The following is a 61542-nucleotide window of genomic DNA, read 5'->3' on the forward strand; positions in this document are numbered from 1 at the left end:
TTGAACATAAAGCTTATTAGGCCATAAAAAGATAAACATGGATGCTCAGCTTGCTGGAGAAAGAAGACTCGTGGAGATGAACGAGATGGATGAATTTAGAGCACATGCATACGAGAATGCCCACCTTTACAAGGAGAAAACAAAACGATGACATGACAGGAAAATATTTTTGAGGCAATTTTATTCTGGACAACAAGTACTGCTCTACAATTCAAGCCTTAAGTTATTCCCAGACAAGCTAAAATCGAGATGGTAATGACCATTCATTGTTCACCAAGTCCATGACAATGGAGCAATTGAAATCCAAAACCAAAACGATGGTTCTATCTTTAAGGTGAACAGACAGAGACTCAAAGAGTACAAAGGAGCCACAGTCAAGCGCGACAAATTGACATCGTTGGCACATGATGCCCAAGAGTTTGCTTTACTTAATTGAGCAAATATTCGTTACCTAGGCAACAAAAATCTGAAATTTGTACATAAATAAGTTAAGTTATTTTCTGCTTTAATCCATTTTATTTTATTATTTTCTTCTTTCATATTGTAGGCAAACAAGGAACACGTGGCATCATGGGGAGTTGAAGCATGCATAAAGGAAAAAAGGACAAACTAGGGAAAAAGGTTTTGGCGATAGAGTAATGGGGGAAAGAAATCTTTTCTCCTCTTTTATGTCAAATCACATATTTCTCATTTAATGAGAAATCTTTTCCCCACAATGTAAAGACTAAAATACCCCGAAACCACCCATCACTTTCTAAGAAAAACTACCCACCCACATCTTCTTCATTGTGTTTCCCTCTTTCTCCATAAACCAGAATTTTTTTTCTTCTTTCTCTCAAAAATACCTCTCTGTCGCCACCACTAAATTCAGCCAAGAAAAATGGTGAGATCAAGACCGACCCCAGCCACCAAACAGAGTTTCGAACGTTTCCAAACAGCCGAATCAGAAGCACGCTTCAAAACTATTCAGCAACAATGCCAAGTATATTTAGAAGATGGATTCGTTTTTCCAATCCAGGGCGAGGAGCCGTTTGGACCCGAGGTGATAGACGTCATAAAGAAACATACATGGGAGAAGTTTGCTCGAAATCCTAACGCCGCAGCACCAACAATGGTGCGGGAGTTCTATACCTATATCGAGGACCCCTCCAATCACACAGTATATGTTCGAGGAAAACTCATTCGCTTCTCCCTATATGCACTCAATAAATACTTTAAGTTGGGGAAAGTGGATGACCAGCATAAGAGATTTGTGGCCAAAGCAGATCAAGAAACGTACAATAAAGTTTTACAGGATTTATGCTTTGGGTGGACCAAGTTCGAAGGGAATGCCCCCATAAGGAAACAAGTAGATCGCCGAGCCCTAAAACCGCACGTGAAATTATGGAACCACTTTCTCAAAGGCAAGCTGATGCCAACGTCTCACAACACCACTGTCCTCGTCAAGCAACTGATGCTCTTGCACTCGATCATATATGTTAGGAAGATCGACGTGGGCGAAATCATCTTTGAGCAGATCCATGACTGTGCCAAATGGAACCGAGGTAACCTACTATTTCCAAACCTTATAACCGCGTTGTGCAGGAAGAAAAAGGTTCCTGATGAACCATTCGAAGATTTCATCAAACCCAAGGAGGGTATTACAAAGAAAAAGGTCCCCAACTTGATGAGTTTCAATGATGACGATCCAAAGGAAGGTATGGAGTAGAGCACAAAATCGGTTACCACGGCTAGAATAAATGTTGTGGTCGCGCACACGCGAGAGACGTGTGAAAAGATCGAACGCCTGGAGGACCATATGAAAATTTACTTCGAGTATGCCAAGGGAAGGGACATGCAACTCAACGCCTTCATCAAGGAGTTGCTACCGACCACAATGATTGGACTGTCGACCTTTCCCAGTGTTATCCTCAACTACAATGCAGGCGGTAACACATTCCATGCCTCGACATCTTATGTCCCTCCAAACGTTCCACCAGAAGTGCTCACCGATGTACCACAACTGACATCCCATGTCCCACCCGTACCAGAAGAATGCCAAGGCGACACAGAAGAGTTCCTCAATTCCTCATTCGTCTCGACCACTGGAAGTAGCGATGATACTCCACCCCACTTCTTTACTGATAAAGATTTCACGCCAGCACCGAAGCAGCCCGAGCATGATCCTATTCCGTCCCCGGTTCAATCAACACCAACAGTCTCAACAGAAATTTCTAGTCCACCACCTGTCCCAGGACAACAGACTCCTGCGACTGATCAGTCCACTCCAACACGTGCCTCGTCTAGCAAGAAGCGCTACAAGAGAATAGCAGGACATATACTTCAGTCATCTCCCTCCCCAGCAGTAGTAGACTCCGGATCTGAGAGTCACTCTCCTCCCAAACAACGTCGCACGAGGGCGTCCAGTCTAGACATCCCACCAAAGTGAGTATATTCTTCTTAGTTATCATTTTATTTTTAATTTTTTCGCATCTGCATATAAAATCATATAGTGTAGTTTTCATATATTGAGGACAATGCATCCCTTAAGTTTAGGGGAGGTGTTGTACTATTCTGCCATACTTTATTAAATAGTAATTGATGTTTATTGGTTGAAAATTTTGGTTGTCATGACATAAGCAGGTTAAGATTATTGTTAGGAATGAATTAGGGATTCTCAATGATGAAAGCAGAATTTTATTGCCTAGGCCAGAAATTATTGATAAGATTGTCTAAATAAGAGAACCAACCCTAGCCTTGATTCTTTGAAATTTATAAACACGATTGTAGGTTGTCTTTGCTCTAGGTAATCTGTAAAATTTTTAGGAAATAACTTTCTAATTACTGAGACTTCAAAAAAATATTCTAAGGGTAAAGTAAAATCTCTCTAGTGTTTAAAAACTTGAAAAACTCGAAAAACACAAAGGGACACTCCTCTGTGCAAAGACATGAACAAGAAAAACTCCAAAAGAAATTAAGAGTAGCCAAGACATATGAGTGAATAAAAGTAGTCACAGGATGACTCTACTCGACTATCTTGGGGGTGTAAGGTATGCTCATTTTCACTTAGAGTGTGGAACGGTAGGTATGATGAGCTGACTCCCCTATAAAAAAATGTGTGAATAAAGAGAATAAAAGTTGATAAATAACTATGAGTATAAACTAAGTCTGATGAATAGTTTGTTGCCATGACAACCTATAAGTGCTTACTTTAAGTTTTCTAATTACCTCTATACATAGACTTGTTACAATCACGCACACACCATAGCAAAGGATCTTGACTAGGGAAGAGACTTTACTGATATGACTGTCGAACATATTGAGGCCAAATATTTTTGCTGAGGGATGAAATCTCAAACCTGATGATGTTCTTGATACTGCTTTACCATGACAAATTTGATTTTCTTCTACCTATTATCTATTGCTTGAGGATAAGCAATAGCTTAAGTTTGGGGGTATGATAACTCAGTAAAAAGACTCAATTTCTAGTCTTTTCACTTAAGTTATTGCTCGTCTAAACAAAGTATGCACTGCATTTTTAGTTGCATAAAGGTTATATTATCCTGTGGTGGATAAGTTTTGCTTAGGCAAGATTTATTTGGCTTGACTGATGCTACTGAGGAGAAAGGGTTGTTTGAGTTGTGTTTAGGCTGGAATTCTACAGAGGAATTACATTTCAGTCGTGACAATGCAAAGTTGCAAAAGTCAACGGAACAGAAGAGAACGTGAAGAGAAGATTTATCTTGCCGAGGCAAGATTTATCTGAAGAATTCTGAAGCAGGTGTGGCGAAACTGCCTATGTCACATGTCAGCTGGATGACATACTTCACGTGCAAGCAAGCCTTGATTATTCTGACATCCGCTAGCCGCCTTTCCTTTTTAAGCTTGGGAAATTGATAACAGCTAATTAAGGAAACTCCAAAAGCATGCAAAGCCCTAGGAGATTTTTCTTTATAAATATTCAGCCGTAGTCGCAAAAAGAAAGGAGGTAAGGAAGAAGAAGAGATAAGAGCTTTACCTAAGGCGTGAGCAATCAACTACAGGGCTTTCCCATCGTCTACCCATCAATATTCCTTGGTGTCCTCCATAGCCAGACGATAGCAGAGCGGTGATCAGGCCTCGAGAGAGGGTGATCACCAAGGCAGGTGTGGTGATGATCAGATTTGTCGTGACAGAGCCCCCGGTTTTGGGAGTCGCTCTTCCTTTTTTCTTAATTCTTATTTTATTTGGGGTTGTATTAAATGATTAAATCTTGGATGATCTTTGATAACACCATGACTGATTTACTTGGTGTTAAACTTTGTTTTGCCTAAACAATATTTTTATGTTTATGAATGATGAATTATGTTTGCTTATGACTGTTTTTCTCATAGTTTAAATATTTTGCCTTAACATTGGAAGAGCATCAAGAGATCTCCTGTGGTTTTGGTAAAACATGTATTGGAATTGTGAGAGCATCGAGAGATAGTCTTTTGTCTAGATAGTGATTCTTAGATTCGAGAGAAATAAGATAGATCAACGTGAGCAAAGGAATAAATCCGGGATGGTGAAGTTCTAACTTGTCTACCTTAGAGATAAGAAGTGAGTTTCAAGCGACTAAAAGGGATAATTGCTAGAGTAGGTTAAGCCAACATCTATAGTTAACGCCGAGAGGTATTACCATATCAACTGTCCAAGAATACCTAGTAATCCTGTAGGGCAGCTTAGTGAGGCATAATAATTCATTCAAAACTTAGAATAATTATTGTCAAGTCAGTAGTCTAGCATCAGTGCTATGTGACACGTCAGAATATGAGAGGTTGTTTGCATTATATTTAAACCAATACTTGTTTTGTTTTGTTTTATCTGTTTGCATATTTCCTTTGTCTCGATAACATTATTCTGAAATCATTGAATCATTCTTCTTAGTTTATTCATATTAGTTCTTAGTTCAAATACTTAGTAGGATTTAGTTTGTGACATTAGTTCTAGTTGTGGTGAAAATATATTTCTAATATAATCCATGTGGAGACGATACTCACTCACTACTATATTACTTGCATCGATTGTGTATACTTGCACATATTTGCTTGCCTTAGCATATACATTTACAAGGGATCAATCTGCCATCGGGCCAACCTTCCAGATAGAGCAGGTACACCCATCATGTACTTCAGGGGATCTAACTTGGAAATCAGCCAAGTGGTGTGATACAACATGCATTGTCGGAGTCTTTTTGTAGCCCAGACTAGAGCACAACAAACCTTTTCGATAGGAGGATATCTGACCTCTCAATCAGTGAACTTTTTGCTCATATAGTTCATGGCTCTTTTCTTCCTCCCGAATTAGTCATGTTGACCCAAGACGATGCCCATCGAATTCTCGAATAAGGATAGATACAAGATAGAGGCTTGCCTGGGATAGGGGATAAGGATAGATACAAGATAGAGGCTTGCTTGGGATAGGGGACATCAGAATAGGAGTGTGAGATAAGTACTCTTTTACCTTCTCGAATGTAATCTGGCAGTTTTCATCCTATGCTCCGGGGTTGTTCTTTCGAAGAAGACGGAATATTGGGTCACATTTGTCAGTTAACTGAGATATGAACCGTGCTATGTAGTTTAATATGCCTAGAAAACCTTGGACCTCTTTTTGTGTTCGCAGGGGTGGTAGATTCTGGATAGCCTTAACTTTATAGGGATAAACCTCGATGCCTTTCCTACTGACCACGAAGCCTAATAGCTTCCCGGATATTACCCCAAAGGTGCACTTACTAGGTTTTAGTCGCAGCTAGAACTTTCTCAATCTCTGGAAGAGCTTCCTCAGATTCTCGACATGTTCATTCTCAGTTTGTGCCTTGACAATCATGTCGTTGACATAAACCTCGATTTCTTTGTGTATCATATTGTGAAACAGGGCCACCATTACTCTCTGATATGTTGCCCCAATATTCTTCAATCTGAAGGGCATCACTTTGTAGCAGAAATTTCCTCATATTGTGACAAACGTGGTCTTTTCCATGCTTCAAGATGCATCTTGATTTGATTGTATCCCGAGAGTTCATCCATGAATGAAAAGAAAGCGTTCCCGGCTGTATTATCCACCAAAGTGTCTATGTGTGGTAAAGGAAAGCTGTCTTTGGGACTTGCCTTGTTAAGGTTCTGGTAATCGACACACATGTGAACCTTCACATATTTCTTTAGAACCGGCACTATATTGGGCACCCACTACGGAGAGTTGGCCACTTGGAGGAAACTAGTATCGAATTGCTTCTTGACCTCTTCCTTGATCTTAAGGAGCATTTATGGTCGCATTTTCCTCAGATTTTGCTGCAAGGGTTTGCATTCTGGTTTGATAGGCAGTTTTTGGACTACTATATATGTGTCTAGTCTCGATATGTCTTGATACGACCAGGCGAACACATTTATGCACTCTTGAAGTAAGACTATCAGGTTTCGTCTTGCTTCAGTCGAAAGAGTTGTGCCAATTTTAACTTCATTTCTCTCCTCTTTGGTAACAAGTTTCAAGATTTGGATTTTCTCGTCGTGTGGTAGTATTTGTTTTTCTTTTCTTTCTACAATTCTCAAAAATTCGGTAGGCAAGTTGCACTCCTCTTCATTGTTGCATTCATCAAATTCCCCGAGACAAACGACCGATTCAAAATCCACCTCTGGATCAGGATCGCCAGTGCCTGCATTATCGTTATCTGAAGTCTTGAAGGAAAAGAAAAACATATATGCGTGAGAGGAAAATATCCCACACGAAATAGTCAAGAATTAAATTGGAAATAAAATGAAATGGAGTACTGAAATGAAGAAAAGGAAAAAATAATTGAATTCAAAAGAAATGAAATAAGAAAATTGTTTGCCATGAAAAGAGAAAAAATACATCTTTTATTGAAATTAAACAACAATGTTCATTCACCCTTACAAAAGATCACCTATTGCCTCGGGTATAGGCAAATAGGGATAGTTCGAATATTACTCTGAAAGACTCTTGTAAACCATAGTTAGTTCTTCCACCGATAAGTTGCTAGGCACGAACCCAGGTGGCAGAGGGCAGATTATGGATCTATCTGCGCTGTCAACATCTTCTGTGGTCAAAAATTTATGCTCAGATCTTCCAGAGCCACTTCTAAATTGGATGAGGTGGTCTCAAACACATAATCACCTGATTTGAATATGTTATAAAGAGGCGGGAATATCATGGGATCTCATTGAAATTCATTTTCGGTCAATCTGACTATAATTCTTTCACAGTTCTTCTAAATTTCTTTCCTCTTCTCATGGTGACTGGGCTGAAAACCAATCCCAAACTGATCTAGTTTTGAAATAGGAAGGACTGGATTAATCATTCCTTGCAGCTGTTTTTAAACCCTCTTCTTATTTTGGCACCTCATCCCAGAGTTTGCTTGATCTCTATCTTGGTGTATTTAGAGAGTCATGGTTTATGAATCCTTCTTCCTTCTGCCACGAATATGGCATTCACAAAATTTAAGGAGCGAAATGAACACTCTACCACCTCCTGATCTACCTCGATGTATAGAGCATCTGTGGTTATGCTTGTCATGACATCTTCTTCAACGTTAATGATCACCAAGGCTCTATCGATAACGAACTTAACTTTTTGATGCATCGTGGATGGTACTGCACCAACTTTATGAATCCACAACCTTCCCAAAAGACATTTGTAAGAAGGCATGATATCCATCACTAAGAACTCAACATTATAGGTGACAGGTCTGATGGTCAATGATACCTCGATCTTGCCAATTACCTCTCTCTTGGTCCCATCAAATACTCAGACCACATTCTGGCAGGTTCTCATATGAGAGGTATCCATTGGCAGTCTCTTCAATGTAACCAAATGCATCACGTTCAGGGCGGAGCCATTGTCGATCAGTACACTTGGTAAGGTATGCCCCTTACAATACGTGGTAATGTGTAATACCTTCGTTCGGCCTCTTCCTCCAAATGGAATCTCATCATCTGAGAATGAGATGAGATTATCAGCTTGAATATTATTTACCAGTCGATCTATTTTGCTGACTGGTATATTTTACGGCACGAACTTCTAATTTAGAACTTTCAACAGTGCCTCATGGTGTACCTTCGAGTTTAATAATAGTGTCAACATTGAAGTACGCGTCAGTAAGCTGTGGAGTTGTTCTACAACACTGTACTCGCTATGCTTCAAGAACTTAAGGAACTCTTTGGCTTTCTCCTTCTTTATGGGTTCGTTGATAGCTAGCACATCTTTCTTGAATGGCTCAAGCGATCTCTGCCCTAGTTTGCTATCACATTCTTTCGAAGTACTCACCTGACATTCGTACTTCCATGGCACCTGTCGATTATCCTTGTATTAAAAATGTCGGGGTGCCGTGATCACCACCTTGGATTGTGTAGTTGCTGATGTCATCGCTTTAAGGGTAATTATCAAAGGACTACCCTGCTGTATTTCTTTTCTGATGATTCTCCGGTAGCGCAAACGTCTGCTTCCAGGGAATCCTGAACTTCTTCGTAGAAATCCAGCTCCTTCATGTCCATCAAGAGTTGGACTAATGCTTTGAATTCTGGGCAATCCTGCACCTCATGCCCATCTTGATCGTGGTAACAACAACGATTATTGTTTTCATTCCTGGTTGCCTCTGACTAGGGTGCAAGAAGCCCTGCTTTCACCATTTAGCTCCATATCCAAGCCAAAGGAGATTTTACCTTCGAAATACTTGATTTGACTCTCTTATCCTTCTCGGTACTGACTGCGTCGATTTCAGTCTCCTGATGATTAGGCAAGGGATTCTGTACGACGTTTGGTGTTCTGGAGTTGAAATGGATCCAATTCTTGTTTCGCATTCATTGTACAAGCCTCTTGAATGCGAGATAACTTTCAATTGAATGCCCCTACACACCGTCATGGTATTCGCAGTGTGCGTTTCGTCATGCTATCTCGGGTAAGGGGGCTTAATTGGCTCCATAGGGTAAGGTGATACCACGTGAGTATCGAAGAGTTGTTAGTATAATTCTTTATATGACATGGGAATGTGATTGAATTGCTCAATTTCCCTTTCCTTCCTTGGTTCTCTCTGAGTTTGTTTAGAAGTACCGGATGGTACAGCTGTAGTGGTTTTTGAACTTGAGATCATAACACATTTGTTGGCATTGTAGGTATTGACATTGTTGATCTCTCTGTCTTTGTTCTTCATGGGAGGCTTCTTACTGGAGTCTCCTCCCTCGATTTTTTCTTGTTTTATGGCTAACTCGATCATCTCACTGGCCATAACTAGATCTGAGAAACTTTCCGATGTGATTGCCACCAGGTGCCCGAAGTAAGCTATATTTAGGGTTTGTACAAACAACTTTCTAGTTTCCTTTTCATCCAAGGGTGGATGAACTTACATAGCCAAATCTCTCCATCTATGTGCGTACTGTCGGAAACTCTCGGTATGTTTTTTCTCCAAGCTCTGCAGCATAACTCGGTCTGGTCTCATATCATTAATATGCTTGTACTGCTCCAAGAAAGACTTGGCTAAGTCTTTCCACGTCTTGATATAAGATCGGCTCAGCTGATTGTATCACCAGATAGTTGAACCGAACATGCTCTCCTGGAAAAACAGGATCAAGAGTTGGTCATTACCCACATATCCTGTCATCTTTCGACAGAACATAGTGATATGGGCTGAGGGGCAACTATTCCCGTCGAATTTCTCGAACTCAGAGACTTTAAACTTTGGTGGAAGCACCAGATCTGGGACCAGGCTAAACTCCATTACATACACTCCATAGTAGTCATGGTCCCCTTTGACCATCTTCATCTAGTCTTTCAACATTTTAATCTTCTCTTCCATCTTCTTCTCCTTATCCTCCTCATCAAAATCTGGGATAAGGTAGTCATCCGGATGATTGTCAGGGTTGGTTGTAGAAGTTTGTATATTTGCAACAGATACGGCTTTCCCTTTGGTAGAAAATGAGTCCCCTTGCAGTCCGGGTAAGATCCGAGTGAGAAAACCACTTGTGGGGTTGGTGGTATAGTTAAACTCTCAGATGAACCTTCCCCTGATGCACTTGCTTGTTGTAAACCATACAACTTGGCCACGATTTGATCGACCAAGGACTCCTGGCTTTTCGTGATGGAATCCAAGGTACTTTGACTTTTCTGGGCTATCTTATTCTCTAGCTCTTTCTGAAATTTCGCCATGTTCTCCTCGATTTTTTAATATTGGCTTCCATTTGACTCTTCTTTGTTCAAGTGTTGTGTAGATGATGAGTGTCTAATGCTTGCGGAGGTAAACTCGGGGTTTGCTCTTTCTTCCCCTTCTGAGACATGTTCTGTTAGTTAATATGAATGTAAAAACATGGAAAATATAAAAATAAACATGAAATATAAAATGCAAGGAATGCAATACATTATGTATGTAATTTAGAGGTATTGATCCAGAAAAGTGTTTATTATTATAAATAATCCTTATTTAAACAAAAGTGTTTTATATTTTAAGAGACATAAAAATAATCAAATGTACATCCTGACTAAATCCTCTAGACCCCGAACATCCTCTAATAGGTTGACAAGTCTTCTTCCTTCATCTGTCACTGGTTGAATGCCTTGTCGAACCACTCCAGATTAACTTGCTAGGCCATGTAAATGATGAGATGCCTTTTGTACTTGCTCTAGGAAATCGCGAATGACTGCATCTATAGCCTTTACCCTCTGCTGAGCCTGCTCCCAACGGAAACGCCACTGTAAACCTCTGTTAAAGGGCACTATCTGAAGCTCGCTTGCTTGCTTCTTGAATCCTTCCACAATAGCTTCTAACTCAGCTATTGTTTTTCTATCTCGCTCCTGTTGTTTCTGAAGAGATTTCTCCAGATCAGCTACCTGGATTCTCAAATGCTTGTTCTGATGGTGGCTGTCTATCAAGCGCCTCTGAGCAATCTCCAGTTGTTCTCTCAGAGTCTCTCTCTCGACAGACCCCTCAAACTTCCTTTTCAGACTGTGAGCTTCGTATTTCCATCACTCGAAAGTCCTTTTCAGATTGGAGTTACTCTGGACTTGCTCTTGGTACCCTTTTCTCAAATCCTTAAGCTCAAAGTATATCTTCTTCTGTTCTTTCTCTAGCTTATCTGCTCGATCCTTCTGAGTGTCAGCATCTAACTTCTATTGATGGCATTCAGCCTCGAGTTCCCTTACTCTCTGCTTCAGAACATTATTTACAGCTTCAAACTCTTCCTCTGCTATCTCAAGTTCAGAAGGGACAGACCTAAGATGTTCTTCCATGGTCCGGGTGTCCTCATAGTCTGGTACCGGGATGTTGTCATTTTTCCTCAATTTTTGCCACTCCAAATAGTTCGGAGTAAACATGTCTTTGGCAGCTACGACATCCATCCGGAATATTTTATTCCATGACCCGGCTACCTCTTTGATCATCTTTTTGTAGTTGTCTCCATGGTACACAAAATCTGATCCAACTAATCCGTATGTGGCTGGGACAAACTGACGTGCCCCATACTATCGAAGTGCTAGAAGCGGAGAATACCCAGCTCCTTCCCATAATCCAAGTAGGGTTATAGTGTTTGAATCCCTAGACTGGAAAAGAATGTCACTGTGGAACAACCAGGGGGCTCTCCAGGCAATATCCTGGTCCTGAAGATGCGTAAAGGCCTTCATCCATTTTTCTTTCAAAGCGCCTTCATGCCATTTCAAAGTGATGAATTCACCTAAAGGTGAATAAGTGGTACTGAATCGGTGATAGGTAACCCCGTTAGTTTTCCAGAAATGACTTTGAATCCAGACTTGAAGAAGTTGAGCACACCCAATGAACCTTCCTCCACCAGTCATTCTGCAATGGTTGAGAGAGCAAAAGGTCTCGGCTAAGATGGTTGGTGTTGGATTTATACACCTTGGGAGTTGTTCAAATAGCTCCACCACCGCTGCATCAATGTATCCCAAAGTCTTCGGGAATATAATTTGACCTTAAAAACCAGTGCAAACAGATCTATTGCCTTCCATTCATCGGGATAGTTCTTCAACAGTTGCTTGATATTAAGCCAAGCAATTCCTTCCCCGTTGCCTTTACATCGAGCTCGGTCAGTTACCCATTTCTTATCAACCTCGACAACCTTGGTCAGTGCATTCTTGAAAGACTGACTTTTGATGTGTTTAATGTAGGCTCGCTCCATTCTGATGCTTTCACAGTGCAACAGTGTAGTGTACTCTTCGATGGTGGGCACCATGTTCTCCTGGTTAAAAGTAAAGTAACTGTATCTCGAGTTCCAGAATTGAACCAAGGCTCTGATTAAGGGCTCATCAGTCTTGACATGAAGTAAAAGTGCAATATCACTGTACCGCTGACTAAACTTCTGTTTTCGGTCACTCTTCCAACTGTCCCAGAAGTCCCGAAGCTCTGCACATCATTCTGCTTTAGGCTAACAGAGGAATAGTTAACCATTTCTGATACATAGCTTCCTTGAAAAATGTCTCCCTTCTCTTTTTTGAGTCTTCTCAGACCATAGTCATACCTCGATGTTTTTTATCTCATGCATTACAACCCCTTTGTCTATTAATTCAGATTATTTGTGTGTAACAAACACTATTTTAGGGATCAATAACCTCTTTTATGATGCAAATGCTAGAAAAAGACAAACACGAAAGAAAAAAGTTAGTAAAAATAAATATATATATATATATATATATGATGAAATAAAGAAAGAAAAGTAGAAAGACAAACAAACAACATGATTAGGGTAAAAATATCTAAGGTTTTGAAATGGGGTTTTGGGGTAGGCTCTAATTCTCCATAGTCTCCCGGTTTAGGTTTTAAAAAAGGTGTCGAGTTCTCCTTGCTGGTGCCCCCTTGGGCTTGCCAGACCCTTAGTCCTAAGCCCATTACAAGCTTGTGTGGACTAAGTTAAACTCGAGAGGAAACATTCCCTTATGTCTGTGCGGTGAATAAATTCACACGAAGACATAAGGTATATGAATCCCGAAGGCTACTTGCAAGGCCTGTGCGGAGAATAAATTCTCACGAAGGCGTCATTTTCACCCCCACTTAAAAATAGGGTTTAGATCTCGGGTATAGAGCCTTAGATGAAAAAGACTTTTAAGGGCTGAAATCATTGAGAAAATCGTCAGTACAACTATTTATTTGAAAAAAATAATCAAAAGTAAGTAATAAGGATAAAAAAATTACCTTAAAATTTAAACTTACCATTTTCATAAAAAAGACAACTGAAAATTACCTTAGCCTGACTCACTTACCTAATGTGTCCCTAGTGGAGTCGCCAAGGTGTCGGAATCGTCTTTAGGATAGGGCCGAAATTGGGCTTCGACTTGAAAAATATGGATTGGAGTCGCCATCGATCTTTTACTTTAAAACAAATGGGTAGATCGGATACCTTATTTCTTGCATGATCTACGCCTTACCAAAAGATGTGTCGGATTCGGGGAGTCGGTTGCAATCAAGAAAGTGTTAGCACCCTTGAACTGCCCTTTTGGTACTATGTAATTTTCAGTTGTCTTTAATTAAGAAAGTCAGAAGTTTAAATTAAAAGGTAAAATAGGATCTAAGTTATTCACCTTAAATTGACTAAAATGCCCTTAAAAGATATAAATGTTAGATAAAAAATGGAAATTAATAAAATAAAGAAAATAAATCAAAGAAAATAAAACAACAAATTAAATAAAGCAAAGAAAATAAAAAAGATAAAAAAAGTGAATAAAATAAAATAAAATAAAGAAAATGGAAAAAGAAGTGAAATAAAAAAGTAAAAATAAGATATATAATAATATTAATAAAAATAATAATAGAATATATAAGAATAATAATGAGAGGTAAAATATATGTGTATATATAAAAGTATAAATAAAACATCAGGTGAAGAAAAAAATAAATAATAAATAGAAAAAAATAAGAATAATAATAACAAACCAAAAATAAAAATAGTAAAAAAAAGAATAATAAAAAATAAAATAAACGAATAAAAATATGAAATATATATATAATAATAATAAGAGGATTAATTTGAAAAAAAAAGTAAAATTTTGTGGCCAATTTAAAAGGATTTTGGGGTAGAATCGAAATAAAGGGGGTCAATATGAAAGATTAAAAACACGGGGTACCAGAAGGGGATCCGCTCGGGTCAGGTCTCGCTTCATGGGTCATATAAAGGCCAACTTTCGGCCTAAAAATCTTCATTTTTTTTCATTTTAACCTTAAAACCCCCCGTTTTGAGAACTCTTTCTCAAATGTTCTTCGTATTGAAGAACAAACACTTGGGTTCTTGATGAATCCAGAATCTGGCTACCAACGCCGCCTCGCCGACTGCCGTTCATCGACGGTGAATTTTTTTTCTTTTTTTTTAAAAAAAATCCGAAATCCCCTTTTGTACTGTTTTCATAAAAAAATTTAAAAAAGAATGAGCATCGGGGGTATATCTTGGTTCGAAAACTTCGAAACCCCCATTTTCATCGATGATTCTGTTTTAAACAAAAAATGACGAGCAAAGGTCAACGCATGCAAGGCAAGAAATAACCATAACAAAGGTAAAACGAAACTACCTTTTATTTCTTTACTTTCCGAAAAAGATACAAGGGCTTTCGATTGCTCCTCTCTATTTGCTAGTAATCTCGTAGTAATCTGTGTGGATTTGTGTGTGTTTTTGCCTAGTAATCGTAGTAAACTCTATGTGTTCAGTTTTACATCTTTATTTATAAGTAAAAATAGTCCTATTTTTAGACTACTTTGAGTCCTAATAGAACTCTAACGCTTGTTTGATGGTTGTGGATGAATCCCGTGTTCCCACGTTGCTGATGGCCGAGAAAATCGAGGCTTGACCGAAACAGAGGGTCGGTCGAAGAGTCCTCGAGAATGAGGGTTGCGGTGTTGTGGATAAGGAGAAGATATTAGGGTTAGAAACCCTAATCCATCAGCTCACTCCGACATGTTATGAACCTAGTTGTGGCTCGGGTTACGGGTTTGGGTTTCAGCAGATCCAGACTGTGCATGTTGGGTTGCTCCACTGTTGGGCCATATGTTTTGTAAATGCTTGTTGGTCCTATAAAGGTAACAAAATAAATGAATATATATATTATATAATATAATAACGTAACTATATTAAATATTGGACAAAATTTAGTGTCTTCAGAATCAAAACGACGTCGTTTTGAAAACTTGAATGTACTCTAAAATGATGTCGTTTTGGTGAGTAAAATATGAGAGAGAGTAAAGTTTAATGACTCATGGTGTAGTTTACCCTTTTTCCTTCTCTTCTCCATTTTCTCTCTGTCGACCACTACGTCATTTTCATTCCGACCACCGTCGACTTTCGTAGATGGTGGCCGTTAGGTCCCAAAATGGGATGGGTCGGTTCATCTCGACCCCCTGAGTCTGAAACTGATTGTTGTTTCACCAAAAAATATCCCAAAACCCATGAATTTGAATTGAAAAGTTTCGGCTTCCTCACTTTCAATCTCAAATTCATGGACTTCAGAGCAACTTCCGATAAAATGGAGGTCAAATTCGAACTCGCGACGTCGAGACAAAGCGACCCATCCCATTTTGGGACCAAACAACCACCATCTATGGCGGTCGACGGTGACATCCGACCACCTTTCTATTTTTATTTTATTTTTTTAATTATTTTATATTAAATAATAATAATTAAAAAAATTCATGTCATCATCTATTAGAGAGAAAACGATAGAGTGAGCAAAATGATTCAATATGTAAAGTTCAGTGACCAAAATAGAAAAAATGAAAGCTGGACGAGAAAAATAGGAAAAAAAGTATAATACAGAACTGAATGGTTTCATTGTTTGGGCCAAATTTCAACAAAATAAAATACCAACCCGTTCACGGTGGGACTCGGGCCCACAATCTCCCGCTCCGGAGGCAAGCGCCTTATCCACGCCAACAACTTTAATGCTCGGTTCTATATTGTTAAGTTCATATTCGATTTTTAAAGCTGAAACAATTAATGAGACTAATGCCAGTATGCCACTGCTAAAAGTCAACACAGCTACTAAAACCTATAGTGCTTTTAATTTATAAAGGATCACACTTACTCCTCATTAGTAGCCATAGAATAGCCAGCTGAGAAACAACAATTCTCACGTTGGCGTTTTGAAAGTTAAAATGAGTTGATATATTGGTGTTGTAACATTAAGAAGACGTAAATTTAAACACATTCAAAAATATATCTTTCTTCTGATTTAGGAGTTTGAAATTTATCTAATTTAAATATAGTATCTATTATAGATTACAATCACTACAAGAAATTCTTACTATTGTGACAAATTTAATTTTCTCAAAATTAATTTTGTCACTATTAGTAGTTTTTTGGTAACAAAATAAATAATCGTCGCATTAGATTAAAAAAAATATACAATTATGACAAAAGATAAAATCGTCATAATAATTTGTCACGATTAATAAACATGTGTAACATATGGTGACAAAATAAAATTTATTACTAATTTTTACAAATGTTTCCCTCTAATTTTTTGGCGCCAAATTGAAGGCATATAGTGTCAACTTTTGCAACTAAAAGTTTTAGTAACTATGACAAAAAAATTTGTCACAACAAATAATGAGATTTAGATTTATTGTGACAAATTTTGTTTGTAATAATATATTTAAATTATAGCGACAAAATGTATAGTTACAAATGATTATCTCCAATTTTTGGTAAAAAAACAAAATTATATAGTGACATGTTTTGTAACTATAAACTATAATTATTGTTACAAAAAAAATTGCCACAACAAATAATGAGATTCAAGTTTTTAGTAAAAAAATAGTATTTGTCATTATTTGTTTTAATTATAGTGACAAAATATATTGTCACAAAGATTTTCTTCCATATTATTTTTGCGCCAAAAAAATTCATATATTAACAAATTTTGTAACTATAAGGGTTAATAATTATTACAAAAAAATTGCCACAAAAAATAATGATATTCACATTTTTATGACAAATTATATTTGTAGTTATAAATTTTAACTATAGTGATAGCATATATTGTCATAACTATTTTTTTCCACTTTTTTGTTTCAAAAGTTATATTGACAATTTTTATAATTATAATTTATAGTTATTATTATATAAAAATTATCACATCAAATAATAAAATTTAAGTTTTTTATAATTAATTATTTTTGTACTTATATATTTTAATTATTATAAAAATTTATACTATCAGAACCATTTCTCCCTATTTTTAGTGTCAAAAATGTTATATAGTAACAAAATATATTGTCATAAAGATTTTCCTCCATATTTTTTTTGTGTCAAAAAAATCATATAATAACAATTTTTGTAACTATAAGTGTTTATAATTATTACAAAAAACATTGTCACAAAAAAAATGGTATTCATATTTTTTTGACAAATTATACTTGTAATTATAAATTTTAATTATAGTGATAACATATATTGTGATATTTTTCTCCATTTTTTTGTTTCAAAAAGTTATATTGATAAGTTTTGTAATTATAATTTATAGTTATTGGTATAAACATATTATCACATCAGATAATAAAATTCAAGTTTTTTTTGTAATCAATTATTTTTGTAGTTACATATTTTAATCATTATGAAAAATTATACTATCAGAAATATTTTTGCCTATTTTTTAGTGCCAAAAATGTTGTATAGTAAAAGTTTTATAGTTATTGTTATAGAAAAATTATAACAACAAAAAATTTATTTTTTAATTAATAAATGATTTTAGTTTTTTATGAAAAATATATGTTTGTAGTTATACATTTTGATTATAATGATAAAATATAATTATTACTTTTGATTCAATCGAAAATATGAAATAGAGGTACTAAACATAGTAAATTTAGTCCAAATAAAAATTTATGCCAAATTTATCTATTAGTAAACTAGTAATTTTTTAATGAATTTTTTTTATAAAATAACTACAAAAATCATAGATGAAAATATTTGAAAATTTAATGATAAGTTTAGTGACCAAAATGAAATGTTTTTAAAATTCAATTTTTTAAATAAATTTGGGATGAATACAAGGTAGTACCTATTTAAAAACTCTTAATCATTTGACAATAAACACTCAAACCCCTAACATACACGATGCTCGAACTTAGGAAAACAATTGATAATATCAATTCCTTAGCTACTGAGTTCATTTGATTTGTATTAAAAATTCAGTTATTAGTGTAATTTACCTTGTTTATTTATTTTTGAATTATGGATTCAGACCCTGAATTCTATAAATGTTGATCTTCAAACCCATAAAAATACGTAAGGCCAAGCCCAAATATAACTTATCGGCCAGGAGTAGCTCATAAGGGTAATCCCTGTATTATCAGTTTTAAAATACTGATCGTCCGATTAATATTTCAAACAACACCATACCCGTTGAATTAACCCCGAGGCGCCTCTGTAGTAAAAATTCAAATAAATTCTAAAGTCCGCTCTTTCCTCATATTTTATTTCACAAACATAAAAAAAAAAAGAATCCCCAAAAAACACGATAAAGAGAAGGAACCAAATTCAAAAAGCGGATCTAACAGTAGCAAAAGAAGAACATCGCTAAGCACATGCGCAAAAATTGAAAGAAAGTAAACACAACTCGAAAATAGGTTCGTGCGATTCTCCTGCTCTTCGAAGATTGAAAATTTCCGGCCGCCACAAAAAAGAGAGAGGCGTCAACGTGCAAGTCCTCTTTTGTTGCAGGTTTCTCTTATATTTAACTCTCATTTTGTCTGTGTTTGTTAGATTCTTTAATTTTTGTGATTTTGATTTTTTGTGTAAAAAAATAAATCTATTGGCCGTTTAGCGAAGAGGAGTTCAGGAACAATGCGCCGCAAGTGGTGAAGTGTAAGCCGTTTTTACTTTATTTGCATGATTTCATTATTGGGTGGGTAAAATCTTTGGTCGGACATACCCTGAAACTTTAGGTCAAATCCATTTTTGGATCACTTTTTTCGAGGTTAATCTGATATTCTTTCCCATGTATTTCTTAGGGCTTTCGGGTTGCCACGTCACATTCTCGATTATCCAGATGCTTACGCTGGATGGAATGCCCTTAGCAGTTTTGGCTCTTATATATCCGTAGTTGGGATTTGTCGTTTCTTCGTGGTCGTAACAATCACTTCAAGCAGAGGAAATAACAAAAGATGTGCTCCAAGTCCTTGGGCTGTTGAACAGAATTCAACCACACCGGAATGGATGGTACAAAGTCCTCCTGCTTTTCATACTTTTGGAGAACTTCCAGCTATCAAGGAGACGAAGACTTTCGAGAACAAACAAAACGAAAGAAAATAAATATTAGGAATACCAATCGCCTACTAAAAAAAGTTTTCAAGCTGTTCAAAGGGGATCATCTACCTCTTGCGAGCGCTTTAAAGCGGTTCAAAATGAAGAGCCTTTTAGACACACTCATCACAGGCTTTGGACGAGAACTTGGAGTCCAATCCTTCTTTGAATAAGGTCTCGCAGAGCCTGGGGTAACCTCACAAAGTTTAATGGAAATGCTGCTCACCTAGATGCCGTGCTGGTGCATATGTTCCACGTGCTTCTACTGGCCAAACCAACCCTAACTCGTTTCGTGAGAAGTCGCTGTTTCTCAGAACATCGCCGGAAAACATCTAAACCGAGTTTTTACTTTCGATAAGGTTTTCTTTTTGTGACTGTTAAGTTTAATTATTTAATAGTATAATTTGATTTGTTTGCTGCTGTAAATGTTGAATTTGTTTTGTGTTTTTAATGGTGAATAGGTATTTGGGCCATCAACACAACAAAAAGATATATATTGGAACAAGCTGTTGTTCCCATTGTGAATGAAGTTTTATAAGGTTTCAACTGTACTATCTTTGCATTCTCTTTTTACTATTACAATTCATATCAAGGAAGCTACGCCAGAAGGTGAAGAGCTTATAAAGTGTGGGAAGCTGAATTTGGTTGATTTAGCAGGCTCAGAAAATATATCCCGCTCTGGTGCTAGGGATGTATGTATTTCTTGCATATTTGCTAGTCAATTTGGAAGTTGTTACCAGATACTCTTTTAGTTAATATCATTAACGTTTTGTTTGAGGTTGACATTTATAGGGACAAGTTATTTGGATGATTTTTGCTAGTAAACAACGGATTAATATGCCTGAGATTTTTCTATTTTCGAAGTCGTTGCAATGTTGAACTGCTTGGTGTTTCATATGCATGCAACTATGATGCTACTGTCTTTATTTATTTATCTTTCTCGATATAGTAAAACGTTCGTTTGAGTTTGCCATTATAAAAAATTTGGGTTTGAAATTCGACCACGTTTTTAAAACTTGAGTTTGATTTTATTCGAAAGTAAGGTTGACAAATCTTTATTGGATTTGTGAAATATTTTAGTAAACATGATTACGATATAGTTTTTGTGTTTGATGATAAATTAGGCTAACCTCATGCACACCTAAATATAAAGTTATGTCAAATTTATTTCGACCGAATATTTTGTCAAAATAAAAAATTGTGAAAAATTTATTTAATTAAAATAACAATTTATAACAAATATTAATTTCTTATTATAAAAATTGTGACAAATAATATTCTTTCATAATAACAAATTGCAACAAAATTATTTAGTCACAGTAAAAAGTTATAAAAAATATTTAGTGACGAAATAAAAGTAGTGAGAAAATAAATTTTGTTGTAATATGTCTTTTTGTCACGAAAAGTTTTTTTGTTTGATGTTATAATTTAACTTAATTGTGACGAAATTTACTTTTTGTGATAAAATAATTATTTTATTTTAACAAATATTTTATCTCTGTAAGTTACATTTAGTGACGAAATAGCAATTGCGACAAAATAATTTTTATTGCCTTATGTATTTTCGTCCCAAAAACCCTTTATATTTGATGCTTAAATATAAGTTAGTTATGAAAAAATTTACTTCTCTTGACAAAATGGTTAATTGATTGTGACAAATATTTTATTGCAATAAGTTAATTATATTAATGAAATTTTATTATTACAAAAAATAATATACTATGGTAACGAATACAATTTTGTCACAATATACTTTACATGACAAGGTTGTTCTAACAAACACGACAACAAATAAAATTAATCAGAATAAATATATCGTGATAAATTTAGTACTTTTGGCCATAAATAATTTTGTTGAAACCATCTAAATTCTTGTAGTGAATTACAAAGAAACAAGCAATACATGGGACGAGGGGGTTTCCCCTTGTTTTGTACGGTAGGTTAAATTTACTACTTCCTACTTTTTAATCATTGCGTACACTGGAAAGGTGGGTTTGGTTTTGTACCTATAAAGAATCTTCTTTTTCTTGAGCAAAAAGTTAGCAATGGAAATAACAATCTTCCCTGGTTCACTAATATAAAATGAATTCCCAACACTCCCTCCTTTCTTCTTATCCTTCTCGTTTTGGATTAACACTCTGTAAGATCCTTCATCGTCCGGGATGAACTCTTCCTTGTACGATACGTCCCATGCTCCCACCACCGTTAAATCCCAAATCATTGTCATTCCAGCCTGATATAATCACATATGTACATTGCTTATTTTCTTACAAGATTACTATATTTGTACCTTAGTGGTTGGAATTTGGATGTGCTCAGTAGTATTTGCTTTGGCCTTAACAACTAAAGCCTTGTCTTCTGTGGAAAACTCTCCGTCGTTCTCTCTTTTGAGACCTCCGTATTCGACCGGGAGGTTTTCTGGAGGTATAAATCTAGTTTCGAAACAAGAAGATGACAATGGAAGATTTGACATCGGAAAAACTATAATTCATGAGTAAATTATTATGGCATTGCTTACTTGAGAAGAGTGCTGGTAACTTTCCCTGGTCTGGCAATCACAACCCTACCGTTCTCAGTTTGAGCTTTCAGCCGTGAAGAAAACACATGGGATATATAAAACCACAAGGGAACATTTATAATTATCTGCAAGCATCTCAATGGTTATGATATTGATCGATTATACACACACATATTTTGCTCTTACATTTCGATGGATGAACTCGGAATAAGGATCTTGTAACAACTTCCAAGATTTTCGAGAAACAGAACGAAGTTCCTTTGTGGTTTGCCCCGATGAGTGCTTCAAATCTAAGATCTGAACAATGGAGTTCGCTCCACCGGCTTCAAACTTGAGTTCCTTGATAGCCTTCTCCAAGAATTGAACTCTCCACGTATTTCATTTTTGGATTTGATTGTCTTTCAAGGCAGCATACATGTTGTAATACAGAGGGTGACCTTCCTTGTCTCTGCTATTTAGATATCCTAGGTTATCAAAATCATCACCCAGGTTTTCTTCGATGATTTCATCGACTTTGAATTCCTTCCGCCATTTTAACGTCCCGCTAAGCATTTCGAAAGCCTCATTAACCTTGTAATCTTTGGCTTTCAAGAATTTCAACAACACTATATCTGTTCCTTCATGGCGTTTGCTTGGCAACAAAGGCACACCCCAAAGTTTAATCTCTTTCAGTTCTTCAATTGCCGCGTTTTCTTCTCGACTAACTTCGCTGCTAGGTTTCCCCAAGAGATAATTCCCGAGAATCGACTCTTCAACTCGACACCTGAATTCGACCAGGGCCTTATATTGACTTAGCTTCTTTCCCTTTTGAAACATTCTTTCCATTTTCTGGAACTAATGAAGGTTCTTCACAGGTTTCCTCATTGGGTTCTTGAACTTGGAGGGCAATCTCATATTCAAATGCATTAGCCATGTTTTGATCCTGAACCCTGCCAGAATCTTTCGATTTGTTCTTCGTTTCTTTTTTCTTCCCCATAGCTGGGAAATGGAACCAGACGGAAACTAAATCCCTGAAGGTGAAGAGATTTAATGAAGACAGATAAACAAAGAACAGGCGCCAAATTTAGAGTCAAATGCATGAATTAAATTTTAGCCCATGCCAGGTTTGCAAACCTTGAAATAGCTTCTTCTTGGCTAAAAAGAATTGGTGTTTCTTTTTTTTTCTTCTTCGACCTGTTTGGATAACTTGTTTAATAGGTTATAAAAAGGAATGGCTTTTTGTATGCTAAAACACATATAATTATCCAACAACAAATAGGAAAAATAATTAAGTAAATTTAACAAAATAAAGCATATATATATTGTGTTTAGAATTTGCAATGTGTTTGAGAAAGAATCGAAATCAGGAGTCTGAATCCGTGGATTGAAATACGACAAATGTATCGAATACGAACTTCATATATGTCTGTATTAGCAGTACAAAACATTATTAAAGGACCTGATAAACTAGCATTCATTGGGACTGGTCTTCATAATCTTATTCGCTACTTAGTGTTTCAACCATAAGTTGCCAGCACAAGAAGTCATGCATTGTAAATTAAACTTGGGAAACACTCTTTAACTACTCATTCTCAATCATGCTTTATTGTTACTGCTGGCTCATTACCATCTACTACCTCTGCAACACTCATGGTTTCCTTATGGAAGGTGGGAGATGCAATCACCTTGAATTCCTCATTGGTAGAATGGGGGGCACCCATCATATTTTCATTACAAGCCTCGAAAGGAACAATGGGATTAGCCTCAGTGGTGCCAGAGTTTTCGTTAAGCTGTCTTTCGGACTTTGAGTCAGCTTCCAGTTCCTCAAATTTGGAGATGACCTGATGAAGCTCATCATGTAGATTCAGTGCCTCGAAGAGAACTCCATCGTCATCAGTAGTGCTTTCTATGATCATCTGAATAACAGGCTGTGACTGCTTGCACTTCTTAAACATGCTCTCCGTCAGCTCGTCCTGCAATCACTCAAGATTACATAGGAAGAACAAAAAGCTTCATGATGAAGTTGATAATATCATATGGAAAGATATAACAAAAGCTAAAATACAATAACATTTCATTTACTGCCATGCCAAATGACTACATAAGCATAAATGTGTGTCTTGCAGAAAGGACCGTGAAATACAAAGTACACAATCACAGTTAAAATCATGATTTCATGCCAAAAGCAGGGTAATTACCAATGTAGGTTTCGGCTCTGTTTCCTTACTCAACATGCTAGAAAGCACCTCAAGGCTGTTCCGAGTTACTTCAAAAACTTCCTTCTTTTCTTCGGCGGAAAGACTAGCATAACTATAGGTAAAAATCACCGCTGTATGGCTCCGTGTTATCGACAGGATAGTTTTCCGAGGGAGGCAAACTCATGCAAGACTCCAAGGTAAAGTGCAAAGGGGTGCATGTCCCGTTGGCTACCGGTGGATCACTTTTTTCTTTCAAGCTCTGCTTTATAGGGGAAAAGGTAAGCAAAATGCTGGAGAACTACTCTCTTTAAATGCATGATATCTTACATGCTATTAGTGTTTGGCACATTTGAAAGGCAATTTAACAGAAAAAAGGGGGTTTTACCACATAAAGTTCGGTGAAACACAGGCAGGTGAGCAAGATCCCGGGACTGTCCCCAAACACCTATCAACTGCAAAGCCCTTCCTCTGTTTCCTCGATGGGTGTGCGGATTCTCGATCATCTTCACCATCTCTTCCAACACTCCCTCGGAAGCCACCTCGGAAGCCACATTGGCGCAATTCGTGGTACAAGATTCCAACAAATCAAGGCTCAACGATTGGGTGACGTTGTTTTTGGCCGATATCTTCTTCTTGATGGCCCTAACGATATCGGTTGCTTCGAAGTCTAGGCTGTTGATCATGGCACATATCTTCATGTTCAATCCCCAGTTGGGTTCTTGTAATGTGTCCAATGTGGCCTCGTCGACGATTCTGGATTCGGGTGTGGGGCCTTGAAGGATTTCTTTCATTTTCCCACTCACCATTCTACTCATTTGAGCTCCGCCCGTTTTCAGTTTCTCGCCCCATTCGGATAGCTTCGTTTTATCCATACCCTCCTTGTGTTAGGACGTTAACATTTACCCAAAGTACAGTATGGAACTGTTTAGAAGAAAAGATGGGGGAAATTAAGGATATTATAGCATAAACATTAAGGTAAGAAAGGAATAAAAGAATGAGTAGTTGTGGGGGGAAGAGAGAAAAATGAAAGCTTTGGTTATGAATTGGAATTGGTCATTTGCATGTCAAGTTCGTTAGCGGAGAGAGAGATTAGGAGAGAATGGTCCGAGTCTACGATACGCGTGGCTCCAGGGCCCGATGCGTTGGATCCCCCGACGCATGTGTTCCACGTTTTCTTTCCCTTTTAATGAAAACAATATACAACAGTTTCTCATTAGGCAGTATAAAGCAGTATAATGATAAAACTAAACCTTAAGATTTTAATTTTTAAGTAAAATAACATCGATTGGATGAAAACCGTTAATTGACTTACAGTCAACACATATTGTTAATGTAACATTCTCAAATATACTTAATTGACGATGTATTTGTACTTGGTCATTCATTGAATGATGTGATACATACCATATTATTGATGTTGTATATGTCAAATCATCAATGTTATACATTTCACTATCTTTTTGCTCAGATATTTCCGTGTTGGTGTATGAGCTGGAGATGAGTTGGTTTTAACTAATCCTCCATGTGTTGTCAGGCTACTAAATGTTGTTAGGATGTTACGGGTTAGTTGAGGTGGTTATGAGCTGTTAAGCTTCTTGATTTGTGTTAGCCAATTGTATAAATACATCTCTCAATTATTGAGAGTAATATGTTGAGATGAATGAAGTTTTGTGTTTCAGCTATTTTTCATTTTCTTGTTTACTCTACACTGCTCATCGTTCTTAGAGCAATATTATAACATGGTATCAGTCGCCAAATCCTGGAGTCCTTCTTCGTTGTTCGCTATTCGCTTCTCTTTCTCGATGCAGTTAGTTCATTCGCGGTGACAGTTAGGTGCTGAAGGTAGTTACGAGTCTTGAAGGTCAGGTGGTACAAAGATCGTTCTTGATCAGTGTGCTTTCTTGACTGATTTCCATGGCGTCTTCTCCGGTTAGTTTGAATGTTCAACACATTCCTAAACATGACATAGTAAAGTTTTCAGAAAGCCCTTACCTCTTGTGGAAGCATCAAGTGATGTTGATTATTGATGGATATGGTCTGTTGAAATATGTGTCTACTCAGGACAAGAAGAAGAGAACCCAACCTTTGTGGTATATAGGCAGCAAGACAAACTCTTGGCATCTTGGCTCCTAACCACTGTGAGTACAGAAGTTCTCCCTCATCTCACTGGTCTCACGACAACTCTTGCTATTTGGAGTGCCATTTCACGACTTTTTGGTGCAAGGTCTAGTGCAAAGATATCAGCCCTTAGACATAGCCTTCACTCACAAAGGAAGGCTGGTTTAACAGTAAGTGAGTATCTGGCAAAAGTCAAGTCCATTTTTGATATGCTAAATGCAGCAGGAAGTTTAGTGACTGAGCAAGAACATGTCAGTGTTCTTTTGGCCGGCTTTTCCATAGAGTTTGAGTCCATAATTGCTATAGCCTCTCGAGATTCCCTGTCATTGAACTTTCTAACTGAGATGCTTCTTGATTGTGAAGCTCGACAAAAGCTTTTTCTATATGAAAGTGCCTCAGCTAATATGACTGTTAATTCTAGTGATAAAGATGAATTGAAGCCCACTAGTACTTCTGCACCTCAGTCACAACCAAACTCCATAAAGGTTCAACAAAATGATAATTTCTGAGGCAGAGGTCGTGGTCGTTTCAACAGTTCTAATCGACCTCAGTGTCAACTGTGTGGAAAGTTTGGCCACGTTGTACAGAAGTGTTATCATAGGTTTGATCGAGACTATTCTGGGGTCCCTGACTCCACTACATCAATAAATGAAGGCTGAAGACAGTCGCGTGCCTTCTCGGGTGATAAACAACAACCTGCTGTCAGCATGCAAGCGTATAATCATTTGGTGAATTATGGTTTTGCTCAGACTCATGTGTTCTTGTGTCATCCATGTGTTAACTCAGTCTTTCCTGGCATGCAATCGCTTGGTTCAGTACCGTACTACCAATGATCACTTATTCACCTCTTAGGTTGCGTATCCAGTAGGAATGCCCCATATGAGTGTAGCCTCGAGTGATCTATCTTTTAGTTCTTCTGCTGGAAAGAACCCTTTTGGTTCATCGATGTCATCTTCACCAGCTGCTTTCATTTCCATAGTTCCTTCAGTCAATACCTCAGTTACACCTACTGATGCCGTCTGGTATCCAGATACAGGAGCTACACATCATGTTACCAATGATTTGACTGCCTTCAATTCTAGTACAGCTTACACAGGTAATAATACTCTACTTATGGGAAATGGAGAAGGGGTTAAGATTGCACATATATGATAGTTATGTCTGATGAGTAAATCGAAGCCCTTGTTGCTACAAAATGTTCTTCATGTACCAAACATAAAGAAGAATCTGATGTCTGTGTCACAGTTCACTCGTGATAATAAGGTCTTTGTAGAGTTTCACCCGTTTGACTGTTTTATGAAGGACACACAGACTCAAGAGATCTTATTGGAAGGGAGGCTCACGCATGATGGGCTGTATCAGTTGCTACCACACACTGCAAGGCGCTCGGGTTGGCAATTGAATAATGTCTCGAAAGCATCAAGTTCAATATATTTGTGGCACAAACGCCTTGGTCACTCTTCGATGGCTGCTGTTCGAGCTGTAATGAAGACTTGTGGTGTCAGTTCTAGTGAAAATAAGATGTCTCATGTATTTACAACATGTTTACAAAGCAAGGGTCATAAATTGTCTTTTTTTAATTCCTTAACTGAATACAAGGAACCTTTTAAATTGATTGTTTTAGATGTTTGGGGTCCATCACCTGTTATCTCTACTGATGGTTATTCGTATTATGTGTCCTTTATAGATGTACATAGTATACATACTTGGGTTTATCTACTGAAAAGGAAATCTGAAGTTATACAATGCTTCTTAAATTTCTACAAGATGGTAGAGGTTCAATTTGACTTTAAGGTTAGAGTCGTTCAGACTGATGAAGGAGGAGAGTATCAAGCTCTCAAAGGCTGGTTCTTTGCTAATGGTATACAATAAAGGATTTCCTGTCCAAGTACGTCTGAACAAAATGGGAAAGCCGAGAGGAAGCACAAACATGTTGTTGAAGTGGGATTAGCACTTCTAGCTGAGGCTGAACTACCCTTAAATTTCTGGAGCCATGCATTTGTTTCAGCCGTTTATTTAATAAATCGCTTACCAACTGAAGTGTTAGGTGGCAAGTCTCCTTTTGAGGTTCTCTACAAGCAAACTCATGATTATTCCATGCTTAGGATTTTTGGGTGTGCCTGCTTTCCTTTGTTAAGACCATTCAACTAACATAAGCTAGATTATAGGTCAAAACGGTGCACGTTTCTTGGATATAGTCATTTGCATAAAGGATACAAATGCTTAGATGATAGTGGAAGAATCTTCATCTCATGACATGTTGTGTTCAATGAAGGAGTTTTTCCTTATGCTGGCACGAGAGGAGAAGGTCGGTCTAATTGTGACACTATCTCCTCCACAAACTTTATGCCTGTAGTACGGTCATCTGGAGACAGCAACAAAGTAAAGGGAATGTTGGTGCATGAGCTGGAGATGGTTTGGTTTAACTAATCTTTCACGTGCTGTGAAAGAACTTGAGGAAAACCACTAGTAAAGTAAGGGGAATGTTGGTGTATGAGCTGGAGATGAGTTGGTTTTAACTAATCCTCCACGTGTTGTTAGGTGTTAAATACTGTTAGGATGTTAAGGGTTAGTTGAGGTGGTTATGAGCTGTTAAGCTTCTTGATTTGTGTTAGCCAATTGTATAAATACATCTCTCAGTTATTAAGAGTAATATGTTGAGATGAATGAAGTTTTGTGTTCCAGCTATTTTTCATTTTCTTGTTTACTCTACACTGTTCATCGTCCTTAGAGCAATATTATAACATGGTATCAGTCGCCAAATCATGGAGTCCTTCTCTGTTCGCTTCTCTTTCTCGATGCAATTAGTTCATTCGCGGTGACAGTTAGGTGCTGAAGGTAGTTACGAGTCTTGAAGGTCAGGTGGTACAAAGATCGTTCTTGATTTCTTGATCAGTGTGCTTGCTTGACTGATTTCCATGGCGTCTTCTCCGGTTAGTTTGAATGTTCAACACATTCCTAAACATGACATTGTAAAGTTGTAAGAAAGCACTTACCTCTTGTGGAAGGATCAAGTAATGTTGATTATTGATGGATATGGTCTGTTGAAATATGTGTCTACTGACACTTCCTCTCCTAGTGAGTTTGTTACGAATGACTCAGGGCAAGAAGAAGAGAACCCAACCTTTATGGTATATAGGCAACAAGACAAACTATTGGCATCTTGGCTCCTAACCACTGTGAGTACAAAAGTGTAGTGGCTTGATCTTTTTGCTCTTCACATACAAACCCCAGAATTTGTTCACAGGTGAAGGTTAGATCTACAAAATGTGGTTCCTATGGAATGTCTTTACCATGCAAAGCATGTGCTGGGGGTCACATGAGTATCCTTGATTTCTCAAGTCAAAGACATGAGTTTCAAGGTAGGGATAGGCCAAATGAAGATAAAGATGGTATTGAAAATCTAGATGATTTTGTAGTGTTATCTTCTAAAATGGATCTATTTCTCTCGCTCTAGGATTCCACAAAATTTCAAGTCAGTGCAGACCCGACTCCAAGGGAGAAGTAGATTGTGGAGCTTTTGAAGAAGGTCCAAGCTAAACTTCAAGAAAAAGTGAAGAAAGTTTGTTGTTTCCTTCAGTTACTTAGAAAATACTCGGTCTAAAAAAGGTAAGAACAAAGATGGCATTGGCAACAGCAAGAACCTGAATTCGGATCATCCGGAAGTGAATGACCCTTCTAATGAAGATAAAAGCTCCAGCTTCTTTGGTAGAGTTAGGATCGAAGACAAAGAATCTTATCACGATTGAAATATCACCAAGATTGATCCAGTGAGGAGACTGTCATTTCAGATTTGAGTTTAGTTGAGTCACCTCCTGCACCCTATCACAGATCCGAATTAGAGGTGTAGACATCAATTTTTCCATTCTAAAATTATTATATTATTATTATTATTATATTTATTACTATTATTATTACTATTATTACTATTTATTATTATTATTAAATAAATATAATTACAAATATTTTTATAAGCCCACAAATACATTGGAGGCCCAGAGTCCTGAAGCCCATTTACAAACCCGACCCATTTACAAGATCCCGGAGCCCAGTTCAGGCCTAAGTGGAGACTCAACCCGGATACAGAGGAAACCCCAGGGTTTCACACATCTCATCCCAGCCGCCATCCACCATCATCTGTTGGATCTGGCAAGATCCAACGGTCCAGAGATATCCAACAAGAAACCATAGGGTTATGATACCCTAGGGACCACGCGACGGCGCCTCTGTTGCCACCATCCGCTACCGACGTTCTACACTGCCACGACGCCAGTCGAAGCTCCCAGAAGAGTCATTCCAGCCGTCCACGCGTCCCATTCTTCGGTGAGTCACCACAGGTTCGGTGACTCACCACAGGTTCGGTGACTCACCAAAACTCATCTCTGGGACCGGTCCGAGAGCATCCTCGATGGTGGCTTTCCTCGATGGTGGCTATAAAAGCCACCACACCTGTGAAATCAAGACAGATCGACAACAAATGAAACAGAAAGAAGACAAGAACCAAACAACAACCACAACCGACAACAATCAAAACCCATAACAAAAAAACCAAAAGATGAGAAACACTTATCGAGGAAGGAGCACGACTATCGAAACCTACATGAGCCCCCAAGGAAACCGAAATACCGAACTTATTTCCGTAGATCTAGGTAATTTCGGAGCATTTTAGGGGAAAATGAGGTTAGAATCGGTCTTAGAGTGTTCACAACTTTATTTTGGGGTAATTTGGGAATTTTCGGCCATCACGGCGGTGCTCGGCGCCGGAAAAGGTGGCCAATTTTCTTCTCCGTCGAGGGAAAACGAGAGCTTCTCTCTCTAAAGAGAGAGAAGCAAAACCAGAAAAATGAAATAATGGCCCTTAGGGCCGGTTTAAAAGGGTTTAAATACCCTCCCCCACACGACACTGTTTTGGGGGAGGGTGTCTCTGTAATTTCCTTATTGGGAAAATCATCTCTGCATCCATTCAGAATTTGTAAACTTCCATTTTAGTAACTAGAATTACATTTATGCATATATTAATTTTGTCTTCTAATTTTGTTTTATTTATAATTTAATCATTGCATGTTTATATATATATTTAGGGTAAATAACATATTTAGTCCTTAAAATTTTGATTACATTTATTTTAACTCGAATAATTAATATTAAGGCTAAATTACATTGTTAGTACATATCTTTTTAATAATTCAAATTAGGATCTTTAGGTTTTATATTTTATATTTTAGTTACTGATTTTTTAATAATGTTCATTTTAGTTTATTAATTTATATATTCTGTATTTTAATACTATAGTTTTAATTTTATTTATTTTAGTCACTGTTTAATTATATTTAATTTTATTCTTTAAATTTCAATATGTTTAATTCAATATTTTAATTATTATTTTATTTCAGTCATATTAATATATATTATTTGATTAATTTTGTAAATTAATAATATTTATTTATTTTTAAATATTAAGAACTGGGCTGTCTTAAAGCAACTAGAAGTCATTTTCTGATATTTTTAAATAAATAAATATCCTACTTTTATAAATTATATATATATTATTATTTTTATTTTTTAAGAAATGTCTTATTAATATTTATTTATTTATTAATATTAAAGAAATGTGTTGTCTTAAAGCAACTAGAAGTCCTATTCTGATATTTGTAAATAAATAAATACCTTATTTATAATTTATAAAAATTATTTTAATATTTTTCTTCCTTATTATCCAATTGAATAAAAACAGGATCGTAAATTAAATTCATATTCGAATTCTTAAAATTCTATTGTTAGAGACAATTTATAATCGACAATGACCAATTTTGGGCGTTGTGGGGGTGCTAATCCTTCCCCAAAGGTAACAGACCACAAATTCCTTTTTATTATTAAAAAGAATGAATTTTTGGTTAAACGCAGACCAATTTATCTTTTAACTGATGTTTTCTTAAAAACTCTTTTAAAAGATATTTTTTAGGTATTCGACCTACCTAACCCAAAAGGCCGATGGCGACTCCCAAAACATTTTAAAAACCATTTATTCACATCACTTTTCCCGTCAAGTAAAAATTTCGTGCCCGGACAAAAACCAGTTACGACAGCTTGGCGACTCCGCTGGGGACCCTGGTCAAACCTAATTTGATTATATATTGTCTCTATAATTAGAAATTGAGAATCCAATTTTATTTAATTTATGATTCTTTTTTTATTTTTCAATTTATTTTATACCCTTGTATATGTATTTAATTACTTTTTAGATATCAATTTTTGTGTGAAAATTTCTCTTCACACACAACACATGCATTGCATAACAAAAGCTTTATAATCAAGCTTGTCCCTTTTAAGTGGGAGTGAAAGCGACGTCTTCGTGAGAATTTATTCTCTGTGTTAAATTTAACAAGTAACTTTCAGGGTTCATATGCTCTATATCTTCGTGAGAATTTATTCTCCGTGTCAGACATAGAGAAATGTGTCCCCTCGAATTGAACTCGATCCGTTTAAATTTGTAATGGACTAGGATTGAGGGTTTGATAGCCCAAGGGGGCATCAACAAGGACAGTTCGAGTACCTTTACTCTTAGAACTGAAACCCTACATATAATAAACCTTAAAAATTCTCCTGATCTAAGACAATACTAAAACCCTATTTATAGGTGTACACAAAGGAGAAATAAGCTCTAGCTTTTAATTTATTTGATTTCATGGAACTAAAAATCATGCAGTTAGGTTATTTTTTTTTAAACAAAGCATGGAACTAGAAAGCATGAGGTTAGGATTTATACCTTGGTAGATAGAATTTTTTCTTTCCATTAGTGGTACTAACCATTTTTTTTATTTTTTCTTATACATGTTACATTGCTCTAACTCGTTTATATTGATTTCTTTTGTTTGCATTGCATGATCATGGCATAACCAAAAGGTGTTGAGTTAAAAGACTATTCATCAAATTGGAAAGAATCCATAAATGGACAAAAAGTTTTATGATCAAACAAAATATGACGCAACCAAGGAAAGACATCTTGAGGAAACTCCGAGGATAGAAGCGAGCTATGCACACAAAGATCATGTTATATTAATACCAAAAGTATTCCATAAAGATCCTGTTAGATTGATACCAAAAGCATTCTACGACAAGAGTATCAGTCAGGGCATTCAAAATAAAGGAGGTTTTTATGAAGCTCAAGCATGTTATTTGAAGGATCAAAACAAGAAATTGAGCACAGAAATGGAAACCATGCATGAAGATTTCCAGAAGATCAGTCAAGCCTTTCAAAATGCTGGCATAGGAAATACCCCATAAGAGTTGATAACATAGGTCACCAAGCTGAAAAAGAACTGCAACATATACGAAGATCTTATCCAAGAACTTCTTGAACACAAAGGTTCTCTTACAAGGGAAAATGAGCAACTCCGAGAATTGACAAAGAATATGAAGGAAAAAGAGAATGGCATGGAAGAAACCGCAGTACCGACAAGCAATATGGCCCATAAGCTGATAGATTTAGCTGACTTTACAAGGAATAGAAGCAGACTGATAACTCAACTTTTGAGCATGAATGGAAACTAACTTGGCTTTAGAGAAGTTAGGAGGGAAAGTTATCCCCTATATGTAAAGTTTTGTTGAAGTTAGGACTGAAAGTTGTCCCCTACATGTAAAAGTTTTGTTTGATGCACGGAAAATTTTGTGTTCAATGAAATCTATTTTAAGATGATCACTCTTGAGTAACACCTTTTCAAACATGCATTTGCATTTTGTATCTTTGCATTTTCATTTTGCATTTATACTTTTATGTTTTCTTTTGTATTGCACAATTTGCATTCTTATTGTTACATTCACATATTTACATTTGCATTTTGCATTTACATCTTTGCATAATTTCATTTTATTTCAAACTATTTTACATGCATTTAATCATTACAATATGGGAATAATTCGTGGAGGATTCCATGATAGAATTTTCGAAATCAAATTGGGGCTAACTCGGTCTTCCTAAAGAAGGATAAGAGCCATGAATGAGATTTTAGCAAGGGTTGGTAGAATCAAGAAACTACAAGAGCAACTTATTAAGACTCAACAAGAAATGACTGATCATGCAAAAAAAATTCCAAGCTGATTCAAAAGAACAAATGACCATGTTAATGAACATGATGAATGATATGATCCATGGAGGGAAACCATTAGAGGATTCCGCTGTGAATGCTATAAATGAGGTTCTAAATAATGATGAGTTCGACATGATAGTGTCTGATGATCAAGAACCTATTAGTGAGTATGGTAATTTAAGACAGCTTTAAGATTTGGTCCCAAGAGGCATTGGTGAATTAATGGTGAATGAAGAATCAATGAAAGAAAAAAGTTTCGTTGTAAGAAATAAGCTTTACCCAAAGAAAAGGGGCATAAAAATGGGTCAAAAGCTTATCAAGAAGAAAAAGAATCTGCAGGGTTTTCAATTTCCTCCCTTTCACTTTTCAGGTGAAAAATTGCATTCAAAAATGCTCTCAACCAGATTAACTACTCCACGACTTGTTCAGCCACAGTGGCCTCCAAATGAGAATTGGACCTATAAGGAGGTTCCTTGGATAAACTAAACTGGAATTCCAAATTGTTCAGCTAAGGTTCCTGGTAACCTTGAGGGAAATTTCCAAGATCCTTTAGAGCAAGCAATTAAAAAATACAAGGTAAAAGAGGGGGTTAAGGTTCAATGCTTAGAAATCGTTGCCTCAACAGAGACTAATGTGACCAAATCCTACGAAGAATATCGGGCGCAAGAAAATGAGAAAGGAAATCAAAGCAAAAGGGCTTCCATGAATGTAATCCGAGATTGGCCCATAGGTCTAAAAATAAACTGGGAAGATGCAACCATGAAAACATCTCAAACACCCATATCAGACATCCTGAGGACAGATGAAACTTTGGGCAGTTTAGAGAACATGACGAATACTACGCCAATCACAGCTACAATATGTGTTCAGAACCGGGACAAAGCTATTGTTACCAATAAGAATTGTTTTGAGCCCAATTTCCAATTGATAAACGAGAAGATGAGATCTGACCACAAAACTGCTAAGAAAAAAAGTAGAGGTTGGTACGTCTGAAGAATCATCCAAACAAGCCCAGATAAGAGAAATGATCAAGAAATGGGGGGCAAATAAGGACAATAACCCTGATCCTATTACACACCCAACATTAGAGGAGTAATGATGCATAAACAAGTGGAAGTGTTATCTACCAATGCAGTACTTTCTATTTTTAGCATCTTGTTTGAATTTGTTTTTGTTAATTTCTCCGCTTTTTGTGCAATAAATAAATTTTTGTTGTTTTTATGGTTATGAGCAAGGAATTAAATTTTAATCTTGAAATTTTTTAGTATCAAGTAGATTAAATATTCTTTTTCAAGAATTATATATCTTTGGCAAGTGGTAAAATTATACATTCCATATCTCATCCAATGCCAATTACTTGATCCTTACAAAAACCAAATCCTGACATACATTTATCTGAGACTCTGAAGTCATGTCTCTACTTATTTTTGAGACAAAAAATCCATATGTTTACCTTCTTGGGTAAATTTTATTGGTTTAGAACATTCCACCATACACCTGACTTCAAAAGTCACACCTTTGTCCTTCCAAATACAAAACCATCATAAACCAATAGACCTCAAAAGAACCAAACTTTCAAATTATCCATGAATCTTCCTGCAAGAAGAGACGAAATGAGGCATCATGGATCAACTTATCGAAGATAATTTTGAGTGATTGGGGCATTCTTAAAGCAAGAAGGAAAAAGAAAGAGAGATTGAATAATTATATCATGCATTAATTACATTGTTTTCATGAAAATAAAGATTAATCTTGAATATTCATCCCCTTGGGAATACCTCTTTTTACAAAGGCTTTTGTGTATGAGATGATGAATGGCATTGTTTCATTTATCCTTTCAAATATATGTATATATATATCTCTTGTTGTCCCCTTTTGAGCCTATAATATTTTTCTTCTGCTTCAACCCTTACCAAGGATCACCTTCCACATTGGGGGGAAAGGTGAAGGATATCTGCCCACAAGAATAAAGATTATCAATTATGAAGGCAAATCTTCATAAAATAAAGAGAGTTTTGGACTACAAGGTAGGTCAAATACAAAGTGCTTGAAGATCAATCCATTCAAGAATAACGGAAAAATTTACGAAATACAAGAGGAAAAGGAGGTTCTCAAAGCAATTGAAGTCCTACACTCATTCATAAAAATAAAAAAAATAAAAAAGGAAAAAATTAAATCAAGATGGGTGACTCATTGAGCCTCAAGTTACAAGGTTGATCAAGTGTAATAAGTTCAAAGATTCATATTCAACAAGAAGCACAAGAAAGCTGGAGATGAATGAATTTTATGGAAAAATCCACAGCAAAGAAAATCCAAGTCAAGCAAGGCAAGATTGAAGGCATCAGAACGAATTGATCATTGGTTCAATTACCCTTAAACACTTGTTTGGGCCTTTTTATCCCTTTCTTTCATAACCCTGAGCCTTGGCCTACGTTACGTACCTGAAAAGTCCATTCTAATCATACATGGATTTTTTATGTGAAAAATACTATCTTCAGATTTCATTCCGCCTCTCGGGATTGATTTTTATTTGCAAAAATTGTTATTTTAATCTTTAATGCATGATATGAAAAATGATAAAAGGGGGGTTCAAGATGTAAATTTTTAAATAACATCTTGGAACCAAAGGATGATTCAAGTCGAAAACCTAAAAAGGTGGCTTGAATATTGAATGGTTCAACAACAACATTTAAGCTCTTGATGAAGCACCGCACATCCCAAAGACGTTCCTGAGATTCTGGAACTAAGAAGTATCTCTATGAGATGAGCATAACAACCCTTCCTTCAAGTTAATAGAAGCTCAAAGAAGACATATATGCTGGATCAACCTGACAGACCTTACTTTACCAGAATCAACCTAAGTCCTAAATTAGTCAATAATTTTGACACTTGCCATAGGACTATGATTTTTTTTGATTTAAAAGTGTAATTGATTTATTTGATATTCATTAAATTCATGCTTATGATTTGATTCTATTGTGAATCTGCGATAGGCAACACTTTACAAAATTCTTTCATTCTTCGATAAAGAAAGGAGGAAAAACATTTTCAAACAAGACAGTCTCAAATGAGGAAGGTCCTTGAAGCAAGTTGTTGCCTATTCTACCTCTATTGAAGAAAAAGAATGAACGAGGCCAGAATAACGAAGCATTTCACTTTCTTGAAATTAAGTTGTCCAAGAAGCCAGAAAGTTTGGAGAATTGAACATATGATGCTCTCATGTGACATCATTAGCAATCCATCAAGAAAGATTATCACTTATATCATGCTGAGGGCGATAAGTATCACCAGACAAATTATTTTCCCCAGCCATCAATCCATGTCTCTAGCAGATTCTCCAATCACAGAGTCATAAGTCTTATTAGGTGTATGATGGGAATGAATAAGTCACCACATGCACTCTGATTATACCATGATACTGGCCCAAGTCTTGATACATCATTGCTACTTCCTCCATGTCGATCATTTTCCTTGTCAGTATTATATACATTATGTCCTTTAGAAGATTGCTGATAACTGTCGTTTTGCTATCAAAATAATTCTTGGCTTCTTAATAAATAAAAATAAAAATATAGTATAGAGAAGCAGGGTCGATTCATAGGGACTGTGGTGTTTCTGATTTAATAAAACTCTTTCTTGATTTTAGAAAAAGATAGAATTCCAGATGAAATTGAAAAGATATATCAAAATAAAATAAATAAAAAAAGAAAAATAATATAATAATAAATATCAATAGTAATAAATATAAAAGGGGGATTTTTTTAAAGTTGTGGTTAAAATAAAAAATAAGAATTAAATAAAAGAAAAAAATAATTAAATAAACAAATTAAAGAGATTAAGATAAAGAGAAACTTATTGTGAAAGCAGCCTCAAACTTCAGATTCGCCTCAAATTCCTCAGATCATCAAAATAATTTTTTACTTCAAGATTCACGTAAGCTTACAAGAACAATTCTTCGCTGCCAACTCGGATTGTGACGTTTCAACAACAACTGATTCTGATCTCAGTTTCCTCTTAGCAAACAATTTTGCTAAGTGTGTTCTCGGGAATTTGAATATGCTTCATTAAGCAAATCCTTCTTCAAACATTAACCATAACAATATCCGGACCAATGTCGAAATAGTTTTGATTTGAAAAGTAAGCTTTAGAAAACAGAGAGAAAATCCGAAGCGATTTAAGTACTTTACAATTCTCACGTTTGGAATTGAGCCTTTGCTTTAGTCTTCGGCTTGAAAGAAAATTAGCTAAGCATAACCAAAGTCATACTTAGTATAATAGAAAAGTATGCGAAAAATAGAGAGAAAACTAGAGAGAAAAAGAAGATTTTATTCTCAAATGAGAGAGATGTGTTTCTAAGCTCACCCTTAGAGGGTATTTATAGCCTTCAAAATCCTAAAAACAAGCTAAAGCATCTTAAATCCTAATTAAAACAGTTAAAACTATTTAAACTAAAATACCTAAAAAAATAATATAATATTCTAAATCCTAATTAAAATACTAAAACCTATTTAAACTAAAATACAAAGATAAAGATAAAATATAAAAATAATATCCTAAAACTTAATTAAAATACTAAAAACCTATTTAAACTAAAATACAAAGATAAAATATAATGTTTAAAATATTATCCTAAATTTGAGTTTAATCCAAATCCGAATTCCAGCCAGCTTTGATTTTGAAAATAAAAAATATGCATAATTGTGTCCTTTTTTTGCAATTTCCATAATCTTACGTCATGTACAGAAAATGAATTAAAATGAAAAAATAAGCCACAAAAAACAATGATTAAAGAGTAATTTAAAAGTAAAATATTAACTAAATTAAGCACTTATCAAATTCCCCCTCACTTATTCAATGCTTGTCCTCAAGCATTTTTCAATTAGCATATCAAAATCATAAGTTGTCATCTTCAATTTCAATTTATTCCTCAAACTTCCAATCGAATTAAGTCCATGACATTTGCCAAATTCAAGTTACAATCAAGCAAATACATAACCAAGAAAATTTAAAGTAGACAAGATATCTCAAGTAATTGCCAACTTCAATGAAACATGACTCAATACCTCACAAAGATTCACACGTGTCCGCTCAAAGTGTTTGGCTAAATGGAACCGCTCAAACCGAAACTAACCAAAATATTACCATAGGCTTGGAATCCAATCAAGTCTCCACCACGAAAAATGAACATAATGCAATAATCAAGGGGTCTTTAAACAAGGTGTAACGGGGCTTAGGTTAGGGTAGGGAAAAGCCGAAAAGAAAGATTTAAACTACCGAAACAAGAGATCAAAATAATTAAGAAATAATCCACGAATTAACATGAAGCGCAATGAAGAACAAAACAAGGAAAAAGAATAGATGAAAGAAAATTGAAGCGAGCGATTTTTTTCCTTCCCTTTTTTTTCGAACAAAGGGTTTTTTTTGCTGTTCGATACAATGAACAACTTGTTTTTTTTAAAACATTGAATTTTTTTTCTGGAACAACAATGATACAAGATCTCAAGTCTCGGTAAGGGTGTGAAAAGAGAGGAAAAAAAAGGCTTCGGGTTTAATTATGAGGTGTAAAAACAAAGAAAGGAAAATAGGCTCAAATGTGGTTCACTAGTGGATATATAAATGGGTATGTTTTTTTTGGGAAAAGTGGGTTTATCCTAGGTGCCCTTATCACATTAAAACATTACGTTCAACATGTAGTCTCGATATGCATTGTGATTACAAGTTCTAGAATATCCTAATTAGTTTGACACACACAAGTCAAACAATGAGCAAGAAAGAAAATGTATGCTCGTTAGGCTCAAATCTCACAAGAAAAGTTTATATGCATTGAGTCAATTTCATCTCTATTGACAAAAGCATGAAATATCAATACTCAACAAAAAATTGACTAGCTATATCAATCACCAATCATACAAATTAAATTCGATAAAAAACATGGTCATAATCCAAAAGAAAGCAAGAGTATAAAGCGAAATTTAAGACTAGCAACCAACGATTACAATATATCAACATCAGAATAACTCAATTTCAAACGATTAAACAAGTCAAGAAAAATTTGACACATGCTTATCCTTCCCCCCTCACTTATTCCGTTTTGTCCCAAAACGTATATCAAATTTAAAAACAAAGAGAGGGAAAAAATACTCCCCAATCTAGTGGCGATCACGGCCACGTCGATACGAGCTGCTGTAGAGTAGACTGTCTGATGATGCACTGTTCTGTTCGAACTTATCTGCACAGTTCAAACCAAATTTGTTTTTTTTCTGCACTGCATTGTTTGAATCTGCTGTGTATTTTTCTGCACTGTTCGAACCAAATCAGTTTTTTCTGTACTGTTTTGTTTGAATTTTTCTGCACAGTTCGAACCAAGTCAGCTTTTCTGCACTGTTTTTTTTCGTTAAATATTCTATCGGAATTCAGATCTGTTCAGAAAAAATAAAATTAATCAAAATAAAATAAATAGAATGAAATAAAGTTCGCTAAAAAATAAAAAAAATAAAAACAAAAATATAACGAAATGGGTTGCCTCCCATCAAGCGCTTTTGTTTAACGTAATTAGCTCGACGACCTGATTTTTCAAATCGTGGGTTCCTCTAAATTGATTTCTTCGATTAGACCAACCGGAGCATTTTCATAATATGGCTTCAATATTTGACCATTAACTTTAAATCGTACTCCTGAGTTATCTTCAATTTCAACAGCACCGTGAGGAAATACTTGAGTAACTGTAAACGGTCCGAGCCATTTTGATTTTAGTTTTCCTGCAAAAAGTTTAAATTTGGAGTTAAATAATAATACCTTTTGACCGACAAAAAAAGTTGTAAAAGAAATTCTACTATCGTGAAATTCTTTTATTTTTTCTTTAAATATCCGAGCATTATCATAGGCATTTCTTCGGATTTCCTCAAGTTCTTGAATGTGTAATTTTCGAGCTTCACCAATTGCATCCATGTCCATGTTACATTGTTTAACGACCCAATAAGCCCGATGTTCTAACTCGACCGGTAAATGGCATGGTTTACCGAAAACAAGCCGGTATGGTGACATCCCAATGGGACCTTTATAAGCAGTTCGATATGCCCAAAGTGCATCGGTTAATTTTAAACTCCAATCTTTTCGGTCCGGTTTAACAATTTTCTCAAGATTTGTTTTAATTTCTCGATTTAATACTTCTACCTGTCCATTTGTTTGTGGATGATAAGCGGTAGCAAATCTTTGAGTTACTCCAAACTTCTTCATTAGTGACTAGATTACTCGGTTGATGAAATGTGTTCCTCTGTCGCTTATTATAGCCCGTGGAGTGCCAAACTTAGAAAAAATATTTTTCAAAAAAATAATTGTAGTTTTAGCATCATTATTCCGAGTGGCTTTAGCTTCCACCCATTTAGAAACATAATTCAAAGCTAAAATAATATAAGTATTTCCAAATGACGAAGTAAAAGGACCCATATAGTCGATTCCCCAAACATCAAAAATTTCACAAACTTGTATAGAATTAAGCGACATTTCATTCGTACGGCTTAAATTACCTGTACGTTGACATCTTTCACAAGTTTTACAAAATAGATAAAAATCCCGAAAGATGTTCGGCCAATAGAAACCGCATTCAAGAATTTTATGAGCTGTATGTTTTGGCCCAAAATGACCACCGCAAGAGTAAGAATGACAAAATTGTAAAATTGAGTTTACCTCACTTTCGGCAATACATCGTCGAATTACCTGATCCGAGCATTACTTCCATAGATAAGGATCGTCCCAAATATAGTATCGGGATTCTCGCTTAATTCGATTGATTTCAGTTCTCGTCAAATCTAATGGTAACTTACCTGTGGCCAAATAATTAACCATGTCTGCAAACCATGGAGTTATGCTTTGCGCCACCATCAGTTTTTCTTCAGGAAATTCTTCTCTAAGTGGTGGTTCGGATGTGGAAAGGGGAATTCGACTCAAGTGATCTGCTACCAGATTTTCGCATCCCATTTTTTCTTTAATTTCCAAGTTAAATTCCTGTAAAAGCAGGATCCAATTTTTTCTGAGCCGAGTCCAAAGTTCGGGACGCATAGGCTATGACATGTGGCTCTTTCCCTATTTTTTGGTCGAGAACGACTCCAACGCTAATGTCTGATGCGTCACACATAAGTTCAAAGGGATGATTCCAATCTGGCGGCTTAACAAGTGGAGCTAAAATAAGCTTTTCCTTTAATGAATCGAAAGACACTTTACATTCTGAATTAAAGTCAAAGTCTTGATCCTTTTGAAGTAGATTGCATAAAGGTTGTGCTATCTTCGAAAAGTTCTTAATAAACCTGCGGTAAAATCCTGCATGGCCAAGAAAAGAATGAATTTCCCTCACAGTTGTAGGCTAAGAAAGTGAGCGTATAACATCTGTTTTAGCTTTATCAACCGCAATCCCTTTTGAGAAAACAATATGACCTAAAATTAACCCTTTATCAACCATAAAATGACATTTTCATAATTTAAAACAAGGTTATATTCTAAGAATCTTTTAAGCACATTAGTTAAATTATCAAGACATTTATTAAAAGAGTTACCATAAACCGTGAAGTCGTCCATAAAGACTTTGATGCCCTTCTCCACATAGTCAGAAAATATACTTAGCATGCATCTTTGGAAGGTGGCTGGTGCGTTACAAAGACCAAAGGGCATTCGTCTATATGCAAATGTACCGAAGGGACAAGTAAAAGTCATTTTTTCTTGATCCTCTAGCGCCACTGGATTTGGAAAAAACCTGAAAAACCATCAAGACAACAATAATGAGTTTTCCCAACTAATCTTTCAATCATTTGATCTATAAAAGAAAGAGGAAAATGATCTTTTCAAGTAAGAGAGTTCAACTTCCTGTAATCAATACAAAATCGCCATCCATTTTGAACTCTTGTTGGCACTAACTCCCCTTCTTGATTTTCAACCACTGTGACTCCCGATTTCTTGGAAACCACACGAATCAGACTTACCCAATTACTATCCGAAATTGGATAGATTACGTCAGCGTCAAGGAGTTTCTGAATTTCTTTCTTTACTACTTCCATCATCAGTGGATTTAATTGACGTTGTCCTTCACATGATGGCTTTGCTCCTTCTTCGACTTTGATCTTATGCATGCAAGTCGAGGGACTTAATCCTTTAATGTCGGTAATGGTCCATCCTATGGCTTCTTTGTGAGAGCGCAATATCGCTACCAAAGCTTCCTCTTCTCCTTTGGATAATTTACTTGAGATGATCATTGGTAAAGTTTCATTTTTGCCCAAAAAGACATATTTCAAATGCTCCGGTAATTGCTTCAATTCTCCTCAGGTGCCTGCAAAACAGAAGGTAAAATTTTAGTTTTAGAGGAATATAAAGATAAATCAGAATTGATTGAATTAATATTTTCAAACTCCCTTTCTTCATCTTCGTGGCAAAGTTCATGATCCTTAAAAAGATCATAAGAAAAATTAGATTCAATATATTCATCAATTAAAGGATCTATAATATCAACAAAATTAATTCTTTCAACATGATCAGGGCATTTCATTGCTTTGTAAACATCAAATTCAACGATCTCACCATCAAATTCCATTGTTAGTATACCACTTCTAACATCGATCTTTGTATGTGTTATGCTTAGGAAGAGTCGGCCTAAGGGTACCTCGGAATAAGAATCCGACCTATCATGTTCCATGTCAATGACATAGAAATCTGCAGGAAAGAATAATACATCGACCTTTACCAAGACATTTTCCATTACTCCCACTGGATAGATCACATATCGATCAGCCAACTGTATGGTTATTCCTGTTTCCTTCAAAGGCTCGTTAGTAATCATTTTATATATAGAAAATGGCATAACATTAATTGAAGATCCTAAGTCATACATTGCACGTTTAATTTTGAAATTACCTATTTTGTAAGGTATAGCGAACATACATTGATCCTTCATCTTTGGTGGGAGTTTTCGTTGAAAAATTGCATAAACATGTTTTCCAAAATTTACCTTTTCGTGTCCCATTAATTTCCTCTTTTTAATGAAATGTTCTTTTAAAAATCGAGCATACCTTGGTACTTGTCGAATTACTTCAAGAAGAGGTATGTTAACTTGAACTTTTTGGAAACCCTCTAAGATCTCCCCTTCTTCAGCTCTTTTATCACGCTTCATCAACCTTGATGGGAAGGGTGGTGGCGTGATTTCATGAGAAGAAAGAGAAGGATGTGAGTCAGACGTACCTTGTATTTCTGGAGGTGGTGTTTCCTCTTGTTCTTCCTGATGTGCGTCTTTTTCTGCTGGAACTTTGGGTGAGATAACTTTTTCACTTCTGAGTGTGATGGCACTAACATTCTCTCTCGGATTTAACTCCGTTTGAGAAGGTAGTTTTCCTTGTGATTCCAATTTTCCCATAGTTTGAGCTAGTCGGCTTACTTGATTATCTAACTCTTGAAGATGTGTTTCGGTTTGGTTTTAGAATTTTTCTTGGGATGCAATGAACTTTTCTTGTGAAATTGCTAACTTTCCTATGAGTTCCTCCAATGATGAGTTTTGTGTTTTTCGTTGAGGAGGAGGCCTTTGTTGATAAATTGGTCTCTGATTTTCCGCATAGCTAAAGTTTGGGTGGTCTCGTCATCCTGGATTGTAAGTATTGATGTATGGGTTGTATTGTATTTGTGGAGGACCTGGAAAGTTCCCTACTGCATTGATTTATGCATTGTCTCTTTTTTGTATCAGCGGGCAGCAATCCGTCGGATGGTCTAGCTTTGTGCATATCCCACATGCTCTTGTTGCTCCAGATTTTTCTGCAACAAGTGAATTAATTACTTCAGTTAATTTATCTAACTTATTTTCAAGGGAAAATGTACTTATCTCGTGAACCCGTCGGCTGGGTTCACTCGAAAACTGTTGAGAGTTGGCTGCCATGGTTGAAATCAATTCCCTTGCTGTTGTTGGGGTCATGTTAACTAATGCTCCTCCACTGGCGGCATCCACAATTTTCATCTCCATTGGTAAAAGACCTTAATAAAAGTATTGAAGTAACGTTTGCTCACTTAATTCGTGTTGCGAACAACGTGCGCAAAGCTTTTTAAATCGCTCCCAATAGTCATAAAGACTTTCTTCGCTCTTTTGCTAAATGGAAAGAATGCTCCTTTGTAACTCACTTGCTTTAGCCGCTGGAAAGAACCTGTCAAGAAAAATTCGATTCATGTCAGCCCATGAATTAACTGAATTTGGAGGTAAATAAAATAACCAATCTTTAGCCAAGTCAGATAAAGAGAAAGGGAAAGCTCTCAATTTAATTTGATCCTCGATAACTCCCTGTGGTTCATGCTAGTTGAAACCATGTGGAATTCCAACAAGTATTTGTACGGATCTTCAGTGGGAAAGCCGTAGAAAGTGGGAAGAAGATGAATGAGTCCTGTCTTTAATTGAAACGGAGTCCCGCCACTAGGAAAATTAATGCATAATGGCGTCTGAGTGACATGAGCTATGGCTAGCTATCGAATCGTTTGTTCTTCTTCTACCATCGGGATGTTGTATGCGTCTGCTTCAGAGTCTGTCTCTGGAATTGATTATGCTTCTCAACTTTGCTCTTGTTCTTCTTGTCTTTTTCTCTTTTCTCGAAGCGTTTATGCGTGGATTCTTCGTGCTTGTGCTTCGATCTCTGGATCTAGATCTACTAATTCACCTGGGTTACTTCTGGTCATAAATCAAAAACTAGAAAAATAAATCAGTACTTGCCATTAGTCCCCGACAACGGCGCCAATTTGATAACCGTCGTTTTGCTATCAAAATAATTCATGGCTTCATAATAAATAAAAATGAAAATGTACTATAGAGAAGCAGGGTCGATTCACAGGGACTGTGGTGTTTCTGATTTAATAAAACTCTTTCTTGATTTTAGAAAAAGATAGAATTCCAGATGAAATTGAAAAGATATATTAAAATAAAATAAATAAATAAAAAGAAAAATAATATAATAATAAATATCAATAGTAATAAATATAAAAGGGATATTTTTTTACAGTTGTGGTTAAAATAAAAAATAAGAATTAAATAAAAGAAAAAAATAATTAAATAAACAAATTAAAGAGATTAAGATAAAGAGAAACTTATTGTGAAATCAGCCTCAGACTTCAGCTTCGCCTCAAATTCCTCAGATCATCGAAACAAATTTTTACTTCAAGATTCATGTAAGCTTACAAGAACAATTCTTCGCTGCCAACTCGGATTTTGTCGTTTCAACAACAGCTGATTCCGATCTCAGTTTCCTCTTAGAAAATAATTTTTCTAAATGTGTTCTTGGGAAGTTGAATATGCTTCAATAAGCAAATCCTTCTTCAAACATTAACCATAACAATATCCAGACCAATGTCGAAATAGTTTTAATTTGAAAAGTAAGCTTCAGAAAACAGAGAGAAAATCCGAAGCGATTTAAGTACCTTACAATTCTCACGTTTGGAATTGAGCCTTCGCTTTAGTCTTCGGCTTGAAAGAAAATTAGCTAAGCATAACCAAAGTCATACTTAGCATAATAGAAAAGTATGTGAAAAATAGAGAGAAAGCTAGAGAGAAAAAGAATATTTTATTCTCAAATGAGAGAGAGATATGTTTTTAGGCTCACCCTTAGAGGGTATTTATAGCCTTCAAAATCGTAAAAACAAGCTAAAACATATTAAATCCTAATTAAAACACTTAAAACTATTTAAACTAAAATACCTAAAAAATAATATAATATTCTAAATCCTAATTAAAATACTAAAACCTATTTAAACTAAAATACAAAGATAAAGATAAAATATAAAAATAATATCCTAAAACTTAATTAAAATACTAAAAACCTATTTAAACTAAAATAAAAAGATAAAATATTATGTTTAAAATATTATCCTAAATTTGAGTTTAATCCAAATCTGAATTCCAGCCAGCTTTGATTCCGAAAATAAAAAATCTACAGAATTATGTCCTTTTTGTGCAATTTCCATAATCTTACGTCCTGTACAGAAAATGAATTAAAATGAACAAATAAGCCACAAAAATCAATGATTAAAGAGTAATTTAAAAGTAAAATATTAACTAAATTAAGCACTTATCAATTGCTGAACTTAAATTTGACATCGGAACAGATTCTACACTTGTATCCCTTTAATATTGGGTAACATTGGTTACAGGATTCCAAAAGTAAAGATAACCAGTTTTACTATCAACTAAACCTTTTTTATGGTTCGGGAAGAGTGGGATATGTAGGTGTGTATCTTGAAGCAGCAGAAGAGGCAGTCATTGTAGCAATCATTGTAAGAAAATGCACCAACAAAAATCTTCTAGTTCATCCCGATGATGTTTATTTCTTCCGGTAAGGTTGTTACACTAGATGCCACCAACAAAAGGTCGAATTCGCCAAATCTACTCATTAATTGCTCCAACTGATCATCATTCAGTTCTTGCACATTTGCTTTCAAAGGTATGCCAAGACAGTAGAAGGAAACCTCTGCATCACTGATCCCAGAGAAAAGAGACAGGATATTGATACCACCATGGAACATGTCTCTAGCATATATTCCTCCTCGTGTATGGTTTTTTAGGGAAACCTAGAAGCATTTCCACTTCATCAGGTTCAAGTGGAACAACTTTATTCCTTCGAACTCATACCAGATTTCATTTTTGGCACTCATCAAGAACATACTTCTGGACACTCGAAGGTGGCTCATCGTCATAAGTTTCAAGAGCCTTACAGATCTTTTCTGTCAATTTGGCACTTCCTGTACATGTTTATAAACAGTTCAAATTTGTTCTTGGATCCTAGGAAGGCCATCATTTTTTTCCAATAGAAAAGCCTCATGTATGGTGCGTGGAGGAAGCGGAATAAGAGGAAATTTGTTCTCAATTGGCAGATTATGAATATAGCCCCTTTTTCGTGCAGCAGCATAAAAATACTTCGAATCTACAAATTCTGGCTCTACATCGTATAAGTACCATGACATTTTGGTCCAAACACCAACTTGAGCAAGTGCCACGTTCTCGTAGTAGAAATAAGGAGGCCCAATAACATCTTCTGGAAGTGTTCTTTGAGTTATCTGATCTGGTTTGGTAAGAACCCTAAAACCAATCATTGGATTTGGAAGATGAGCTGCATGATCGTCTTCATTAAGAAGCTTCTTTTCAAACTTCCTCTATTTCTTCCTTTTCCAAAAATCATAGCCCGAGTTTCACATTTTCTTGTAATTGGGGTTATTGCATAATGGCTTCCTATCTTCTACCGGAAGAAGTGCGTCAGCAGCCTTAGCCATTTGAGCAACACATATAAAATCTGTCAACTCTGTAATTGATGAATCCGGACCATATCTCTCCATGGCTATTGAAGCCTCAGCCTCTGAGTACCCCATTTTCTTCAAGTATAACAGTTTATTCTCCTTATTAGAATCAGAATTCAAGATTTCCTTGATATCAGAAGAACTATCAATATATGTGAAATCATCCTGAAGGATCGCTTCATAATCAGATGAGTAGTTATCAGAATCAACATGTTGCATGGGTGCAGACTTTTCAAGAGCCTATACCACTGTATATGTAGTCTTTCTATTGCATCAAAATAAGATTACTGTTCATATAAATTGGTTTCTCTTTCACATAAAAGTATATTCCAGAAATAGCATTCACTAAAAACAAGGTTCACTGTGTTAGCCTGAAATGAATTACCAAGCAATTTATACCACTCTGTTCGACTATATCCCTCCAGATAAAAAAAATGGGCACCTCATTCAGAAAAGGCACATATCTCAGACATTTCTGTTAGAATGATTGATTACTTCTTAAGTTTGTGACAACATGAAGAGAATTCCTCAAGTTACTTGACTACTGCTGTTTAGTGACATCAGAATGAGAGTATTCAAGATAAACATATTTGAGGCACGGATAAAGCTGAAAGTACCCACAACAATACATTGTCAAAATTGGATCTCGTGGGGATCATGATATTGAAATCAAACAAACATTGAAAGTAAGCCTTACAATTTAGAAGGTTGGGGGCATTTTGAAGGCCCAATTCAGACAAATTCATGGGGGACGTCTTGAAAGCCCATTTCCACCAGAAATAGAATGGTGGGACATTTTGAATGCTCATAGTAATATGAATATTTGGGCATTCTTGGCTTATCTCATCAAGAAGTAATGTTGAGCAAACTTTTAAAATCTGTATCAGCAAATGTTGGGGCATTTTAAAGGTTACTTCATACAGATCCATGTGGAGCATTTTAAAGGCTCAGATTAACAAGAAGCAAATGATGGAGCATGTTGAAAGCCCATTTTAATCATAATCAGGAATATTGACACATTTTGAACGTTTGTATTAGCCAATGTTGGGGCATGCTGAAGATCCATATCATCTTATGGAAAGATCGTTGACTTGAGAAAATATTTCCAATGAGACAGAAAGGTATGAAGAATGAAAATTGAGAAACTGTGGCAGTCGATCTGACTATACATAATTGTTTTATTAATCAAACAGTTGCATTAGGGTCCTTATGTTGAACAAATATTTACTCAACAAGTATGGTTTCAAATACCCAATCTTCTTAACCATGTGTCACATGACAACATGTTCTTTGTTAAGCTACATCACAGTTGCATAAATAAAGATGGTCCCCAGGCAGACCATTCGATCTAGGGTTCAGTTCCTCAAAATCTCGGCTTTGAATTTTGTATTCCGTGTGTCGGTGATGATTGGAAATATTTCTTTGAGATTCCTGACAGTTAGTTTCAACCATACTGTTGAGGTTACGAAGCTGTTTTTCACATCAATTTTTGTTTACTTGATGACATTGAATAAAGAGGCTCAACTTACGTATATTGCCCTTTCCCGTTGTTACTGGGGTTATCATTACCAGTTAGGATGAACTAAGTTTTCATCTATGTGGTTTATCATGTGCGTTTCATCTACAACAACAAGAATTCCATGGACCTCCTTCTGTACATGGATCCTATAGCTGATGTGTTTCTACTTCCTGCAACACTCATTACGGAAGAAAACGTGATCGGTATCACACTTGCTCAATATGATATCAAGATCAGTTGGTATCTCTTTTTCAATTCAACACTAGCATATTTTGTGAATTTGACCAACATTTTGGTCATGAAACACACCAACATCTCACTTCTATTCCCACTGAGTTTTGTTCTCAAGTGGTCTTGTGACATCATACAAAAGCTTTGAATACTGTGCAAAGAGCTTCATTGATCAGAAATCTGTGCAGAAACCACATAAAAGAATGAATGTGTTGTCAAATGCTTTACGAACATCTGGCCAGAAGCCACAAGAAAGGATGAATGTGTTATCAAAAGCTTTACGAAAATCCGGGCAGAAGCCACGAGAAAGGATGAATGTATTGTCACATGTTTTAAGAACTAGTGATTATGGTGCTGAACCAATGTTGCTATCATATGGCGTTTTCATTTATTGATCTGAAATAAAGTTTGACTTCTTCAACCCCAAGGTCAGAAGTGAGATATGATGAAGATTTCTTTCCACAGAAGGGAAGCAGAAATTTTAACAACAAGAAACTAGTGGAGCCAACTAATGTTGAACGACAAGTTGTTGTTAAGCATCTTGACATGATATGGTCCAAGCTGCCTTGTTCGAGATCCAATTAGATGTAGAGACATGAAAAAATTAGGATAAATCCTCCTTATTATGTGTTTCAAGAGTCAAATCAGAACATACTCTACTCTCCTACTTAATCTCTGCTGAGTTTGACATATCTACATCTACATTCTTTAAAGATGATAGATACATTCTTCAAAGATGATAGATTCTCTTTTCAAAGATGATAGATTCTTTTTTTAAAGATGAAAGCCTTATTGGATTTCTACAAAAGTCCAGACGAAGAAAGCCGATGTTATCAAAGACAAAAATGGGGCATCAATGTCATAATTCTGATTACGGCAAGAGTTCCACAAATGAAACATTTCTTCTAAAACTTTCATGAAGCAAAGAAGACACAAAGATACAAGTTGATCAAATAGTTCTTCAGAATTAGCATAAGTTGCTACACCACTCCAAAAGTAACCCTGTAAATAAAAGATCAAGTGAAAGAAAGACCGAGTTCACCACTTTGAAGTCAAATGAAGATTGCATCAACATTCATGCATTCATAAGAACATCATTTGCACAATAGACAATTCATTACATCGATACATTTGATTGCATTCAAACATGAAGTTTTACATATCTTCGTATGAAAAAGAAGATTCATAATGGAAAATACCTTACAAAAAGAAGATAGAATTCAAAACCTCAAATACAGGAATCACGCAAACATCTGAAGAATAGATGGTTGCAATCCATAAAAGAAGCATTATTTTGAAATAGTGCATGTTACCCAATCAACAAGTTATTTCAATGAGAAAACGATTTCCAAAATTTCTCATTTAATCTTTTCTGAAAATGAAATTGTTGAATAGTAAGAAAACGATTTTCAAAGTTTCTTACTTAGTAAACTATTTCCTACATCTGTAAGTCCTTCAGTGCATGATGTTTTTAAAACCTTCGGGTCATCCATAAGACCTACAGTGCAGGATGTTTTCAAAAAGCCTTCGGGAGCTTTTTGATGTTTTCAAAACCTTCGGGTCATCTATAAGACATACAGTGCAGGTTGTTTTCAAAAAGCCTTCGGGAGCTTTTTGATGTTTTCAAAACCTTCGAGTCATCTGTAAGCCCTTAAGTGCATGATGTTTTCAAAACCTTCGGGTCATCTGTAAGCCCTTCAGTGCATGATGTTTTCAAAACCTTCGGGTCATCTGTAAGCCCTTCAGTAAATGATGTTTTCAAAACCTTCGGGTCATCTGTAAGCCCTTTAGTGCATGATGTTTTCAAAACCTTCAGGTCATCTGTAAGCCCTTCAGTGCATGATGTTTTCAAAACCTTCGGGTCATCTGTAAGCCCTTTAGTGCATGATGTTTTCAAAATATTCGGGTCATCTGTAAGACCTTCAGTGCATGATTTTTTAAAGCCTCAAGGTCATCTGTAAGACCTACAGTGCAAGATGATAAGATCTCAGGGCCATCCATAAGACCTCCAGTGCAGGATATTTTCAAATGAGATTTTAAGAAATTGGTTTTCAAAGGTTTCTTGATCTTAAATCCTTCGGATCATCTGTAAGACCTACAGTGCAAGATGATGAGACCTCAGGGCCATTTTTAAGACATAAGAGCATAATGTTTTCAAAATTTCCATCCTACTCAAAAGAAGCCAAATGGAAAAATTATTGTCTTTTTTCATCTTTGCTTTATTCTTGTTAACACAAGAATGAGCAAAGAGGGGCAGCTGTAGACATCAATTTTTCCATTCTAAAATTATTATTATTATTATATTATTATTATTATAATTATTACTTTATAATTAATATTATTATTTATTAATTATTATTATTATTAAATAAATATAATTACAAATATTGTTACAAGCCCACAAATACATCGGAGGCCCAGAGTCCTCAAGCCCATTTACAAACCCGACCCATTTACAAGATCCCGGAGCCCAGTTCAGGCCCAAGTGGAGACTCAACCCTGATACAGAAGAAACCCTAGGGTTTCACACATCTCATCCCAGCCGCCATCCACCATCAGCCGTTGGATCTGGCAAGATCCAACAGTCCAGAGATATCCAACAAGAAACCCTAGGGTTATGATACCCTAGGGACCACGCGCCGCCGCCTCTGTTGCCACCATCTGCTGTCGACGTTCTACACTGCCACGACGCCCGTCGAAGCTCCCAGAAGAGTCATTTTAGCCGTCCACGCATCCCATTCTTCGGTGAGTCACCACAGGTTCGGTGACTCGCCAAAACTCATCTTTGGGACTGGTCCGAGAGCATCCTCGATGGTGGCTTATAGCCACCACACCTGTGAAACCAAGACAAATCGACAGCAAACGAAACAGAAAGAAGATAACAACCAAACAACAACCATAACCGGCAACAATCAAAACCCACAACAGAAAAACAAACCAAAAAAAGAGAAGCACTTACCGAGGAAAGAGCACGACCATCGGAACCTACATGAGCCACCAAGGAAACCGAAATATAGAACGTATTTCCGTAGATCTTGGTAATTTAGAAGCATTTTAGGGGAAAATGAGGTTAGAATCGGTCTTAGAGTGTTCACAGCTTAATTTTGGGGTAATTTGGGAATTTTTGGCCACCGTCGCGCCGAAAATGGTGGCCGATTTTCTTCTCCGACGACGAAAAATGAGAGCTTCTCTCTATAAAGAGAGAGAAGCAAAACCAGAAAAATGAAATAATGGCCCTTAGGGCCGGTTTAAAAGGGTTTAAATACCCTCCCCATACGACGTTTTTTTGGGGGAGGAGTGTCTCTGTAATTTTCCTTTTGGGAAAATCATCTCCGCATCCATTCAAAATTCGTAAACTTCCATTTTAGTCACTAGAATTACATTTCTGCATATATTAATTTTGTCTTCTATTTTTGTTTTATTTATAATTTAATCATTGCCTATTTATTTATATATTTAGGGTAAATATCACATTTAGTCCTTCAAATTTTGATAACATTTATTTTAACCCGAATAATTAATATTAAGGCTAAATTACACTATTAGTACATATCTTTTTAATAATTCAAATTAGGATCTTTAGGTTTTATATTTTATATTTTAGTTACTGATTTTTTAATAATTTTCATTTTAGTCTATTAATTTACATATTTTGTATTTTAATACTATAGTTTTAATTTTATTTATTTTAGTCACTGTTTAATTATATTTAATTTTATTCTTTAAATTTCAATATTTTAATTATTATTTTATTTCAGTCATATTAATATATATTATTTGATTAATTTTGTAAATTAATAATATTTATTTATTTTTAAATATTAAGAAAGAGGTTGTCTTAAAGCAACTAGAAGTCATTTTCTGATATTTTTAAATAAATAAATATCATACTTTTATAAATTATATATATTAATTTATTTTAATTTTTTAAGAAATGTCTTATTAATATTTATTTATTTATTAATATTAAATAAATGAGTTGTCTTAAAGCAACTAGAAGTCTTATTCTGATATTTGTAAATAAATAAATACCTTATTTATAATTTATAAAAATTATTTTAATATTTTTCTTCCTTATTGTCCAATTGAATAAAAACAACATCGTAAATTAAATTTATATTCGAATTCTTAAAATTCTATTGTTAGAGACAATTTATAATCGACAAAGACCAATTTTTGGCGTTGTAGAGGTGCTAATCCTTCCCCAAACGTAATCGACCACGAATCTTTTTTTATTATTAAAAAGAATGAATTTTTTGTTAAACGCATATCAATTATCTTTTAACTGATGTTTTCTTAAAATCTATTTTAAAAGATGATTTTAGGTATTCGACCTACCTGACATAAAAGACCGATGACGACTCCTAAAACATTTTAAAAACTATTTATTCACATCACTTTTCTCGTCAAATAAAAATTTTATGCCCGAACAAAAATCAGTTACGACGAGAGGTGACACCAAAAATCTTTGGTTGAAATATCATCAAGCTTCTTTAGTTTTCTTCAAACCTTTCGTACAGTTCTCGTTTTTGCTTGAACAAAAAGATTGTGGGTTGTACTCATTTTGTTTAAAAAGCTTGTCAATGTGTCAGAATCTTGATACGAAGCGCCGAAAGCAATCGAAAACCAGTTGCTTTATCAGGCTACAATTGCTGGCAACGTGGATGACATCAAAGCTCTTTGCAGAGAAAAGCTTAATCTCCATTGCTTATTTTTATTTCAATAAACAAACTCTAATACAACTGGATTCAGTGCTTCCATTGCTTAATCTCCATCAGCTCCACCAATTCCTGATGATCTTTTAGTCGAAGAACCAAGTCGGTATCCCCGAGTTTATCTCAATCCACAGCATTTGCCTGCTCCAACGACAACAGATTATGGAGCCTCGACAACAAATGATGCTAAAGCAGATAATTCTTCCTCTTGTATAATAAGTTGGGAAGCTAAAAGGGTATCGAAGGCGCACGTTAGTCTGGCTATCCTGAGCCGAGCAGTGACAGATGTATGTGTTCTCTAGGGTGGGCTTAGGTGGGCTAGGGTGGGCACGTATATAAGGATAGACATAGGTCGGGTCAGGTTGAATTTTCGATCCATCAGACTCGACTTGAATTCGACTCAAAAAATATAAATTTGATCTTTTAATATAAAACTTTAACTTGACCTGATCTTAAATAATATATTTATTAAAAAATATTATTTTTATTTAATAAGAATATGGATTTAATTTAAAAATAATATATAGAATGATATTATTACAATTATCTCGAAATATATAAGATAAAATTATAATTTTTTAGGTCGAATCAGGTATTTTTTAACTTAAATTTGAAACCCAACATAACTTCAAAAAAAACCCGACCCAAACTTTATTTTTTTTAAAATCTAACCCGATCAAATAAGATCGAATTGAAACTTATTAAGTTCGAGTCTCATGCCTATACCTACACGTATCCAATTTAAAATTTAAATTTTTTATATTAATGATTCATTATTAATGATGATATATATTTTAAAATATTATTTATATTCGTTCTATAATAAAAATTATGTTATTAATATATATATTTGTTTATTTAAAAAATGATATTTCTAATTCCATCCCTTAAAATAATAACAACAAATCTCTATTCCTATATGCAATGAGATAAGGAGAGGTAGGGTAGTAGGTTATCTCTAACATCAGGTTGAGAGAAATTTTCATAAAAGACCTCCAACAATAAAAAAAAATTAAAAATAAAGATAAAAATACAATATATATAAAAATAATAATAAATAAATAAATAAATAGTTGAACTGTCTTCCTTAATATTTAAGTCTATTATGAAAAGTAAATCCCCACTGTAGAGAATCCCATATCCCTCAACTACTTACAAAATATATATTTACCGCGAGAAATCAACTGTCAAAAATTAGGCGCGCATTCTTTCTATAGTAGCAAACATTACATCTCCAACACAAAAGAAATAATCAGATCTGAGAACACCGACAGACCATGGGATCGCTTCCTCCGTCACTGGACCTCCCATCTCCACCGTCGGAGAAGCAACAAATTTCCGAAACTACCCTTCTCGACCTCTTCAAATTCCAACAGAACCACCTCAATTACTTCTTCCAAAACCTTGACTTGTCCTAAGCATTGTCCTTCACCCAAAACTCCTCAATTCCCGTGGCACCATTTTCTTCTCCGGAGTCGAAAAATCGGGATTTTTCGCCAACAAGATCTCCCAAACCCTAGTTTCCTCGGCATACGCTCCTCTTTCCTCTCCCCTCTCGACGCCCTCCACGGTGACATCGGCGCAATCTCATCCGCCGACGTCCTCGTCCTCTTCTCGAAATCCGGCTCCACCGAAGAACTCCTCTGTCTGTTTCCCTCTGTTAGAGCCAAGGGGGCTTATCTCATTTCGGTTACCTCCGTTTCCAACAATGCATTGTCCAATGCTTGCGATTTGAATATGCATTTTCCGTTGGAGAGGGAGTTGTGTCCGTTCAATCTGGCGCCGGTGACTTCGACTGCGATCCAGATGGTATTTGGGGACACCGTGGCTATTGCGCTTATGGGGGCTAGGAACTTGACTAAGGAGCAATACGCTGCGAATCATCCCGCTGGGAGGATTGGGAAAAGCCTATTTTCAAGGTTTATTTTTATTTTATTATTAAATACTCCTCTGAAATCAGATTTTTGATCAATTCAGTAATTGCTTCTGAACTTGAGGTACTTTTATAGTAGTGGGTTTTTAATGAATTTTGATAAAGTTGATCCCTCTCAATTGTTTGTGATCTGGCTTGTAGTTGAAAGATCCAAAAAGATTGTTATTTTTGCTTGCTATTATAATTGGTTGATATAAGAAGCAGTAGAATGGCGAAAACTAAAAAAGAAAATTAAATATGTTTGTTGTAGTAATTTTGATGGATTGTAACAAGCTTCAACTTCCAGGATCATGTCATTGTCAACGGAGATTGGTGGACATTAGAAACTGAAATTTCTTCTCTTTTTTAATATTTTCTTTTTTGCTTGACTTTTGCATTGGCTTCTTCATTTCTTAATTGGGTAATGTGGAGGCAACTTGAAGGTCAAGAAAAGAATTGTTTTTTAATAAAAATTCTTGGACCTATAGTAATTTCTTAATTGAGGCTTTTGTGTTTGTAGGTAAAAGATGTGATGAAGAAGCGGGATGAACTTCCAATTTGCAAGGAAGGATATTTCATAATGGACCAGCTGGTGGAGCTGACTAGTAAAGGATGCGGATGCTTGCTGGTTATAACGATGAATATCACTTGCTCGGCACATTTACGGATGGAGATTTGCGGCGTACTCTTAAGGCCAGTCGAGAAGCCATATTCAAGCTCACTGTTGGAAAATGTGCAACAGGTAAATTCAAATGGGCATTTTCAAATCAGTTGTAGCAAATTGTGAAGTTTTCTGATTACCAGAAGACCTTGTTTTCAATCAAGTCACTCATATAGTACCATTTTGGTTTATAATAGGGAACCGAGTCCAGAGGCAGTGGCTATGGAAGCCATGCAAAAGATGGAGTCACCGCCTTCCCCTGTACAATTTCTAACTGTTATTGATCATCAGAAACTTGATTGGTATTGTCACATTGCATGGATTAGTTTCGGCTGGCCTTTGAAATATGAATGGAGTTGTCTTATATTTGGTCTTGAATATTATACCTTGACATAATTCTTTTACATGTGTTAACTAAAATTTTAGTCCAAACATGACATTATGTCATATAGTTTTGCTCAAGACTTGTAAAGAACAATTATATCTTTGCTTTGCTTAATTTCACAATGACCAGTGTTGAATACAAAAAATAAATAAACCCTAAACTAAACACTCACGAATCTTATACTTTGAGTTGATCACACCACCATTACAAATGGTTATCCTTTTTTACCATGAAGTATTCTATCTTTCATGAGAAACCATACTTCTTATCAGCCCCGAATTTCGTGTTCCCAACATCGGAAGCTACCTCATGAAGATGATGACCTCCCAAGCTGTTGTTTTCTTCCATGTCCCACAAGAAGTTGTCGTAGCCATCATAGACTTTGGAGGTAACTTCATTGCTGTTGTTTTCCTGATGAAATTATATGAATGGTTTAGCAAGCACTGGGCATGGCTTTGATAGGTAGGTATGGTGGAAGAGCTTATGGTTGATATGTTGTTTGGTAGGTTAAAGGGGTGTAATTTGACGAGGTCTCCAACATGATTGGGGAGCTCAGTTTGTGGTGTTCTCTTCTTTGCTCTTATGAAACACTCTACATAAAACCCACTCTTCCTATACAGACATACATGCATACATATAGTTAGTCATTTACATACACATACATACATATGTTAGTCATTTACATACGTCATATATGCATACATATAGTTAGTCATTATACATAAGAGAAATTAACTGACCTTAGGAGGCATATGTGGAGTGTGGAGCCGAAATTCATGCATTATCCATCCTGTTTTGATTCCATTAGGAGCTCGGTTTCCATAAAATACCAATGTCTTTCTCATCCCTACGACTGTCTCTGTTCTTGGATCCACCACCACTCGATCTTTCCCTGTTGCTTTCCAGTAACCTGATATTGTTGCCCTATTCGTCGAATCCCGTCGCATATTTTCGATCTCGAAAGCTAAAGAAATACCACTCATTTGCATTCAGCTTTGCCACCTCTTTAATTTAATCCAGAAAAGAAAAAGTCCACAGTTAATCACATGCATACAGGTTATGCTTCACTTTTCTTATAGTCGACATAAAAAATACATATTTTCGTTAATTCTCCTTGAATTGCTGAGAGTGTTGGTAAGTCTTTGTCACCACCTGATTTGTGTCTAAGAATTACATGCTATGCCAATATCTTTTGTGTAAATATATATTAATGGTGTACCTATAAGGTACATCACATTTTTAACGAGAAAATTTAAGTCGATCGTAAATTTTGAACATAGACAATAAAACATAAAGTTACCAAAAAGAAATCTTTTAGACAAAATAAATAACCAACAATTACGTATAAAATCCTCTTTGTTGTTAGGTTTTATATTTAGAAAAAAACTCATCTCATAAACTTATAAAAAAACAACAAAAACAAGAACCATCACATGTCAATAAAATAATTAGGTAGGAAAATAGAATAGGTTTCTACTTATAGGTCACATGTTAAGAGTCCAAGGCCACACGCAAAACATTTAGAGATTGTCTTATGTATCTTTCTCTTTTATTCTCTCAAGTAATTCAATTACCTTGCACATGATATTGTAATGATCTTGCTTATGTATAATATTAGGACTTACCATTTTGGCTATACATGGACAAAGATACTCTTAATTTGGAAAGTACACGAGCTAGCACAAAGAGGAAAAGGTTGATGGTGGGCAAATATTAGGTATCGTGTGTAGGAATAACATGGTATATCTTCACATATCCTATTTTTAAAAGGAAATACTATGTTGTAAAAAAATAAAATAAAAGATAAAAGTTATGTAGGGGACAAACACAAAAATTTTATATCAAGAGACGAATTTATGGAGATATAAGTAAAGATAATTTTACCTATATAATACTCATAGATGCAAGATTAATGTATTGAAAAGGTTTTGAATAGTGAATTTTGAGTCTTTAGAATTATTCGATCGGACTCAACTTCAAAAATCGATGTCTACTGATGTCGAGATTGATTATTGGATTATTCAAACACACCAACATACAAACATACACATATACTTATATGCATAAACTAACATGACAAGAGACAATTTCATTTTGTTCAGATATCATATGAATTCAATAATTTTCATCTTTTTTTTCTGGTTTGTATTAAAAAAAACAGCAGCAGCTACCGGACCTTAAAATTTTTTTCTTTAGGTTTAGTGGAACAGTAAATTTTGGCGAAAACCCCATCAGACTCAGGTAAATATAGAACGCAATGAAACAAAATAAAGGAAAGAGAGAGATACCAGGGAGCTGCCATGGCTCACATGTATGCAAATCAATATCCACCAAAGTACCCTTCAGAACATGCTCATTCACAATCTTTTTGTAAAGATAATGACACACCAACTCCTCGTCGCTCGGATAAAACCTAAACCCAGGCGGCAGTGTTGCCCCTATGTCCCTTAGCCCCATTCAACCTAACAAAGAAGAATATATCAGAAAAGTTCTTATGAATGAAGTGAAGGAAGATATATGATTATGATTTGCTTTGTTTAAGGGACTTGGCAATATATAGAAGTATATCGAATAGGAACGTGTATGTATATATATATATATTCTGTGTATATACATAAAGGACAAGATTAGGATGAAAATCAAGTGCCTTTGCTTCTTACGATATATTCTACCATATATGTATATAGGGACCATGCTTGTGTGACTAGTTAGTTATTATTGGGAAGTAATAAGAAAAACTAAAGTTACAAGAAATCTTTTCTATTGTGGATATACATTGGACAGTTTTATTAGATAAACAGTTGTCAATTTATGTAAAATTAATTGAGGAATCTACTTATTTTAATTTATAACTAATTTAATTTTATATATTTCTGTAATTTTTTTATATATTTAACATTCACATGAAGAATCATTCAAACCACCTATCAAGCAATCCCGGTATTTAAAAAAAATATTCTTATTAGAGATTCAAATTCGGGTAATTATGTCTGTAAGTGTGAAAATAAACATTAATTAAGAAAGGAGAGGAAACTAATAGAAGGAAAAAGTTTATATAATGTTTTCAATGGCCTAAGAAAGTAGAGGTTAAACTTTGTTGTTGATATTTTAGAAATCAAAGTTTGATTTATAAAAAATGTTTCATGATAGCATAAAAAAATTAAACTTTAAATTAATTCTGTTGATGTAATATTCTTCTCGAATGTAATTTGATTTAATTCTTTTAGATATAATAATATTTAGAGAAATGTATTACCGACAAGCTGATATTGCCCTTTCTGCTTTTATGAGGAACTGGAATGAGTGAATAACTTGCCTATAAGTTGGCTACCTATTGAGATGAAAGGTCATTTTTGCCACTAGACATTTGTTATTATAATTGTTATATTGATAGTTTATATTATATGGATTATTATTCGATTCATAAATTATGTATATTTTATTTTATTTATATTTAAATATTATACTATAAATCTCTGTTCTTAAATTTTAAATCTTAAAACTTAAAATATTAATCTAACCTTAAATTTTAAGTAAGACTTAAGATACTATAAACTCGTATATATTAAAACATAAACTGCATATAATTAAGTATAAAATAAAATAAATTATAAAATAATCGGTCTATTATATATAATATTGTTCGGGAAAACGAAGGTGGAATTTAATGCGAAATAATTTGGACGCAT

The 61542-nt window shown here is 35.5% G+C and overlaps 1 protein-coding gene and 3 pseudogenes across 1 annotated transcript; 1 reads left to right on the forward strand and 3 right to left on the reverse strand.

The window, feature by feature from the left end:
* Positions 1-21192: 21192 nt before the first annotated feature.
* Positions 21193-22729, reverse strand: LOC120203274 (annotated as a pseudogene).
* A 595-nt stretch (positions 22730-23324) lies between these two features.
* On the reverse strand, positions 23325-24812 carry LOC120203275 (annotated as a pseudogene).
* A 9347-nt stretch (positions 24813-34159) lies between these two features.
* LOC120203276 (probable arabinose 5-phosphate isomerase) lies at positions 34160-57530 on the forward strand. The gene is made up of 3 exons (XM_039203599.1): positions 34160-34307; positions 56142-56814; positions 57328-57530. The coding sequence occupies exons 1-3, from the start codon at positions 34160-34162 to the stop codon at positions 57329-57331; spliced, it is 825 nt and encodes a 274-aa protein (XP_039059530.1). The 3' UTR covers positions 57332-57530.
* A 569-nt stretch (positions 57531-58099) lies between these two features.
* LOC120203273 lies at positions 58100-60398 on the reverse strand (annotated as a pseudogene).
* Between the last annotated feature and the right edge of the window lie 1144 nt (positions 60399-61542).

The sequence above is a fragment of the Hibiscus syriacus genome, unplaced genomic scaffold (assembly GCF_006381635.1).
Source record: "Hibiscus syriacus cultivar Baekdansim isolate YM2019G1 unplaced genomic scaffold, ASM638163v2 tig00009567_pilon, whole genome shotgun sequence".
NCBI lineage: Eukaryota > Viridiplantae > Streptophyta > Magnoliopsida > Malvales > Malvaceae > Hibiscus > Hibiscus syriacus.

Excerpts from the sequence above, each read along its gene's own strand:
- LOC120203276 (XM_039203599.1), top strand. The coding sequence starts at position 34,160 with ATGACCATGTTAATGAACATGATGAATGATATGATCCATGGAGGGAAA. Across the intron at positions 34,308-56,141 it reads AGAACCTATTAGTGAGTATG|AAATAATCAGATCTGAGAAC; the intron begins GTAATTTAAGAC and ends CCAACACAAAAG.